The sequence below is a fragment of the Papaver somniferum genome, unplaced genomic scaffold, assembly GCF_003573695.1.
Source record: "Papaver somniferum cultivar HN1 unplaced genomic scaffold, ASM357369v1 unplaced-scaffold_132, whole genome shotgun sequence".
Classification (NCBI taxonomy): Eukaryota; Viridiplantae; Streptophyta; class Magnoliopsida; order Ranunculales; family Papaveraceae; genus Papaver; species Papaver somniferum.
Genome location: NW_020622381.1, coordinates 19971279 through 20043367, shown reverse-complemented (window position 1 = coordinate 20043367; position 72089 = coordinate 19971279). Strand labels below are relative to the sequence as shown.

At 38.4% G+C, this 72089-nt stretch overlaps 3 protein-coding genes and 1 non-coding gene across 4 annotated transcripts; 2 read left to right on the top strand and 2 right to left on the bottom strand.

The window, feature by feature from the left end:
• The first annotated feature begins 13662 nt into the window (after window positions 1-13662).
• Window positions 13663-14187, top strand: LOC113332890. The gene has a single exon (XM_026579390.1). The coding sequence runs from the start codon at window positions 13663-13665 to the stop codon at window positions 14185-14187; it is 525 nt and encodes a 174-aa protein (XP_026435175.1).
• Window positions 14188-14196: 9 nt separating this feature from the next.
• On the bottom strand, window positions 14197-37632 carry LOC113332888 (uncharacterized protein At5g65660-like). The gene is made up of 4 exons (XM_026579389.1): window positions 37278-37632; window positions 36952-37118; window positions 36839-36861; window positions 14197-14246 (listed from the first exon to the last, which is right to left on the bottom strand). The coding sequence occupies exons 1-4, from the start codon at window positions 37506-37508 to the stop codon at window positions 14197-14199; spliced, it is 471 nt and encodes a 156-aa protein (XP_026435174.1). The 5' UTR covers window positions 37509-37632.
• Window positions 23131-23234, top strand: LOC113333396. The gene has a single exon (XR_003351970.1). It is a non-coding gene; the product is annotated as a small nucleolar RNA R71 (small nucleolar RNA).
• Window positions 37633-56078: 18446 nt separating the features above from the next.
• Window positions 56079-57840, bottom strand: LOC113332887 (protease Do-like 8, chloroplastic). Its single transcript, XM_026579388.1, has 7 exons — window positions 57814-57840; window positions 57392-57458; window positions 57154-57229; window positions 56942-57027; window positions 56633-56831; window positions 56212-56279; window positions 56079-56119 (listed from the first exon to the last, which is right to left on the bottom strand). The coding sequence occupies exons 1-7, from the start codon at window positions 57838-57840 to the stop codon at window positions 56079-56081; spliced, it is 564 nt and encodes a 187-aa protein (XP_026435173.1).
• Between the last annotated feature and the right edge of the window lie 14249 nt (window positions 57841-72089).

Below are 72089 nucleotides of genomic sequence, written 5' to 3'. Positions count from 1 at the left end.
TACCATCACATGGTGATTACTTAGGATCTGTTACACCAATTAATAAAAACTAATCATACCAAATCATAAGTCAGGCATTGTGATTAGTTATGCGAAGATATATAACCTAAGTTAAGATCGGTTCTACCATCTCACACATACTGGTCATCCAAAGTTTTGCAATGAATAGACGAACCAATAAGGCTAATGATTTCCCTTTCGATTCACGAAGCAAGTTCATGAACGTACTTCCTTTAAACAAATGTAAAACATTGTTTCCTGAGATGAAATATTCACCATAACCGATTCACATAATCATGAAAATGTATACAAGATTATGTCGATGTCATATCTACGAAGTTCAAAAGACAAGCGTTATACTTCGTAATCTAATTCCCTAATACTATGATCATACTATTATGATCATGTCACGTCAGTAGAGTATTATACAATATGTACAATATATACAGCTTCGCAGTTATGTTTTCAATATAGCACGACTTGAAAGATACGTTAGGAATGAAACATTTCGAGTCAATATTACTAACTTCAAATGGAAGGATGATGTCGTCGTTGTAGTTCGCTAATTCTTCACATTTTTCAGGTCTTCAGAGTAATACTTGTATGTCTCAACATTCCTATACTTTCTAGTCTAACCTAAACGAAGTTGACTCTAGTATTTAATCAAGCGACTCTAGATGAGTTTTGATACTAAAATATGACAAACAAACTTGACATACCAACGCTTAATGGTAAGTTCAACCGAGCTTTGCTCTAACATAACTTTTTATCTGGTAATTTGATCTTTAAAATTCCTCTGCAAATAAAATTCCCAAACATATATTTCCCTTCAAAAGCTAAGGAAAAGAGTGTTACGAATATATTTGTAGGATAAAATGGAAATTGGAATTTGATTTTACCAAGAAGAATGAGTCCTGAAACAAGAAATGAAATGGTTGATCTCTTAAGAAGCTTAAATTATGTGAGTCCTAATAACAATGGATAAAATGAGATCTAATGGACTTTATCCAAAAAAAAAAAAACTTAAGTATTAAAAAAAAAACTTTCTCTCTCTAGTGTATGATTGCAACTTTCTTCATCGCCTTTTTCCTCTAACCTCGGAAACCACCCTTTGGGGTGGTTTTTCTCTCACACCAACCGCCTGATTAGCCGCAAAACCTCCTAATAGAACCGTTATTGTGCCATTAGACACCATGAAACCAAAATTCCGTTCTGAATCTGATCGGAATTGCCGGAAAAATAAATAAAAAACCCAGATTCATGATTTAATCTCTGCAATAATTCCTTTCAAGCTACCAAGTTTATTTGATCAATACCCCTATGTTACAAAGACACTAAGATACCATTTGCTCCGAAAGACTCGAAACCTTTGGAAGATTAAAGACACATAGTTCCTAAGACCTCTGTGATACTAAGACTCGAAGATACTGTGTTACAATTACCTGAAGACATGAAGAAACAAAACCCATCCTAAAAAGAAGCAATATTATGTTCTTTGCCCGGAAAGTTTGTCGGTCGGCGATTTTGATCTCATAATCTCTCTCGTTTCCCTTATTTTGAGTCATATTTTGTCGTGATAATCTGCTGCTTGTTCTCTTTTCAAATTTGTTTGTTATTAAGTCTTATCTCTTTTTATTAATTTGACATTGCATCTCTTTCGTTTTGATCTTCTATTGCTGCCTTTTCTTGCGAATTTCCGAACTTGTTGTCTAATAAAAACTTGAATCATAACCAGATTTAATATTGATTGAGAATTAATTGCTACTAACTCTGAAAATTTGTTTCACACCCCTTATCAATTTCTTTTACAGTTGTTAGTGGTTCAAAAATTAAATTTCTACTTTATTGTTCTATATTAGCTATCCCATCAATTATCTGACTCATCTAAATTTCCAGGTGTATTCAAAGTTTTTGGATTGTCTGGTGATTATCTGCATCTCAAAAAGAAGGGGTGTGACTAGCCCTAAAAGAAGATATCAATTCCTTTTGCTTGTTGGGATTGAATATCAACTGCTAGACCTCTGCTGGAATCTTACCCATCCTGGTAATTATATTTTTACTAAGATCTTGCCCTCTCCACTTACCTTGTCATCATGTAAGTCTCTTGTGGGTCTTTTCAGCCGTCTCTTGTGGGTTGTAGTATAATATTTTATTGCAAGCAAAATGAGCTTCCTTAGTTGGAATTGTCGTGGATTTGGAAAAAAAGAGGCAAATCGAGAACTACTTGAACTTGTTAAGCTAAACTCACCTGATGTTATTTTCATTTGTGAAACAATGAGCAATGCAAATGCTACAACAAAAAAACTTCGATCACTAGGATACCATAACTCTCTTGCTCTTCCATCCATTGAGAGAAAAGGAGGCTTGGGTCTAGCCTGGAAAGATGGTTTTGATTTAACTGTTAATGAATCTAGCCAATAGTGTCTTGTATGCACATCTAACTCAATTAAGGTGAATACTCAATGCAATCTTTATTTTGTATATGGGGAGCCTAACAAAAATTTGAGGTCTAATAGTTGGGACATTTTCAGAGCCCAACATTATGACATTGCGATTCCTACCCTTGTGATAGGAGACCTAAATTGCATCATGTTACCGCAAGACAAACAGGGTAAAAATCCAATTTAAGAAAACGATACTAAACATTTGGAGTGTCTCATGAAAGATTGGAATCATAAAGACATACCATTCTATGGACCAGATTTCACCTAGACTAATAAACAAGAAAGTGATAATCTTGTCTTAGAGTGACTCGAACGAGCCATATTGAATGAGGAGCGAGATATTTCTTTTCCACAAACTCATACACTACATTTCCCCCGCATTAGCTCTGACCATGTGATGAGTGCTAAAAAGTGCATATTTCTATATATTTTTCTTGGCATTTAACTCATCTTTTGTGCATTAATTCTACATTTTATCCCATATTCTGTATTTTCATTGTTTTCAAGAATAAATATTTTTATTAATTAATTTTGCATTTTTAGGTTGTAAATAAAGTTTGGATGAATTACGGAGCAAAAAGAGCAGAAAAGTGGTGGAAGCCAAGAGGAATCACACAAGGAAGCCGCGAAGAATGTTGTGCGCAAGACCAAAAGGCTAGAACTGGGCTTGAAGAGGAAGAATTGTTCTTAAAGAAGATATGGGCTTGGCATACCCAAGGCCCAAAACCCTCACCCAAACCCATTTCCAATATCCATACCCTCCTTCATATTCAGCCGTCAGATTGGATCATCTCAGCATCGTACGGTCGCTTCATCATAGTGCATCAAAATCTGAAGCTCCTGAAAAACACTATAGCACCTAACTCCATCTTGAGCCGTTAGTTTCGTTGTACTTTCGCATCCAACGGTCGCTCCTCGCTTCCTTCCATATCGTCGTTAGATCGATCCATCATCTCCACATCCCACGGCTCATCCTCGCTGTTCATCCAATTTGCTACAACCGCCCAACACCCGAGTACTAAATATCTATACCCAAACCAAACAACCCCCTTCTCTCTTCGTTCTTCTCTCCCTCACCTCCTCTGCAACCACCATTCCCACCACCTTCTCCTGCTGCCTCCACCAACTCGAGCAGAGCTCGAGAAATCAAATCATCACCACCCTATACCACCAACCCATAACTACCCTATCTCTCTCTAACGTCTACCAATTCCTTTCACTGATTTCCCCTACTGCTAGGGTTTTGAAAATTGGGAACGAGAATTGATGGACGTGGCAGAGAAAAATAGCTGAGGACGGAGAAAAGACATCAAGCAGAGGAACAACGACGACATGGGTGTGATTTAATTAATCGAATTAGGTGAGTGGAACCCTAATTTTGTCACTGTTGAATTTGGGAATTTGGGGGAAAACATTGTAAACCCTAATTTTGAATCCTGGGTATAAATAGAAGGTGTGGGTATGTGTTGTGGTTATGCCTGGATTATCCAGAGCATCAATAGGAATAGTTTAGGTTTTATTTTGTAATTTACATTTCCATGAACTGTTACTTTTAGGGTTTGTCAATCTTTCAGTTCCACAATTTTCAATTCAAATGCACTGTTAAATATTTGTTGTTCAGAACTCCAACATGTTTTGAATGTGATTGTGTGATTGTTACAATTTTCATTAAGATCATGTTCATGTTATGTTCTTATGTCAGCATCAGTAGGATAGTTTTATACATTGTTGTCTGACAAACAACATGTTTAAGAACTTCATCATGTTTTAATTCTACTACTAAGGCAGAGATGAAACTCTAGATAAATATAACCCTATTGTATGAGCACTTCTTCTCCATGACAGTTTGATGACAAGCATGTTTTAATTTCCGAAAAGGCTATATGAACTGAATGTAGTATAATCTTAGATTGCTTGTACCTTAGAAAGACAAGTAATGCTAGGGGATTGACATATGATAGCTGAGATTAAGGCATCGCTGTGATAGGAGAAGACTAGTATATCATCTTAGAGAATTATATGCAGCTAGGGGTGGAATTGAAGCCTTAGTTCTCACCTTATCCCTTAGCTTCCATCACTGCCCTTGGCTCACAACCTTGGTTTGTTTGTCTTTGTTTCACTGTTTCTTTGTTCTCTGTCACTGTTACCTCATTGCTTTACTTACTGCCTTGTTAATTTAGATAACTAGCTTAAAAACTTCAACTATACACCCTAGTCCCTGTGGATTCGACCCGTATTTGCACAAGCTACAACCGACCCTGTGCACTTGCAGGTATCATTTCTGTGACTCTTTTAGAGAGCCACAAAGTTTTTGGCGCCGCTGCCGGGGACTGGTGATGTGTTGAAGTTGTTTTCTTGCTTACATTCCTGCATCATAACTTGCATATTCATCTTTGCATTGCATTCCTGCATGAGCATTTAGTGTAGCATCTAGTGTAGCATCTAGTGTAATTTTCCTGTTCTTTGTAGCTTGCTCTTAACTGATAACTCTGTTGAGTAACAGGTGCCTTCTCCAACTGACCTGTTGCTTGCCAAGGACCTGTTGCTGCTGCCAACAACTGCTGTTGCTGAAGCTGTTGCCCCTGCTGTTGTTGCTGTGACCTTGCTGTGAGGGCCACAAACTGACCTGGTGCTGCTGCTGTTTCCTGCCAGGCCAAGCCTATTGCTGTTGCTGAGTTGATCTTGTGTTGTTGTCTGCTGCTGCTGTAACTAGACCAAAACACAACTGGGCTACACAAGCTTAGGATGATCCAAAGCCCAACTGGGATTTTGAAACCAAACTGAACAGCTGGGATGTGCTTAAGCAAGTAAGCCTAAACCCATTAAGAGAACCCAACCTGTGGGCTTCCATTTTTAATTTGTGGGCTTGTAATAATTTTTTCCATTTTTTTGTTGGGCTTGTAATTTAAGTTAACTTTTGGGTTTGTATTTGAGCTTAACTGTGGGATTGTCCCTATCAAAATTTTGGGTTTCAAAAACCCAACAAACAACCTAAACAAGTTTAACTGAACCTACCAACTCAGCTGGGCTTCGTTAGTTTCTGGGCTTGCTGAAGTCGTTAGTGGGCCGTGTACCCAAACTCTAGGCCGAGAGTTGGGCTCTGTTTCACAACAATTTTTACAAAACCCAACAGTGGGCTTGGCCTTTTATCCCATAAAACCAAAGTTTTCAAAACCCAATAAACCAAAGTGTTTTCTTTTCCCATTAAGTCCAAATTTTCTAAAACCCATTAAAAACCAAATTTCTTTTTCAAACCCGACAAAACCAAATGTTACCCATAAAAACCAAATTTTTCCCAAAAATCCAAACCCATTAAAAACCAAATTTTGGGCTTTGTAATATAGTTACTTAGCTTTTGAGCCCAATCATGTCTAGATCTTGGTCTACAGTTGGGGAATACAACAAATCCCTTAGAGAACTTGCGTATGGACATACTTCACGTCATGAGCCTCCCATAGACCATGATGCCAATAGTTATAGGAATTATTATGGACATTTTCAAAGTCCCGAGCTTCAATACATGAACCCTACTGACTATTCGCACATGCATCGTTCGCCACAACGTGAAAATGAACATTTTGCTAATGCCTCATTCACACAATCATCTCTTGTGGATCAATTAGAAGCTCGAATCGCAGCTTTAGAAATGCAATCACATGAGGAATCTGTCACATCTAATTTTCTTAGGCAACCTGAAACCTATGCATGTCCTGCATGTGGTAGTTTAGACCACCCTGTTGAGAATTGTCATATTTTGCAATCTAGAGAAAATCCAAGGTATGAAATGCCCATAAATTGTGAGGCTGGTAGTCTTTGGGACCATAATCAAACCTTTGAGGGTTGCGATCAATCTTTTATAAACCCTAATGACCATGCACACATGTACCAATCACCACAATTTGAACATGAAGAATTTTGTACTCCCATGAATTTAGACTCCACCACAGAAGCTTTCAGACTCAGTGAGCAAAACTTCGATAGATCTACATCACGAATTCAAGCATATTTAGATCAGATTTTGCTTCACCTACAAAAGGAGGAAATTCATGAGGAAATGTATGTTGTCCCTAATGAAGTGTCTAGTCCCATTCATGTAAATGATGTTGAATATGAACCTAATTTAGAGGAACATGAATCGACTAATGACACCACCACTGTTAATGAGGACCAATATGCATGCTACCATGATGATGATTATGATGATATGTTAGAAGAACATGAAAATATTGTGGAACCTGTTGGTTCAATAACATATGGCTTCTCGCCCTCGACCTTCATGAATGTTGTTTTTTCTAATACTCATTGTAATTCATATGATTTTGATATTGGCATGGGATTCGTACAATTATTCTGTGAAGATGAGCATGACATAGGAATAGTTGAATCTTCTGTAGACACTAATGTTATTATGCATGAAAATATAATTGATGTGTCTGATTCTCCACCTAGGTCACATTGTGATATTTCTCCTGATTTGCCGATGCATGAGAATAAATCTGTTGATGATGTTGATTCTGATTGTGGGCTTGCTAATTTATTTGATGAATGTGAGCATGTTGTGACACTTGTGGAAGACTTAGGAGATATTGATTTGATTAATAATGATGTGCCTATCGTCCTGCCTGAGTCACAATCTAATGGCCTTCCACCCAACCTAGATTTGGTTTGTACCGATATTGTCAAACCAACTTTTCTGAAAATTTCCAACCTAGGTTTGGAACTGTGTGCCTCTCAAGTCCTCTTGGACTATTTTGCATCTAAATACAATACTTTTAAGGATCTACAGTTGGAATTAGCATGTGTACCCGTCCCTATCAAAGTTCATTTCGAGCTAGACCTTGTGCATGATGAACCCCCAAAACTGCGAGATTTTGTATCCAAAATTTTATCTGTTGAAAAATCCAGGTTTGGGGGTAGCTCATTTTGTTTCAAAACTTCACTTGCATGCCTATCATATTATTATTGTGTGAAGCTGTTGAAATGTCTACACTTTGTCTTTTGGGTTGATCCTCAACTCTTTATATTGTTAGTGTATGGTGAATTTTTTGTATATAATCCAGTAGATAAAAATTTTAAAAATCCTTTTGTTCATTTTGTATATATTTTGCTAATCCAATATGATCTCGGCTGACATATGTTGGATTTTTGCCTTGAATAACGGAGTTCTAATCTTGCTTTCGCCGACATCCGGGTATTCTCTTTCCTTTTTCTCTGCCCAGCATGGTCCTATTCGTATGTTGTAATTTTATTCATCTTTTGAAACATTGAGGACAATGTTTAGTTTAGGTTTGGGGTATAGAGTAGATATCCCGATAACATGCTATATTGAAAAATTTGAACTCTTCCTTTTTGAAAAAAATGAAAAAAAATCAAAATAAAAAATTAGAAAAATGATAAAAACATAAAAATGGAGCTCATTTACCTTGAAATGTTGACTCTTTTGCAAATATGTAATTATTAGGAGTCTTAGTATAGATATTTAGGCACCCTGATTCTAGCACAATTCACATAGTGATAAGAAACTTGCACGCGCACGATCTACCAATACATGTATAGCCTCATCCTTGAGGTGTTCTATCGGAAGTTTTAGTTGCCAATCACTTTAGAATACTGAACGAAACTTGACTAGCTTGTTCTTTGGTTGTTTGGGATAGAAGGTGGAGGTTACATTAAGAAAGACAACCATCGAATTTAACTGGGTGCATCAAAAAGGGCTACCTCTTGCAAAGTGTCATGTAATTTTTTGTTTCTTTTTGTTATGTATCAAAAGTGTTAGCATGTTAAAAAAAAAAAAAAGAAAAGAAAAAAGAAAAAAAAAAACGATGTATATATTCAGAAAAATATCAAAAAAAAATTTAAAAAAAAAAAATATCAAAAAAAAAATCAAGTATTTATCAATTCCATCCTCTCTTGTTCCAAAAATAAAAGAGAGTAGTCAATGTAAATAAGAGTCATGTAAAGAGTCATCTTTTGTTGTATTATAGTAAGCAAGGAAGGGTGCATGCCATTGATGTACAACGCGAGTAATTGTGAAATACCTCCAACTCATTCACAATTTTCGTAAAGTCCGGACAGCTAGCTAGATTTCGACCTCGGTTCTTAGCCTGAGAAACTATCTCTTGGTGATTAGTAGTCATAACATCCGATCTTTCTTTACGCATGTGTAGATACACTTTACACTCTTATCACATGTCTTTATTTGTTATCAGTGTTAGGATTGTGCCTTTGATAGCTAGATTGACATCTCCATTTTGCTGTGAGCTTCTACTGTCTTGCACATGTCACATTTCATGGAATCTGAGCTTATATTTTGTCCTAGAACTTTGTAGGTACGTTCTAAGCAAACCTTCACGAGACTTCACTCGTCCACTAGGGACACTTAGTGGTTTAAAAGGCTTAGTGCATACGCTAAATGCATTCGAGAGACCAGCGACAGTGGTATAGGTAGGATTTCCTTAGTTTTGTTTTACTTGAGGACAAGTAAAATTCAGGTTTGGGGGTATTTGATGAGTGCTAAAAAGTGCATATTTCTATATATTTTTCTTGGCATTTAACTCATCTTTTGTGCATTAATTCTACATTTTATCCCATATTCTGTATTTTCATTGTTTTCAAGAATAAATATTTTTATTAATTAATTTTGCATTTTTAGGTTGTAAATAAAGTTTGGATGAATTACGGAGCAAAAAGAGCAGAAAAGTGGTGGAAGCCAAGAGGAATCACACAAGGAAGCCGCGAAGAATGTTGTGCGCAAGACCAAAAGGCTAGAACTGGGCTTGAAGAGGAAGAATTGTTCTTAAAGAAGATATGGGATTGGCATACCCAAGGCCCAAAACCCTCACCCAAACCCATTTCCAATATCCATACCCGCCTTCATATTCAGCCGTCAGATTGGATCATCTCAGCATCGTACGGTCGCTTCATCATAGTGCATCAAAATCTGAAGCTCCTGAAAAACACTATAGCACCTAACTCCATCTTGAGCCGTCAGTTTCGTTGTACTTTCGCATCCAACGGTCGCTCCTCGCTTCCTTCCATCTCGTCGTTAGATCGATCCATCATCTCCACATCCCACGGCTCATCCTCGCTGTTCATCCAATTTGCTACAACCGCCCAACACCCCGAGTACTAAATATCTATACCCAAACCAAACAACCCCCTTCTCTCTTCGTTCTTCTCTCCCTCACCTCCTCTGCAACCACCATTCCCACCACCTTCTCCTGCTGCCTCCACCAACTCGAGCAGAGCTCGAGAAATCAAATCATCACCACCCTATACCACCAACCCATCACTACCCTATCTCTCTCTAACGTCTACCAATTCCTTTCACTGATTTCCCCTACTGCTAGGGTTTTGAAAATTGGGAACGAGAATTGATGGACGTGGCAGAGAAAAATAGCTGAGGACGGAGAAAAGACAACAAGCAGAGGAACAACGACGACATGGGTGTGATTTAATTAATCGAATTAGGTGAGTGGAACCCTAATTTTGTCACTGTTGAATTTGGGAATTTGGGGGAAAACATTGTAAACCCTAATTTTGAATTCTGGGTATAAATAGAAGGTGTGGGTATGTGTTGTGGTTATGCCTGGATTAGCCAGAGCATCAATAGGAATAGTTTAGGTTTTATTTTGTAATTTACATTTCCATGAACTGTTAGTTTTAGGGTTTGTCAATCTTTCAGTTCCACAATTTTCAATTCAAATGCATTGTTAAATATTTGTTGTTCAGAACTCCAACATGTTTTGAATGTGATTGTGTGATTGTTACAATTTTCATTAAGCTCATGTTCATGTTATGTTCTTATGTTAGCATCAGTAGGATAGTTTTATACATTGTTGTCTGACAAACAACATGTTTAAGAACTTCATCATGTTTTAATTCTACTACTAAGGCAGAGATGAAACTCTAGATAAATATAACCCTATTGTATGAGCACTTCTTCTCCATGACAGTTTGATGACAAGCATGTTTTAATTTCCGAAAAGGCTATATGAACTGAATGTAGTATAATCTTAGATTGCTTGTACCTTAGAAAGACAAGTAATGCTAGGGGATTGACATATGATAGCTGAGATTAAGGCATCACTGTGATAGGAGAAGACTAGTATATCATCTTAGAGAATTATATGCAGCTAGGAGTGGAATTGAAGCCTTAGTTCTCACCTTATCCCTTAGCTTCCATCACTGCCCTTGGATCATAGCCTTGGTTTGTTTGTCTTTGTTTCACTGTTTTTTTGTTCTCTGTCACTGTTACCTCATTGCTTTACTTACTGCCTTGTTAATTTAGATAACTAGCTTAAAAACTTCAACTATACACCCTAGTCCCTGTGGATTCGACCCGTATTTGCACAAGCTACAACCGACCCTGTGCACTTGCAGGTATCATTTCTGTGACTCTTTTAGAGAGCCACCACCATGCTCCAATTCTAGTGTTGTTAAGCCATGGAGTGGAGAAGCTACATAAGCCCTACCATTTCATGCCAATGTGGACCAAAGATGCTTCCTTCAAAACAATGATTCAGAAGGCTTGGTCAATACATGTTAAGGGTTCCAAGGTTTACTGGCTTAAACAAAAACTTAATCATGTTAAGCTTAGGCTAAGTAAGTGGAATAAGCTGTCATTTGGGAATGTGAATCATTCCATTTCTGAGACAAAAATTTAGATCAGTGATACCCAATTAAATAGTCCCGGTGAAACCAAGAAACTCTATGATCTCAATGATATATTAACCTACTTTTACTCCTTGGAGGAAATCTAGTGGAAAGATAAATCAAGGGAGTATGGTTAAATAAAGGAGGTAAAAATATGTCATTTTTTCATAAGTCTACAATGTTTAGGAGAAAAAGAAATCATATCTCTTGGATCAAGCCAGAGATGGAACTTGGTTGACTACAAGAGAAGCCATTGGAGAAGAGTTTATCTCCTATTTCCAACAGCTCTACAATCCTCAGATTCTAATGATCAAGATGTGGTGATTGATACTATAAAACCTAAGCTGAATGAGCTTGATAATGAAGCCCTTCTTGCTACTATTTCCGAGGAAGAGATTAGGACGACAATCTTTCAGATGGGGGCCAAAAAAGCCCCAGGCCCTCATGGATTTACAAGAAATTTCTATCAAACCTACTGGGATGTGGTAGGGGCAGATGTAAACCAAATGGTGAAACAATGTTTTGAGGCATGTCACCTTTTAACCCAATTTAATCATACAAATATTGCTCTAATACCTAAAAATCAAATGGCAGACTTTGTTGACCAATTATGACCTATTGGTTTATGTAATTTTGCATATAAAATAATCTCAATTTTTTTGGCTAATAGGATGAAGCCACTGATGGATAGAGTGATATCTCCTAATCAAAGTGCTTTCATTCCTAAGAGACAAATTTCGGATAATGTGATTTTATCCCATGAGCTCATTCACACTATCAATAAAAAGAAAAAAGGTTTTGCTGCCATTAAGCTGCATATGTCCAAGGCTTATGACAGAGTGGAATGGTCCCTTTTAGCAAAAGCAATGGCTAAGTTAGGATTTCGTCAGAAATGGATTAAGCTTATCATGAAATGACTAAGTTATGTTTCTAGTTCTAGTATCCTCAATGGAAGTCCTATGGGTTTGTTTCAGCCAGAGAGAGGCCTTAGGTAGGGGGACCCCATGTCCCCTTACCTATGCATCATATGTGCTGAGGCTTTCTCAGCTTATATGAATTATTTGGAAGAATCTCACGTTGTGAATGAGATTAAATGTGCTAAGACCGCCCCAACTATTAGTCATATGCTATTCGCAGATGACAGTCTTCTATTCACCAATGCCACTATACCAAATTTTCATGCCATACAAAACTGCCTGCAAACTTACTTCAAAGAAAGTGGCCAGGAAATTAACTACAATAAATCTGGCTTGCTCTTCAACGGGAAAGTTCACCCAAAACATAAGAAAATCCTAGCAATTTTTTTTTTAAATATCTCTAATATGAGCCTTGGCGAGAAGTATTTGGGAGCACCATATTTCTCTCCTAAGTTATGTGAAAAAGAGAGTTTATGGGTGGTTAACTCAATTATTATCACTAGCAGGCAGGACCACCTTGGTAAAACATGTTGGACAGACAATGTCTTTGTATAAAATGACTACTTTTTTAATCCCAAAAAGCTTATGCCATAAAATTGATACTCACCTTAACAAATATTGGTGGGGAGAAGATCCAAGATCAAAAAAGAGAAAGTTGCATTTGATTATTGTTGGATAATATCTGTAAAACAAAGAAGGAAGGAGGATTAGGCTTCCGAAAAAGTGAAATAAATAACTTGGCTATGTTGTCTAGGAGTGTATGGAGACTTGTTGAAAATCTAAATTCTCTCTTAGCAAGAGTACTTAAAGAAAAATATTTTGAGAATGTAGATGTCCTTAATTCTAAAGCCCCCGATACTGCTTCTTGGGTATGGAAGTGCCTCCACCAAACCATGAACAAGATAAAACCCTTCATTGCTTAGATAGTGGGGGAAGGAAACTTTATAGACCCACAGTGCAACAACTGGATCCTTGGTAAAGGGACTTCCACAACAAGGACCAATACCGTGCCAGATAAGAACCTAAAAGTTGAAGACTTGATTAACCAGGATTCAAGAACTTGGGATACAACAAAATTGAGTGCTGTGTTTGATCAACAATCAAAAGAGTTGATAGAAAAAATCATCTTAAGTTTGGAACCTTCTAGTGATAGAAGAATTTGGACTCCAGCTAAAGATGGAAATTTTTCTACCAAAACTTCTTATATTGCTCTTAGTGTAGGTGGTGATACCTCTGATGCATACCTTTAGATGGCTGTGTGGAAACAGAATATACATGCAAGGATTCAACTCTTTGTTTGGAAAGATTTGAAAGGCGCTCTGTCTGTGAATGAAATTATCAACTCTCGCATACATATCTCTGATTTTCTTTCCCCTAAGTGCAAGATGAAGCCAAAATTAATTGTGCATTCATTTGTTACTTTCCAAAAGCTTAGAAGAGTCTGGTTTATGATTAATGTGAATGCTCAACAGTTTCAGAGTCATACTTTCCATCAGTAGATCAGATTTTGGCTCCAACTCAGCCTTTACAAAGACTTTTCTAGGAGATCTGAAGTTTTTCCCTTAGTTCCTTCTCTTTTATGGTCAATTTGGAATAGTAAAAATGAGATTGGCCACAATAGGAATACTGAAAAAACACCAACTATAATGGCAAGAGCTAAATCAATGTTATTTACGTCCCATGGAAATACTCCTCTCAATCGAATCGCTACGATTGAGGAAAATCATCGGGAATCCTCTCATTGGAAGTCTCCTCCAGAAAGTTGGATACAATTTAACACTTATGGATCCTGGAACCCGAATTCCAGCAATGAGGGGATGGGTTTGATTATCTGCGACTCAAAACACTCATTCATACTAGCTGAATCAACTGACTTAGTTTGTTTATCTGCGGAAGAAGCAGAAGTGCAAGCAATTAGAGAGACGCTAAGGATAACTTTGATTATGAAAGATGAGAAAGTTATCGTGGAAGGTGATGCAGCTGGAATTATTGATCAGATTAACAAGAAAAGCTTTCTAGGGGATCTCCGCACTCATCTTCTTTTCGAAGACATCAGAACCTTGAGTCTGAAATTTAAGTTTCTCTCTTTTGTTTATGTTAACCGTTTGGGAACAATGTACCTCATGAATTGGCACAATGGGGTGAAAAAAATGCCGACCATGTGGTGTTGACTGTTCCACCTATATGGCTAGTGCCGTCCCTAAGTGCATATGGAATGTTAGTGCATTTCCTGTAATTTGATTACAAAAAAAAGAATGGACTTTATAGACAAAAAATATTTTACTATTAGATCCACTTATGACCAGTTGACAATTTTTTCCAATGCATAATTATAAGAGCCGATATTCAGATATATATGGAAATAAAAACTCCTCCAAAATTCGGTTTCATTGTATGACTTCTGGCTTACAATAGCTCGCCAGCTAAGAAATGCTAAGGAAAAGGGATGTTAGGGGAATTGTTTATTTTATTTAGGTATTGAATATGTTGTTAGCCATTCTCTTCTTTATCGTGAGTTTACAACAAAACTTTGTTATCATTTCAAAGAGAAGTTTAATTGGATTTTTATATGTCATTGGGTTTCAAAACTATGCTTTCCTCTTGGAATCATCCTCGGAACTCAAGCAAGAGCACCAAATTTGGAACATGATTTCCGCAGTGACTTGTTGGAATATTTGGCTTGAAAGGAATGCGTGAGCTTTTGGCAGTAAGGAGAGTAAAATTGCTGCAGTTCAAAACAAGGCCAAATGCCTTCTTTTAACTTGGTGTTTAGCTGTCAGATAATTTAAGATGCTAAGCTTCCAGGTTGTTATGAAAATTGGCATAATATTTACTTTGATCATCATTAAGGGTAAGTAGTAAATATCAATTAGTCCTAACAATAATATATTAGAGTTAGTTTGGTCCAGTTGACCCAGTCAACTGTCTATTTGGTCTTTTTAAAAAAAAATATATTGTTGTTTGGTCCTAGGGTGGAGAATACTCACGCGGGATGATGTAATTTTCCTTTTATAGTGGCAGAAATACTCTTTAATTTGGGACCATATATATATATATATGAAATCGGAAGAAAATATCTTATTTCCATATTCACTTTCTCCCTCTTCTTTAGTTTTAGATCTAGTTTTTCTCTTCTCTCCATTTTTATTTTTCTGCTGCTGATGATGAACGACGAAGGTTTTTGGTCTTTTCTTCTATGTTGTTGCTGCCGCTGTTTAAGTTGATGATGAAGACGATGAAAATAATGAAGATGACGAAGATTTTGTGATTCTTCATCAGTGTTTTGTTGTTGCTGCTGCTGCTGTCAAATACGATGAAGATGATAAAGACGATGATGGTTTTGTGTTTTCTTCTTCTCTGTTGCTGATGTTGAAGATGAGATGAAGATGATGGAGTTCATTGATTAAAATGAACTATGTTTCTTGTTATTTGCTCTGTTTCATTGATTATGTAGATTTAATTTATATAGATTAATCATTTAGGGTGGTATGAATGTTTTGCACCCTTTTTTAATCAATAAATTTCTTTGCCAATCAAAAAAAAGAAAAGTTTCTACCAATTTCATCAAGTAATTACAGTGCTCTCACCCATTAGTGTTTGTTAAGCTGGACGTGCAACTTTGTTGACTTATCTTATCTATCACTTACATGCCAAACGAAAATGATTTATATCACATAGATTGGATCCCATGGGTATATCGAGTGAGAGAGAGAGAGAGGGGATGAGATCCGCATTAAACTCACCCCTTCTAAACCGCAAGGTCAAATACTCTCTCACTCGGCACACACCGCGAGAGCCAACCCACGGTGTGTGTCTCACTTCCGCATGCTAAATAGCTTAACAGGACGTACAACTTTGTAAATTAAGTTTTGAGAGGACGTAATAAAGAAGTTCCACTAAATTTTCTAAAGTGGCTTTTGATGAAAGAAAAATAAAGAAATTAGAGCTTATTAGAATATGAAACCATTCTCTACAATACATACACACAATGTATCAATCCCAAAGTTTGAAAGATGATTTAAAATAAAAAGCATCATGTTGGATTTCAAAGAAAGTTGATTTCAAAAATGGATATCCTAAAGAGGAGAAAGAGGATAATCCAAAAAAAAAAAACCTATATTAATCAATCTAATTAGCCAAGATTGTGAACACGCAGATCAAAGTCATCTGAGTATTCACAAACAATGCGCGCAGACTCATGACAATACAATAAATAGGCTGCGCCTGAAGGGAACGGATTGGTTATGTCGAATCCTTAGCTCAGAGTTCTAATACTCTTCCTCGTCTCATCAATTACAATCATTTTCCTTAGCTCATACAATAAGATAAATAATGGACGAAGTATAAAATGTACGAACATGATATGCTATAAGTAACGAATTGAATATATAAAGTATGCATGTATGAACATAGACGAAACATTTAACTTATATGATTCTCACTCAGATCCCTATCTCTGAGATTGGGTTTTTCATTATATGGTGGGGATTACCGAAATAGTCGAATGACTTTGAGACTAATATAAGCCTGCGTAGCAGGAGGAACCTCACTTACACTTTCTCTATTTCTCTGTCTCTCTCCTCTTCTCTTCTCAATGGGGTTCACTTCTGAAGCCCGTTATAACCTTATCATCTTGTGTCTTGTGCCGCTTACACAGAGGTCTTTGTGTTCTTGGTATTCTATGCGTGTTCCGTTTGAATATTCAGTGCTATCTGCGCTTCCTCCACAGGCTGACTGACACGTATGCTGTTTGAGGGTATTTAATGCGGGTAGTTGAGATGTCTTTCCGCGGTAGACAGTTGTCCTCTGCCCCTGTCTTGTCTGCGTCAGTCTGACTATCCCCATCCGTAGATCTTAGATCTTTCTGGGAATAGGATAAAGTGAATCTCGGGTTATCCTTCAGTGCTTCGCAGTGTTTTAGTGTTTCCGTCTTCCTCGATCCCCTACCGTTAGATCTGGTGGGTGGCGACGCTATCTTGATAAGGCGCGTCTCTTGGCTGTCCACGTGTGATATCATATCTTGATGTTCTCAGCCGCATGTCCTCCACGTGTGTCTTTGTGGACACGTGGCGGAAGATGAAATGTGTACCTACAATTTGCCCCTTTTCATCCTACTGGGCGGTTAGTCGAAGTGGGAATAAAAACGTGTTACTCTCTTCATCTTCTCTTTATTATTTTCCTAGATTTTAGAGCACGTTCCCCACTATTTGCAATAACTTCTTCTTGGGTAGTGGGGGGGTTTTATTTCTCTTTATATATATATATGAGAAGGAATATGAAAATTCTCTAGTCATAAATTTCATTCCTTCTCTTTCCTCAGAACTTTTGTTCTCTGTTTTTGTTTCCTTGTTATTAATTGTTGTTGCTGCTGTTGTTTTTGTCTTTGTTGCTGCTGCTGTTGTCGTTCCTCGGAGCTTTTCTGCTGTTGTTGTTGTTCCTCGAAGCTTTCTTTACGACCCTAATTTTTTCTTTATAGGTAAGTGGTTCTACTGTGTATGATTATCTTTTGAAAAACATATTCATTTTTTGTTGCTGCTATATGTGTTTGTGATGAAGAACATATATATAGATGTGTGTATGATTGCCCCTGTTCGTCATTATAAACAGTAATGATATCGTCCTTCGTGTATGGTTGCCCCTATTTGTTATTTCCTCTTTTTATTTAGGTTTTGTTCTTATTTTCCATCTGGTTCATGATTATGAAGAACTGGGTGAAATTGGGTTTTTTGATTTTCGTTTTGTATCCGCGGAAATCTGAAACTTGTTTGTGTACTACGCAGACATGGCTGATCATCCACGGGTTTCTTATCAAACTCCACCGCCTAGTCCGCGTAGGGATCCTGATGTTTCTCCGCCTGGTGGAGGTTCGTCTAAATCTTCCCAAGGTGATGCCCGCGTTCATAGGGTTTCGTATTCTTCTGGTCAGAGGCGCTTAACTTCTAAGAGGAGTGAGTCGCATAGAGGGAATACGCAGAAGGGGGATCAGCCAAAAGAGACTCCTGGCTCCCGGTATGCTGTTTCTCGTCCCTCAGCTAATCTGCGTGATGATCCTAAGAGAACGCGGGATGTCCTACCTCTTCGGTCAGTGGCGCCTCCTTCCGCGTCTCACCAACATCCTCTACCTCCCCCTCCAGTGTCTCAACCCAAGGGGAGGTCTTCGAAAGAAGTGATTTCGAAGACTGATGCATCTAAGGTTCAGCCTAAGAGAAAAGATTCCGATAGAAACCATTTGAAGGATTCTGCGCCTGATCCCGTGGAGGAGGAGGATATTTCTCAGGAGATACGCAGCGTCGCTGTTGGGGAGAAGAAAGTGACCTTCAAACATATTGATCTGGAGGTTTTCAAGGAAAAACATGGTCTTCAACTATTCGATGTTCGTTTTCACGCTGCTGATAATGATATTCCTTATGAGATGATATCGACGTATAAGTTTGATGAATTTCATCTGCTGACCACGGCGGGGGCCTTTGAAGCGGGTCTTATGTTGCCTTTGTACAAGTCTGGGGATTCTTTTTATTATGATGTGCTGGCTGGTCGAGAGGGTTCTTCGAAGAACACACACTGTCGCTCTATTTCCCAACTTCATGGGAATTATCTTCGTGCACTGAGGGAGTTTTATCTTCGGAGCAAAAGAGAGACAATGATAACTCTTTATGTTCCCAACCCTGAGGAAAGGGAGTGGTATACGCCTGAGAATTTTAACAAGTCTTTCGGTGACTATATTAACAGTAGGAATCGTAAACCGTGGAGTGTGATTCTTTGGAATATTGCCGCTCCTCGTGGTGAGATACGCCTTCTGAGTGAAGTAAGTGGTGCTAAGGTGAAGTACGTCCCGGGTACAGAGAATTCTACTAACAAACTGGTGTTTCCTACTCGTGAGCGGATCAAGCGTGATCATGACTATGAATGGCACGCAACTGTTATTGAGGTTGTTGGTCCCTGGGCTTGGGGGTGGGTTCCAGGTCCGCAAGGATGGCGTCCTACCGCAGATAGCCAGATACGTACGGCTCCTCCTGCTCGTTATAGGAATTTCCGTCCTTGGCATTTGAATTTTGAGGGCATGAATTTCCAATATGCCCTCGACGTTGTTGATGGAGATGACGAAGAGAGTTCCGATGCTGATCTTCAGGCGAAGAATGCTGCGGTTGTCAAGGTAAGATTTCTATATGCCTTGTCCTTTAGTTGAGGCATTTTTAATTCTTTTCAAAGTTAGGAATTTTTATTCTTGTGCCTTGTCTTTTTAGGAGACTGGTGGGCCCGGGAAAGCGTATAAAATTGAAGTGAAATAAAAACGGGCCTACAGTAATACCGCAAGTGCACGGTTGTCAGTTGTAGCTCGTGCAAGTACGGGTCGATCCACAGAGACTGGGTGTGTTTTGTAGTTTCTAACTATTTTGGGTTTCTAAATTGCTAATGGGCTTTGAGTACCAAAGGGTCTTGAATATCAATGGGCTTTGAATAACTGTGAAGCTTTTGCTTTCACAATAAGAGAAAGATGGGCTTTGATTAACTGTGAAGCAGTTTGGGCTTTTGGTCTTTTGAATTGCATTGGGCCTTGGGCTAACAGTGACTGTGAATTGGGCTCAATGTCTTTTGATGTGAACTGGGCTTGGTAACAGTGAACTGGGCCTTAGCTTTTTGGAGTGAACTGAGCCTTGGGCTCAGTTGGCTGGGCCTTTAGATTAGCTAGGCTTTAGGTCTTAACCTGAACTATGGTCTGGGCCTTGGAGAGGAAGCAGCAGCAGCAGTGGTGGTGGTTCTGCAACTGATTTTGGGAGAAGGGGAAGAAGCTCGACTGTTTTGGGAGAAAGGAAGTGTTTGTTTGGGTATAGGGTATCGGGTTCTACGGTGTGAAGCGGGGACATCAAGTGGTGATGTTTTGTGAGATGGGCCATGGGATGTGAAAATGATGGATTGATCGGATGGCTCCAAGTGAAGAGACTGGTAGCGACCGTCGGATGCCTTGATATAACAAAGTTAACGGCGAAGATCGAGGTTAGGTGCTGTAGTGTTTAGCGGAAGTATCGATATTTGATGAACATGCATAGGAGCGACCGTAGGATCTAAATGTGATCTAATCTGAAGGCTTGGAATTTAGGCACTATGGTGTCTTGCAGGGACTTCAGATTTTGATGAACGATGAAGAAGCGACCATTGAATGATGAGATGGATCCGATCTAACGGCTGAGAATGGAGGCGGGTATGGATATAGAAAATGGGTTTGGGTAAGGGTTTTGGGCCTTGGGTATGCCAAGCCCATATCTTCTTAAGAACAATTCTTCCTTCTTGAGCCCATTCCTAGCTTTTTGGACGTGCGCTCCATTCTTTGCGGCTTCCTTGCGTAATTTCTTCCGGCTTTTCACTCTTCTCTCTTTTCCGCTCCGCAATTATCAACTTTATTTATTACCTAAAAATGCAAAATTAAGTAAGAAAAATATTTATTCTTGAAAACAATGAAAATACAGAATATGGGATAAAATGTAGAATTATGCACAAAAGATGAGTTAAATGCCAACAAAAAGGGATAAATATATACAATATTTGGCACTCATCAAATACCCCCAAACCTGAATTTTACTTGTCCTCAAGTAAAACAAAACTAAGGAAATCCTACCTATACCACTGTCGCTGGTCTCTCGAATGCATTTAGCGTATGCACTAAGCCTTTTAAACCACTAAGTGTCCCTAGTGGACGAGTTAAGTCTCGTGAAGGTTTGCTTAGAACGTACCTACAAAGTTCTAGGTCAAAATATAAGCTCAGATTCCATCAAATGTGACATGTGCAAGTCAGTTAAGCTCACAGCAAAATGGAGATGTCAATCTAGCTATCAAGGCACAATCCTAGCACTGATAACAAAAAAAGGACATGTGATAAGAGTGTATCTACACATGTGTAAAGAAAGATCTGAAGTTATGACTACTAATCACCAAGAGATAGTTTCTCAGGCTAAGAACCAAGGTCGAAATCTAGCTAGCTGTCCGGACTTTACGAGAATTGTGAATGAGTAGGAGGTATTTCACAATTACTCGCGTTGTACATCAATGGCATACACCCTCCTTGCTTATTACAATGAAACAACAAAAGACTCTTTACATGACTCTTATTTACATTGACTACTCTCTTTTATTTTTGGAACAAGAGATGATGGAATTGATAAATACTTGATTTTTTTTTTTTTTTTTTTTTTTTTTTTGATAAAGAAACACTTTTGATACATATACAAAAGGAAACAAAAGATTACATGACACTTTGCAAGAGGTAGCCCTTTTTGATGCACCCAGTTAAATTCGATGGTTGTCTTTCTTAATGTAACCTCCACCTTCTATCCCAACCAACCAAAGAACAAGCTAGTCAAGTTTCGTTCAGTATTCTAAAGTGATTGGCAATCGTGACTTCCTATCAAACACCTTGAAGATCGAGGCCATACATGTATTGGTAGATCGTGCGCGTGCAAATTTCTTATCACTATGTGAATTGTGCTAGAATCAGGGTGCCTAAATATCTAGACTAAGACTCCTAAAATTACATATTTGCACAAGAGTCAACATTTCAAGGTAAATGAGCTCCATTTTTTGATTTTTTTTTTTTTTAATTTTTTAATTTTGATTTTCATTTTTTTTGGAATTTTTCAATTTTTTCAAAAAGATGGAGTTTTGTTTTCAATTATGGCATATATCAAAGTATCTACTTTTCACCCCCAAACCTAAACTAAACATTGTCCTCAATGTTTCAAAATATGAACAAATTATAAAACATATGAAGAGGATCATGTTGAGTAGAGAAAAAGGAAAGAGAATACCCGATTTCGGCGAAAGCAATATTAGAACTCCGTTATTCAAGGCAAAATCCAACATATGTCAGCCGAGATCATATGGATTAGCAAAATATATACAAAAGGAACAAAAAGGTTTTAAAATTTTATCTACTGGATTATATACAAAAAATTCACCATACACTAACAATCTAAAGAGTTGAGGATCAACCCAAAAGACAAAGTGTAGAGGTTTCAACAGCTTCACACAATAATAATATGGTAGGCATGCAAGTGAAGCTGTGAAACAAAATGAGCTACCCCCAAACCTGGATTTTACAGAAGATATAATTTTGAAAACAAAATCGCGCAGTTTCGGGGGTTCATCATGCACAAGGTCTAGCTCGAAATGAACTGTGCTAGGGACGGGCAAACATGCTAATTCCAACTGTGGTCCTCAAAGATATTATACTTAGAAGCAAAATAGTCCAAGAGGACTTGGGAAGCACACAGTTCCAATCCTAGATTAGGGACTCTCAGAAAAGTCGGTTTGACAATATGGGTACAAACCAAATCTAGGTTGGGTGGAAGGCCATCAGAGTGACTTATGTAGGACGATAGGCACATCATTACTAATCACATCAACATCTCCTAAGTCTTCTACACGTGTCACAACATGCTTCACCATGCTCACACAAATCAGAATCATCAACATCATCAGAAGAATTATTCTCATGCATCGGCAAATCAGTGGAAACATCACAACGTGACCCAGGTAGAGAATCAGACACAACAATTATATTTTCATGCATATTAGTGTCAACAGAAGATTCTATATTACCTAAGTCATCTTCATAGGACAGATGCACATGCTCAAAATCAGTATCAATCACATGTATATGGAATACTAGAAGAAACATCATTCATGAAGGTCGAGGCAGAGAAGCCTAATGTATTTGAACCCAAAGGTTCCATAACATTTTCAGCATAGACATGTTCTTCTAACATAACATCATCATCATCATCATCATAGTAATATGCATACTTGTCCCTATTAGCAGTTGTGGTGTCATTAGTCAACTCATGTTCCTCTAGATTAGGTTCATATTCAATATCATACACATGAGAAGGACTAGACATGCTATTTCCAAAGTTCAATTCATTACCACCAATATCATGTGACAGTGTCTCAGTTTCCCTAATGGACTCCCAGTGACGGGTTTTCTCTGCAATCTCAGCTAAAAATTTCCATGCATCATCCACAGTTTTATCAAGAAATTCACCATTACACATACACTCAACCATGGCTCGAATTTAAAGTCTAGTCCCTCATAGAGGATAGCGACAAGTCTCCACTTCTCAAATCCATGGTGTGGACATTCGCTCAACAAATCATTAAAACGTTCAAAATAGTCAAAAACAGTTTCCTCATCCAACTGGACAAAACAATTGATATTTTGACGAATAGCGATGGTCCTATGATGTGGAAAAAATCTTTGGAAAAATTGATTAGTGAGTTGTTCCCAAGTGGTGATTGATTGTGGTCTCAAACCGTAAAACCATGTTTTGGCCCTTTCCTTTAGAGAAAATGTAAACAAACGCAATTTCAGAGAGTCTTCGGACATATGATCAGGTTGCATAGTCCGACAAATTTGTTCAAACTCTCTTACATGAGTATAGGGGTTCTCAGAATCGAACCCTCGAAATATAGGAAGTATTTGTATCATGCTTGCATTTATTTTAAAAGGGGTATTGGTTTGAGGTAATACAATACATGATAATGGAATTTTTATTGTGGGATACATGTATTCATGGAGAGCACTAGGTTGGCCCATATTGAAAAGACACAAAGCCCACTATTTGGTTTTAATGGGTTTGGATTTTTGGGAAAAATATTTGGTTTTAATGGGAGACATTTTTGGTTTTTTTAAAATTTGGGAGCAAGTTTGGTTTTAATGGGATAAAGAAGAAAAAATTTGGTTGTTAAAATGGGAGCAAGTAAAATTTGGTTTTTGAATGGGAGAAAAGTTTTGGTTTTTGAAATTAGGAGCAAATTTTTTTTTTTTTTTTTTTAAAAGAAAATAAAATTTGGTTTTTGAATGGGAGCAAGCCCACTGTTGGTTTTGTGTTTGCTTTGGCTCAGCTGGTTTGAAAACGTTTGGTGAAACTGAGTCCAAAATCTCGGCCTAGAATTTGGGTACTCGGCCCACTAACGAGTTAACCTAGCGTGATCGGTTACAAGCTCAGCTGGGTTTAAAAACCCAGAATACAAAATACCAGTCCAAATTAAACAAGCTCACAAAAATTAAATACAAGCCCACAAATTAAACAAACAAGCCCACAGAAATTAATTACAAACCCAACAGAAAATAAAAAGCCCAAAAATTGGCTTTAATATTACAAGCCCACAATTAAAAATTGGAAGCCCACAATTCGGGTTCTCTTAAATGGGTTACCTTTTAAGCACAGCCCAGCTGCTCTGATATTGTTGCAAAAACCCAGTTGGGCTTTGGTTCTTTTCCTTGGTGGCGTCCCAGCAGAGGAAAAACTGGTTCAGATCAGCAGGTCCAACAGCAAATGAAGTGAAGCAGATGCAGATGCAAATGCTATGCAGTGAAATGCAAAAATAGCTAATAAAACTACAAGAAAAACACATCACCAATCCCCGGCAGCGGCGCCAAAAACTTGGTGGGCCCGGGAAAGCGTATAAAATTGAAGTGAAATAAAAACGGGCCTACAGTAATACCGCAAGTGCACGGTTGTCAGTTGTAGCTCGTGCAAGTACGGGTCGATCCACAGAGACTGGGTGTGTTTTGTAGTTTCTAACTATTTTGGGTTTCTAAATTGCTAATGGGCTTTGAGTACCAAAGGGTCTTGAATATCAATGGGCTTTGAATAACTGTGAAGCTTTTGCTTTCACAATAAGAGCAAGATGGGCTTTGATTAACTGTGAAGCAGTTTGGGCTTTTGGTCTTTTGAATTGCACTGGGCCTTGGGCTAACAGTGATTGTGAATTGGGCTCAATGTCTTTTGATGTGAACTGGGCTTGGTAACAGTGAACTGGGCCTTAGCTTTTTGGAGTGAACTGAGCCTTGGGCTCAGTTGGCTGGGCCTTTAGATTAGCTAGGCTTTAGGTCTTAACCTGAACTATGGTCTGGGCCTTGGAGAGGAAGCAGCAGCAGCAGTGGTGGTGGTTCTGCAACTGATTTTGGGAGAAGGGGAAGAAGCTCGACTGTTTTGGGAGAAAGGAAGTGTTTGTTTGGGTATAGGGTATCGGGTTCTACGGTGTGAAGCGGGGACATCAAGTGGTGATGTTTTGTGAGATGGGCCATGGGATGTGAAAATGATGGATTGATCGGATGGCTCCAAGTGAAGAGACTGGTAGCGACCTTCGGATGCCTTGATATAACAAAGTTAACGGCGAAGATCGAGGTTAGGTGCTGTAGTGTTTAGCGGAAGTATCGATATTTGATGAACATGCATAGGAGCGACCGTAGGATCTAAATGTGATCTAATCTGAAGGCTTGGAATTTAGGCACTATGTGTCTTCAGGGACTTCAGATTTTGATGAACGATGAAGAAGCGACCATTGGATGATGAGATGGATCCGATCTAACGGCTGAGAATGGAGGCGGGTATGGATATAGAAAATGGGTTTGGGTAAGGGTTTTGGGCCTTGGGTATGCCAAGCCCATATCTTCTCAAGAACAATTCTTCCTTCTTGAGCCCATTCCTAGCTTTTGGACGTGCGCTCCATTCTTTGCGGCTTCCTTGCGTAATTTCTTCCGGCTTTTCACCACTCTTCAGCTCTTTTCCGCTCCGCAAGTTATCAAGACTTTATTTATTACCTAAAAATGCAAAATTAAGTAAGAAAAATATTTATTCTTGAAAACAATGAAAATACAGAATATGGGATAAAATGTAGAATTACTGCACAAAAGATGAGTTAAATGCCAACAAAAAGGGATAAATATATACAATATTTGGCACTCATCAGCGACGAAGAAGAGGAGGATAAATCCCAAGCAGTCCACCACCGCAACAATCGAGGAGGCGGAGGTTTGTGAAGAAGTTAACAGTCCTGTGACTGATCTTGGAGAGGATGAAGATGTGTCTGACATAGAAGAGCGTTCTGATACATCCCCTCCCGGTCATGATGTTGATGAATTTGTTGAAGGGAATACTACCTCCGGTGGCAGAGGTATTGGTGGTGAGATTAATCCCGCAGGGTGTTATGATGCTGGTGCCGAAGCTAATCTTGCGGGTTGCAGTGATGCTGGTGATGATAACACTGGCCTTGGTGATGAGGGTGCTGGTGGTGAAATTCCTGCTATGTCTCAGAAGTTTTCCTTTGGTCGGATTTATTCTGCGGAGGATGGTTTTGACATAAACGCTGCCCTGGGCCTGGCTTCTGAGTTCAACCTGCTTTCCCCCAACGATGATTGGGATGTGCTTGGTAATTCTAACAAGGTGGAGGGGAAGGGTAAGGGAGTTGTGGATGCTAGTGATGTTCCAGAGGGGAGCGGTGCTAGAGACCTTCCAGATTTGGACGCAAGAGTAGCCTCGAACTCTTCGGGTGCTAAATTCACGGACATGGGTAAGGCCTCGGTTGGGTCTGCTGGAGATGATTTTCCTCAGTCACTGATCCTAGAGGGTGATGATGCCATCTTAGCTTGGTTTAAGAAGAAGAACTTGATGTTCGTACCCAATCCAGCCCCTGTGGTGGAAGGTGAGAAGAACTCTGATGCCTATACCCGTAAGATGATGCAATTGTCTCCCGAGGACCAGGTTGCAGTAGCGTGGGATAAGAATCTTTGGGCCTCGGAGGCTACTCTAGTAGTCGATGCTCCCTCGACTGTTGCTGATATGATGGCGTTGGCTGATGGGTATCAGTATGGATTTCCCCAACAACGGATGTTAGAGGTGAGTTCTCTTATCATTTTTCCTGGTATCAGTTTTTAGCAATTTTTAGAGTAAGGGTGTTCTAATCTTCTAATTCGCAGATGATGAGGAGTGATCATTGAAATCACATGTTGTACTAGTTTTTTAAGGCCAAATCCCTTAAGTTGGAGGCTAAGCTTCGTCTTCGGGAAGAGGAGCTTACTGCGGCTGAGACTGTCATCGTTGATAGGGATAAGGAGATATGTGAGTTGAAGAGTCTCCTCAAGGCTAAGGAGAAAATAGGCAAGGAGGAGGAGAAGCTTCGTATGGATCTTTCTATGGTTCGTAGTGAATTGGAGGAGGCCAAGAAGAATTCTTCGGCTGTTACAGGTTTGATTATCTGTTCTCTTCCTTGTTGTTGTCCTTTACCGTAATTAGTATTCTGTCTGAGTCTCCCTCCCCCACCCTATCTTCAGTGGGTGGAGTTCCTGAGTTAGTATGGCTTCGGAAAGAGCGGCAACGTCAGAAATCTTGCATCGCAGAGTTGGTAGAGAAGATAAAGAGCGAGGCTGATAAGTGGAATGCTCGTGCCGATGAACATAATGCTCTGGCTGAGAAGTGGTGGGTCAGGCGAGTCCAAATGATTGATTTGCAGAACCAATATAACAATGATCGTCGTTTGTTTGATGGAACGTTGTTGTGGACGCGTGATAATCTTCGTGAATCCCGAGAACAGGTCTCATCATTGGAAGCTAAAATCAATCTCTTGGAAGAAGAATTGCGTCAATCTCGTTCTTCTCAGACCTCTGATGTTAAAGATTACCTTCAGCGTCTTGCTAGGGAGAGAGATGACGCTAGGGCTGAGGCTGGTGCTCTCAGCAAAGCTTTAGCTGCATCTAGGGGTGATGTGGTACGCCAAGCTGAGGCTGAGAGGAATCTTGAAGTAAATATGTACCGGCTCAACAAGGGTATGGAGGGTTTAAACAATGAGGTCAATCATCTTCGTCACTTGGATTCAATGAAACAGGTAGAATTAGATGCGAATCAGTACGCCCTTTCAACCCTTCAAGCGGATTATAAGAAGTTGTCAGATGAGTATGATTTTCTTGGTGAAGCCCGTGATGCTGCTGTCTAACGAATATGAAATAGCTTCGGCGAGAGTCGAAGGTATATGCTTATATTATCGAGTGTGATTCTGTAATTTCCTGGACCTAACCATCTGCATTTTTCTTTTCCTTGCAGAGCTCCAGGGACAGCTTCGCACTGCAAATGAAGAGCTTGCGGAGGCTCAATCTCAATTAGTGCATCAGGAAAATCATATTAATTATCATAAAGGTTTAGCTACATCAAGGGACGAGGCTGCCCAAGCCGCTTCGAAGGAAGTGAGTCGCCTTTCCTCGTTGTTGTCAAAGACTGAGATGATGAATACTGTTATTGCGTACAAGGCTCGGTGTCAACTAGTGGAAGAGACCAACAAAATTCTGGATAGCATTGAGTATGATCTGAAGACCGAGCATGGCCTTATCAGGAGCTATCCGCGCCGTGAGAAACCCCCTCCCCTACATCTGGTTCTTTAGGCCATTCCTCGGGTGGGAGCGTACCTTCAACGCAGAAGGGGAAGATTGCTAAACCTGCTGGTGGGGTTGAATCATCCGAGTAGATTTTTGTAGAGTATTGATCTTTGTTGATTATGAGGCTTCGTGAGATTCCTTTTGTATTTTCTTGTTTCCGCGTACCATTGCCAAGCCTGTAATCAACTTTTAATGAATTGATAATTGTTTTGGTTAATTTGGAATATAACCGACTGTAACCAGGGATAGTGAAGTGTTTGGGTGCGAACCCGAAGATGTGTGTCTCTTCGTGAACGTCTTGAGACCTTTCACCCCGCTGGCTAATCCTGGGCAGAGGATTCCCAGACGGTGGGGGTCGGGGCAGCGTTCTAGGATATGAGTTGTTTGGAATGTACGTTCATTCCGTCGACTCGCTGCCATAAGTGTAAGTGAAGTGTTTGAGTGCGAACCCGAAGATATGTGTATCTTCGTGAACGTCTTGAGACCTGTCACCCGCTGGATAATCCTGGGCCAGAGGATTCCCAGACGGTGGGGGTCGGGGCAGCGTTCTAGGATATGAGTTGTTTGGAATGTATGTTCATACCGTCAACCCGCTGCCATAAGATTGGTTGGGTATCTCTTTCTGCTGGATGCCTTCCCCATGGTCCTACACTTATAGACGATGATAGGGGAGTCCCGAGAGATTGTAGGTGACTACTTTCCCCAAGTAAAATGGAAAAGCTAACATCAGTGTTTACGTGGTTCGACATCAGAGTGTCTACGTCCACGGGTGAAAGAGGGTTAAAGTGTCTATTCAGTTGAGTTACATTTAGAAGAATTCCATTGATGGAACCTCTGAGGTAGTAAATAGTGAAAAACAGGAGGATGAAGTATTGAAGCGGAGGCTGTATTTACAGGTGTAGGGTTCTCGTGAGGTGTTATATTTACACGCAGTCGTCTTGTTATATGTCGCTCCATGTATTGCCTATTTTTTGCCAAAAGTTTGCTTGATTGATATGTTGAGGTTTGCTATTCCTTTCTCAGAGATAGAAACATGTCGATCGCAAGCGTCGTTTTCTTCTTCTGGTACTCTTCACGTAGATGCAGGTCTGCGTTGCCCTCTACGGGTAATATGGCTTGAGATATTTTGCATTCCATGGGTGTTTGAGGATCTCCCCTTTTAGGTTGCGCAGATAATAAGACCCATTTCCTGCAACATCATGTATGACGAAGGGTCCCCCCCATGTTGGTGCTAATTTTCCCCACTTCTTTTCTCGTTGGTATTGGGGAATGGTCCTCAGCACATACTGCCCTTCTACGAAATTTCTAAGATTAATCCTCTTATTATACTCCCTTGCTAGTTTCCTTTGATAGTTTTCCATTTTTTGTAGTGCTGCCTCACTTCTCTCTTATAGATCATCCAACCTTTCCAACATCATGTCCGCTGTGATGTTCTTTTCCCATGCTTCAGTCTTCGTAGTTGGCATGATTATTTCTGTTGGGATAATAGCTTCGGCTCCATAGGTGAGTAAGAATGGGATTCTCCCGTGGCTGATCTTCGTGTTGTCCTATAAGCCCACAAAACGTTGTGTAGTTGCTCACACCAACGCTTCTTGTATTCGTCCAACTTCTTTTTGAGGATGAGTGCGCGGGTTTTGTCTGTGGCTTCTGCCTGACCATTACTTTGAGGGTAAATTGGTGTTGACTTGTTCTTTCGAATTTTGAAAGTATCGAAGAGTAAGTCGATGTTTTTTCCCTGGAATTGCTTGCCATTGTCGGATACAATCTCAGCTGGTATGCCAAACCTGCAAATGATGTTTTGAAAAATGAATGTGAAGACATCTGCGTCTCGAATGCTTTCCAGGGCTTTAGCCTCTACACATTTGCTGAAATAGTCCGTGGCCACTATCAAGAATCTTCTCTTCCCTGATCCTTCGATTAGGGGACCCACGATGTCTATGCCCCATTTTGAGAATGGCCAAGGGCTGTCTACTGGGTTTAACATTGTTGCTGGTGCGTGGATTTTTTTGGCGAAACGCTGGCATTCTTCGCATCTTCGTGACATTCTTGCAGCGTCTCGTATCATTGTTGGCCATTAATATCCTTGAGTTTTCGCCTTATCTGCTAGGGATCTCATTCCGCTGTGATTGCCTGCGTCGCCGCGGTGTATGTCTTTCAAAATCAAATGTCCTTCGGATCTGGATAGGCAACGTAATAATGGTTCAAGAAAAGATTTTTTGTACAAAATTTCTTTTCTCAGATCATATCTTCCTGCCTTTGACTGTATTTTCTGGCTTGCTTTAGGTCTGAGGGTAGAATTATTTCTTTTAGGAAAAGATGAATCTCAGATCTCCAATCTTCTTCTTTGCTGAAATCTTCATCTTGATCTGCCTTAGCCATGATGTCGTCTTCTTGGAAATCGTCCGCGATGAATTCTCCCACGTTATCATCTGCCATATCTTCTTCTGCGTGGTTCCTCTGCTGTGCAGCGCAGAGTTCTTGAATATCAATTGAAGGCTCGTAAATCCTGGTTACTTTGAGTGCTTTGGCGTCCTCGTTTATGAGCATCGATGATATGTAGGACAGGGCATCCGCGTGCCTGAGTTCCTTCCTTGCCAGGTGTCGGAATTTGATGTTTGGGATTTGTGATGCCAGTGTTTGCACCAATTCCATGTATGCTGACAATGTCCTATCATAAACATTATATTGCAACCCTATTTGTCGGATGACTAGCTGTGAATCGCTTGTCAGACGCACGTCAGTTATGCCCATTTCTATTATCAACTGAAGGGCATGCACCACTGCTTCATATTCAACTATGTTGTTGGTATACCCCTTGAATTCTAACCTGAAAGCATGTATGATCCTGTCTCCTGTTGGGGTGGTGATTACGATGCCTATCCCCGCCCCTTCTTTATTTTTCGACCCATCTACGATGACTTCCCATTGCCTAGGATTTTTTGGTTCCAAGATGTCTATAGGGTCTTTACCTTCGTCCATCTCTGGTAGTCCTGCTGCCTTTCGTCGTTCGATGATGACTTCTTTGCAGTTATCCAATGGTAAGTATGCTAGGAAATATGCTAATACTTGTAAATTCTGAGAGTGCTGTAGTTCATGGATGATATTGAACTGGTCTAGGTGAGTATTCCATTTTGCAATTCTGCCTACTTTTCCTGCGTTTTTAAGGACTGCTTCTAGCGGAGCTTTGCATGGGACGCAGACGTAGTGAGTCAAAAAGTAAGTTCTGAGTTTCAGGGTTGCCCATACTAACGCCAAGATGAGCTGCTCGATCTTCGTGTAGTTTCTTTCTGCTTCGTTCAGAGTCTTGCTGATGTAATTGATGGGTTGCTCTATCTTCGTGTTGGTTTTAACCAATACTGTGCTGACTGCATCTTCTGTTGCTTCTATGTATAGTGCCAACACTTCATCAGGGCCTGGTTTTTGTAATATAGGGATCTCAGCCAGGTATTCTTTGATATTTCGAAAACCTTCCTCGCACTCTGCCGTCCATTCGAATTTGCTTCCTTTTTTGAGAATGTTAAAAAATTGCTTACATCTGTCCGAGGACCTGGATATGAACCTCCCCGGCGCAGCCAGCGAACCATTGAGTTTGTGAACCTCTTTTAAACTCTTTGGGGATGACATTCTTACGATGGCTTCAATTTTAGCGGGATAGACTTCAATGCCCCTCTTCGTCACCAAATATCCGAGGAACTTTCCGGAAGTGACACCAAAAGTGCACTTCTCTGGGTTTACCTTCATGTTGTGCACTGTCATTGCTTGGAAAATATATTTTAGGTCTTGGTGATGATCTTTGCGCAGCTTTCTTTTAACGAGCATATCATCCACATGTACTTCCAGCGTACTTCCAATCCATGGTTTGAAAATTGCATCCACCATTCTTTGGTAGGTTTCCCCTGCATTTCGCAATCCAAAGGGCATTCTTACGTAGCAATAGAGGCCGTGTGGTGTATAGAATGTTGTATGTTGTTGATCTTCTTCTGCTAGGAATAATTGATTGTATCCAGAGTATCCATCCATGAATGACATTTCTTCGTATCCTTCAACTGCCTCAACAAGTTGGTCAATGCTTGGCAGTGGATAGATATCTTTAGGGCAAGCCTTATTTAGGTTGGTGAAGTCGATGCATATCCTTACTCCGCCATTTTCTTTGGTACGATGACCATGTTAGAGATCCATGTTGTGTACTTAACTTCTTTGATGAATCCTGCGTCCAGTAGTTTGCGGAGTTCCACTTCAACTGCTCGATGGTATTCTGGAGCTACTTTGCGCACCTTCTGCTTGAAAGGGGGGGTACCTGGTTTTATTCGAAGTTCGTGATGAAATAACTTTGGGTCAATTCCTGGCATGTCCCCTAATTTCCAAGAAAATATGTCCGCGTATTCCTTTAGAAGTTTGATTAGCGCGGCTTCTCTTTCTTCATCCATCAAGGTGCCTATTCTGATAATCTTCGGATTTCCCTCAGTACCTATGTTGATTTATTTAGCTGCTTTTACAGGCGTAAACGTGGGTTTTGGTTCCCCCAAGAGAGGAACATTCTTTGATTGCTATTTGGTGTGCTCTCCGTTTTCTTTTGTCGCGGAGGTGCTGGCTTCTGCGCTGCCAGTGGTGCTCACGTTCAGAAGGTATTTTCCGGAGATTTCTTCCAGATATGTATCTATGGTTATTTCCTTATTTTTGGCTCTTCAGACTGGTGGTTTTCTTCCCGCTCGTTATTGATCTGATTCTGTGAGGTATGACATTCCCGCGCAGTTACTTGGTCTCCTTTAATTTCCATGACTCCCTGGGGTGTTGGGAATCTGAGATATTGATGGTAAGTTGCCTCTACTCCTTTGAGCTTGTGAACCCATCTTCTTCCGATGATGGCGTTGTAAGGTGAAGGTGCATCTACGACGCTGAATCGAGTGTCCACTTTCATGGGCCCTGCGTCTACTTGTAAGACAATGTCCCCTAGGGCTTTGTAGCTGCGCCGTTGAATCCGTAGATGGTGTAGTAAGATGACAACAGTTGCTCGTCGTTGAGTTCCATACGTTTGAACGTGTCATAGAACAGGACGTTGACTGAGCTTCCTTTATCGATGAGAATTTTCTTGACATTGCACCATGCTATTGGGAGTGTGAGGACTAGAGGATCATTATGGTCTTCCATGTCTTCTTCCACATCGTCTGCGTCGAAGGTCATGGGCGCGTCCATCCATTGTTCGTGCTCGTTTACCTCTTTCGATCTTATAAAGCTCACAATAATCTTCGAATTGTTTTCTTAATCTCTTCCCAATCTGGGCGGTTAGGGATGGTCCTTGAATCTCTGAACATGAAATTGTGTTGAGGGTGCGGTTGCCTTCTGGTAATTGAACCTGCTTGCCTCTCTTGGTTCTATCTTCGTTATCAATCTTCCGTATATATTGCTTTAGGTCTCCTGCGTCGATTAGTTTTTGAATCATTATCTTGAGATTTTTGCACTTTTCTGTTTGATGACCGTTGAAACAGTGGTATTCACAATATTCCTTGGATTTTTCTGATCTAGGAGGCTGCTTTCCTTTGGACCATGGCCAATCGAAGTTCTCCCTCCCTTTGATCTCTCTCAGGATGCGCGAATAACTGGTATTTAGCTTGGTATAGACTTGATCTTCAAATTTTCGATCATCTCTTCGTCTATCATCCCTTCGTTCTGTCCTTTCTGCGTTGGGATGCTCTTCTGTGATTCCTCTTTTGGACCCGCTGGCTTGATCCACGGAATTTGTGCGTGTGGGACGTTGAGTATGAGCTCTGGGATTTTCACGCTGAATTTCTTCTAACCTTGCATGCTTTTCTATGATTATCCGGATATCTCCTTCGGTGGTAGGGATGGTCCCGTGGATCTCCACAAACAAAGGACTCATCCTGTCCATCCCCCATTTGTAGCAGTTAATACTAACCACATGATATACGTTGCCAATAGCTTGGAAAATATTGTGCCATCTATTAGTATATTCTCTGATGGTCTCTTTGTAATTCATCTCCAGTGAGAATAGCTTGTCCATGCCGGTATTGACAACCTTGTTGTACATGTATGTTGCTAGAAATTTTTCTGTGAGTTGGTCGTAGGAATCGATGGAGTTTGATGGCAGGTTATCGAACCATGACAATGTGGACCCTTTTAGACTTGATGGGAAGTATCTGCACAGTATGGAGTCTTCATTATCCCAACGGGCCATCATTCGATTATAATATCGAAGATGAGCCGCAGGATCAGCTGACCCGTCATAGCAATCGAAAGCAGGAACCGAACATTTCTGCGGTACGGAAGCCCTGGCCAAGTGTGGCGTCAGCGGGGTAGTGTTTGCTTCCTTCATCACTTGCTCTAGTCTTCCGCCTCCCTGCCTAGTTTTTAGCTCCTTGATTTCTGCCAGCATTTCAGCATGCAGATTTTCCATTGCGATCTGGTGCTCTTCACGAATGGTAGATTTTGTTCTTAGGAGGGTGGTACCATCGTAATAGTCCAAGTTCTCGGGATTGTACTCAGGGTCTGATCTTTGGATGCTCCTTGCTCCTCTTCGGTTCAATGGAATCGGGTTGTTTGCGATCACCATTCTTCTATCTTGATTGGGTGCTACATCCTTGGAGTCAGCTTCGTCGCGTTGGTTTCCTACCTCTGCGCTGTGAATGATTCTTTCCTTGAGTGTTTGGTTCTCTTGTGCTAATATCGCCACAGCATCTGCGTATGCCTTCTGGTTCTTCCTTAATTCTGCTAGCCCGTCCATCATCTGAGCGGAATGATTTGACCCTTGATTTGGTGTTCCTGCCCGCAATCGCTCATCGGCGGCTATGGTATGTTCCTCATCCACGATCTGTATTACTGGCTCTGGTGGATCTAACCGTGCACCCCGGGACCCCGACGATTGTTGTGAGGGTTGACCTGCTATTAGAAGCGGTTGCTTGGTCGGGAAAGGTATGTTCTGTTCGTTGGTTAAGGGCATCCCATAGAGGGGTTGTTGTATTCCTGACTCTGCTACGACTTCCTGATGTTCCTGTAGTTGAGCGTTGGTTATTCTGGGAGCTCCAACCTTGGATCCGCCAGCTCTTGAAGCTCCTGCTTTGGCTGCCGCGACATTTACTGCGTTTGCTGCGATGATGTTGGCATTGATGGGGGCCGTGCTTTCCGCATTATCCTGCGCCCTATCTGCTGCCTTCAGCTTTTCACCTCTCTGCTTACTCCTAGTTACCACTGGGGTCGTCCTTGGCATCTCTTTTGACGAAGCTTTTGCCTTCCCGATATCTTTGCTTTTCTCCATCTTTTAATATTTCCCTGAAAAAGAGAGAAAAAATCACGAAGACAATGGGTCGCACGTGATATCTATTAGCGTTTTGAGTTCTCAAAGGTGTAAAATCTTGAAGATACGAAAGGCATCCATCTATGTAGACGACCGCAGATCCATTCGAAGTTTTGATTTTCAAGGACGTGAAAACTTAGAAAATGCATGAAAAATCAGATCTACGTAGATAAACGCGGATCTGCTCATAATTTTGGTTTTTGAAATCATGAACGGAAAAAACCGTAGTGTTCCATACATCGTTACTTTCAGAAAACGAAGCCTGAAACAAGTCACAGGAGAAGATAAATCTTTTACCAGGATGAATATCCCTGTTTCTAGCGCCAGATTGTGAACACGCAGATCAAAGTCATCTGAGTATTCACAAACAATGCGCGCAGACTCATGACAATACAATAAATAGGCTGCACCTGAAGGGAACAGATTGGTTATGTCGAATCCTTGACTCAGAGTTCTAATACTATTCCTCGTCTCATCAATTACAATCATTGTCCTTAGCTCATACAATAAGATAAATAATGGACGAAGTATAAAATGTACGAACATGATATGCTATAAGTAACGAATTGAATATATAAAGTATGGATGTATGAACATAGACGAAACGATTAACTTATATGATTCTCACTCAGATCCCTGTCTCAGAGATTGGGTTTTTTATTATATGGTGGGGATTACCGAAATAGTCGAATGACTTTGAGACTAATATAAGCTTGCGTAGCAGGAGGAACCTCACTTACACTTTCTCTATTTCTCTGTCTCTCTCCTCTTCTCTTCTCAATGTTTTTCCCCCCTCCCTTTTCACTTGGGAGAGAGGGGTATTTATAGGGTGGTTACATGGGGTTCACTTCTGAAGCCCGTTATAACCTTATCCTCTTGTGTCTTGTGCCGCTTACGCAAAGGTCTTCGTGTTCTTGGTGTTCTCTGCGTGTTCCGTTTGAATATTCAGTGCTATCTGTGCTTCCTCCACAGGCTGACTGACACGTATGCTGTTTGAGGGTATATAATGCGGGTAGTTGAGATGTCTGTCCGCGGTAGACAGTTGTCCTCTGTCCGTGTCTTGTCTGCGTCAGTCTGACTATCCCCAGCCGTAGATCTTAGATCTTTCTGGGGATAGGATAAAGTGAATCTCGGGTTATCCTTCAGTGCTTCGCAGTGTTTTAGTGTTTCCGTCTTCCTCGATCCCCTACCGTTGGATCTGGTGGGTGGCGACGCTATCTTGATAAGGCGCGTCTCTTGACTGTCCACGTGTGATATCATATCTTGATGTTCTCCGCCGCATGTCCTCCACGTGTGTCTTTGTGGACACGTGGCAGAAGATGAAATGTGTACCTACAGAGATAATGTAACCAAAATTATGCTACTATTAATCAATTTAATTACTCTTCATAATGTACACCAGATCTAGTTATATGACTATACACAACTACTGTTGGAGCAACGGACAGTTTCGCGTCCGTATCCACGATATGTGCGTCTGTCTTTACTGCCCGCGGTGGTTCACACGGACATGGCAATGAAATGAACTTCGGTATGTTATCCCCTGGCATTAGCACTGGTAAACTTTCCCTCTGGTTTATCTTCAAACTCTACATAGAGGAAAACACAAACAAATGAAGGAAAAAAATTAGTGAATTCATAAAAAAAAAAAAAATTGAAAAAACGTACAAATTAAAACTAAACAACAGGTTTGAGAAATCAAAAAAAAAAAGAAAAAGAAAAAAAAAAGATGATGAAAAGGAACTTACCGGGTATGTCGGGGTAATTTTGATGGCCGTATTCGCCTCAAGATCATCATGAGCGTCGGAAGCGAAAGATTGGCGAAGAGAACGAAGTTTTTCCCGGTGATAACAACCGGAGAAGACACCACTTAGACAGAATACTACGATGATAAGAAGAGCTGTACCTAGAGGAAAACCAATTGAAGGTCGAGAAGCATCCATACGATGAGATGACACTGCTATATCTTGATTCTCCATTTCTACTTCCCGTTGTTATTGCTGTCTTTGTTGTTTTATCTTCTTCTCTGGTACGCATAAATGATGATCCTTTTCCAGGTTTATTATATATTTGATTGCAGAGAAAGAGAGGTACTGGTCTAAGTACAAAAATGTACATAATGGTTTTTTTGGAGTGGAGGATGAGTGGAAGTATTTATTGAGATTGAGAGCACAATGGAAGCGGTGTAAGTAAGTGTAATTAAATAAAAATGAACAAACCTACTAATCCTTGTCATGGATGTGGGTCCTGCATACGGTTCTGAGCGTGTGGGCCATACAGAACAGAACAGTACAGTACGTCTGCAGAACGATCGTTCATCCATTCAACTGCCATTAGTTGGTAGGAGTAATAAGTAGTAGAACGACTATAATCTGTGCGAAACTTTTTCTGGTCGGACCTAATTTTTACCATTTGCAGCCTTCTTGTTTGCAAGGTAGTTAGCAACTTGCCGTATTAGTCAGAGATTCAGTAATCTTTTGGTTGGTTTTGTTTTTAGAAAAATTTAAGGAAATTAAGATAATTAATCATTCAAAGTGGTCTTCATGACACTTGTCAATAAAAGAAGTGAAGTGAAATGCTCTCCATGACACTTGTCAGCAAAAGAAGTAAAGTGAAATGATTCACATGATAATTGTCATCAAAAGAAGTTAAATATTTATTTATAAAAATCAACATATTAAAAAGTAAACGGAGGGAGTATGAAATGTCTAAGTTTTGCACACTAGTAAAGAACCAACCCCGGTTTTGAGGTTTGATACAGTCACTAAGCTCTCGAGTCTTAATTTAAGTTCCAAATAGGCATATACTCTTTGTTTTGTTCTTTTAGAGGGGCATCACCTAATAGGACAAAAACGGGTCACCCAGAAGTAATATCAAAATCCCCTTATCTCAAATAATTTTGTAATGACCGAATAACTCTTTAGTTAATTTTAATTTTATTTAATTTAATTAGATAATAATTAATTTTCTACGGTTGGAATCAATCCAAATCTGGACGTAAAACCAATTTCTACGGTTGGAATCAATCAAAACCTGGACATAAAATCAATTTCTACGGTTGGAATTAAAAGGAACCTGGACGTAAAATTGAAATTTACGGCTAGGTTGACGAAAGGAAAATTTAGTAAACTAAACCTAGACGTAAAATTGAAAATTACGGTTGGAATTCAACTAAACCTGGACGTAAAATCACTTATATGGTTGGAATTAAAAGAAAACTGGACGTAAAATCGGATTTTACGGTTGGAATTAAAAGAAACCTGGACGTAAAATGAGCTTCTACGGTTGGAAACTAATCCAAACCTGAACGTTAAACTACATGCAAATAAAATTTTACGGTTGGAATTAATCCTAACCTGACGGTTTTTAAGTTTTATTTTAGTTAAAGCGTAAGCTAGACATTTTGTATATGTGTTAGGATATCCTATAACTACTTTTTGGACATTAAGAATCCAAATGAAACCCCTCTATTGGAGTGTGACGCACCAATAATAGTCTTCTTTTTTAATATCGGGACGGGGAGTTTGGTTGAGACTTTGACTTGATACAACTCAAATTTGTAGCGAGTTTCGCTGGCAGAAATCAAGAATCAAGACAAGTTAGTGGTTTGATGCATTAAACCCGAAAAGCTCCAAATATAGCTTATATTTACAATCTTGGTATAAGGGCGTCATGATTTAGTAGAGGGGCGGCACGGTGATAGTAGCGGCACTGTGATAGTAATGTCCTTTTGATTGGTTAGGAGATGTCCTAAAGGGGATGTAAATTGACTAGATTACCCTTTTTACCTTAAATCAACCAAGATCAAATCAAATTTTTTTAACCTAATGAATCAGAAAAAATCAAATCAGTTTTTTTTTCATCTTCTCTTCTCCTCCATCAACCGTAACCTGCATTCAAACTGAAAATTTCATCGTCTTCGATTAATCGGCGATTTGAAAAATGTTTGGAAAAACCCAGTTAGGGTTTAGTTTGTTTGTTGGATTTAAGTTAATTTTGTATCAAAAATTAAAGTTTTGTATGAAAATTGAAATTGAAATTTCTGGTTGCATGTGAGTTACGGTTGGTAATAACTCAAATACGAACCGTAACTGTAGATTGGGTTGATGTTACGGTTGGTTTAAACTCAAATACCAACCGTAAGTTCTTAATTTTGAGAAATATGTTCAGTTACGGTTTGTATTTGCATCATATTTATCAACCGTAATTGAGTTACGGTTTGTTACTCAAACAACCATACCAACCGTAAATAATCCTGTGTCTTAAGAATTTATCAAATAATGATTTACGGTTCAAAAGTTAAGTTGGCACACCAACCGTAGGGTAGTTACGGTTGGTTTCAATTCATTAGTTACCAACCGTAATTTAGTTACGGTTGTTGTCCAAATTTAATTACCAACTGTAACTGGTTTTACGATTGGATCTTCCCCAAATTTAACCAGTTACGGTTGGTATTCGATAAATTACGAACTGTAACCAAGAGTTACGGTTGGTCACGAGCAAAATTGCAACCGTAAGTTCTTCTGAAAATTTAAAAGTTTTGATTTTGTTACGTACTTTAGATAATTTTGAGCGAGAAAAAGCTAATGCGAACTAATTTAGAAGTATACCGGGTCACTGGAATCACTTATTTTGGTTGAGTGAATCAAAATCTAGGGTTTCACGAATATCACAAAAGTTTTTCTTTTTCTTCTCATCTGAACTTTTTTTTTTTAACTTTAAAAATCTGATTTTGTTTTGATTTTGAGTTAATACAAGTGAAATTAAACATTAACACTAAATTTGATTATCATCACTAAAATAGGTTATCAATAATGAGGGTTAATTTGTCATTTTCAGTATTTTTTTTTATAAGGGACACCTTGAATGATCATGTAATGACATTTTTGTCCTATTAAAATGCCGCCCCTTTATTAAATCATGCTGCCTTATCCTAAGATTGTATATTTATTATGTGGGCGCTGAATTCAACTTGCTATTTCCGACTTATAGTATATTCTAATTTTGTTATGTTTATTACATGTTCGTTTTTCCGCATTTCAGGTCATTTATTTTCAAATTTAATATCAATGTGTTTTGTTTCTGAAAATCTTTATAGATTTTATTCGTCTATCTAAATGTAAAATCACTAGCAAGCCAAGATTGCAAGATAACGATGGATTACAAAATTTTATACAATTGTTTTTGTTTAGGCCCCCAATGGTATATCTTATCACGGTCCACTAAGAGATTACCAGCTTGACGGCGGCTGTTTTTGGTTGGTATTCTGATATACATATATCCGGGCTACATAACACCTTCCAGGCTTTTGTTCTTATCCTGATTAGACCTCACATTTAAGGGGTCATTTAATACGAAAGCCTTCAGTTTATGAAGGCAAAACCAATGTAGTCAATATCAGCCGTATCGGACGATATATCGGGGATATTTCGGATATCGGCCCAAAACGATACGATAAGAAGGATATCGGGGATACGATATTTGTCCGGTAATATCGGCCGTTTCGGTCGATACAAAATTTTCCTACATTTCCTGATATGAGACGGTATTGGTCGTTTTCTATAAAGTTTAAGGGTAATTTTGGCGAAGAAAGTCTTCCGGGTGGTAGTAGAGGTGCATGTAGCTCTCGAAGCAAGTCTACTAAAGTTACTCTTTTGTTTTTTTGATAAAATTGATGTTATCTATTATATCTTATCCGAAAATGTGTGGAGAAATGTTTAATATAAAATTATAGTCTCTAAATCTAGAACCGATATTTCAACGATAATATCCCCGATATAAAATCGTACCAGTGTATCGGTCCCGGCCGAGATGAACCGATATCCGATATTAACTACGTTGGGCAAAACCCTTGCCAATTAAGCCTCTCATGTGTGATTGATTTTTATATCCTCAAAAGCCGCACAGGCCATCCTCGGTCGGTACAGAAAAAGGCCAACATGAACTTGTCCCAATAACAATATGGAGTATTTGGTGTAGTGCCTTTTTGTGGAAAATTGTTATCTACATACGTAACTAGGGAACCTTATCCTTGGAATTTAGTTGGTGAATTTTATCCGGCCAGGCGGATGGAAGAGGATCCTACTAGTACTTCTGGTTAACTGTCATCAAATACATCTATCCTAAATCCTGTTTCCCACTAATTTCCAGCTGCTAGCATTATCCATTTCTTTCCTATAATACCAATTAGGTGACTGATTATTGAGATTATTAGTTCCACATTGTTGGGCAATCTAAGATCCTGCGGTTTATAATTTCTTAGGACCTCTCCACTCATTACCAATTGGTTTTGAGTTGGATGCTCGTGTTCTAACATGGTATCAGAGCAGACTATTTGCGATGAGCCATTTGACCGCGCCTTTACTCCGCGTCACCCGATTTAATTGTCCACGTGTTAGACCCAACGAGGCTACACGTGAGGGGGCGTGTTGAGATTGTTAGTCCCACATTGTTGGATAATTTTTCTTTTCTGGCTAGGTAGCCCGGTTTCCTGTAATGAAAAAATCCACATATTTCATACATATTCTCTACGAAAATAAAAGGAAAAAATAAATAGAATCTACGCATATTTAATGTATGTGCCTCGCCACGGCGGGACGAAGCCCCGTGCACACTAAATAAAAACTATATCGTCACAGGGCGGGGCAAAGCCCTGTGTATACCAAATAGAAAATGGCTGGGCGGGGCTAAGCCTCACGCACATTAAGTAAAAAATGCATTGCCACGGGGCGGGGCGAAACTCGTGCACACCAAATGGCCCGCATGTTTTCAAAATTAACATATAGGGGAAAAAAATCCACATATTCTCTACGAAAATAAAAGGAATAAATAAAGAAGGGTCTTCCTTTATATACCCATAAAACACTAACGATACCCCTTTATCTATATACCCCAGTACTTTGCTTTACCCCCTTTATCTATATACCCCAGTACTTTGCTTTCTACCCATCAGATATGGTAATTTTGTATACCCCTGAATGTATAATAGTACGATTCAGAAATGCAAAATCTTAATCTTTGGAAAAAGATATCTCCTTCTCCGTATGATACCGATGAGAACATTGATTACCAAACAGACAGAGGCTAGCCTCTCTAGCTCTCTCTCTCGCATGACCTGGCCTCGGCGATCTTGGGTTTTGATTTCTAACAAACTTGATGATCATCAGTGGAGAACCCAGACACGTTAACATTATTGTAAGCATTAAAAACACCCTCACTAGTCAACATCCAAACCTCAATATTTCTTTTTTCATTTTTTTCCTTAATCGCTCGTGAAGAGCTTCTCATTTGCCGGAGGGATTTTAAAACAGAGCAAACTATGGTTTACGGATCAAAGCGAACCGAAATGCAGTAACCGAAATGCATTATAGATTTTAAAATAGAGCAACTATGAACTGGTTAGACTTTTCGAGTAATTGATCATTATCAATTTATCATCGTGCTTCTGTTTTATATTGTTTCTTCTTAATAGAGAGATCTTCAGCTATTCTTGACTGAACGAATTGATCTTGATGTACTTGTGAACACATAAATCACGAGGCCATCCAAGTGTTCACAAACAAGTGTTCACAAACAACATTCACATACGTCCTAATTATAGAATCGTACATCGTATACGTAATGGGATGATTATATCGATTCATCGACTCAAAGCCTTCGGGCTTGTCATTGTCTAGTCGAATATTATCATAAATAATGCTCGTGTAAGGAAATAAATCATGAAATAAGTATAAATATAAAGCATATGAAGTTTAATGCAGAACGTAAGATGCAGAAATGTAAATGAGACAGATTTACGTGGTTCGGCACTAAGGCCTACGTCCACGGGGTTTGGTGTTTCACTATGTACTGAATGGTTACAAAGATAGTCGAATGACTTTAGAATATACATGGGTCTGCGGAAGTAAATGAATTACTTACTCTTCCTATTTCTCTCTCCTATATTCTCCTCTAATTGCCCTCCAAAATGGTCTGCCCCTTCTCTCTTATTGGAGAGGGGTATTTATAGGGAGAGAACGTGGGTCCCATCTCTGAAGTGCCGTTGTAATCTTATCTTCTTGTGCTTTGTGCCTATTACGCAGAGGTCTTCGGTATATGCCGCGGCCTGAGCTTGAACACGAAGGGTTATCCTCGCTTCTTCCACGAGCTGATCGACACGTGTATATCTCTTTGGTATTTAATGCGGGCAGATGGATGTCTGCTCGTGTCAGACAAGTGTCTCTTTGTCTGGTCACATCTGTGTCAGCCAAACTTCCTCTCGACCGTTGATCTGGGATCTTCCTAGGGATTGGGTGCGTTAATACCCAAGGGGTATTATCTGGTGCTCCTCTGTGCCATCATACCTCTGTGGTCCTCTGTCCCTGACCGTCAGATCTGCTGACCGATGGCATCTTCTGATGAAATGCCTGCTATCATGTTTCGATGTCTCGCTTCACATGCCTTCCACGTGTCTCTTTCTATACACGTGGAGGATGATGAGAAGTGTACATACAATTTGCCCCTCTTCTTCTAACTTGGGAGTATTTCACAATTTTGAAGAAGAATGGTAGTCCTACACGTTTCCCACTTTGCATTAACTTCTCCCGTAACTGCTCATTGGTACGAGGAGCAGTTATTGTCTTCTCTAGCTTCATAAATAGGAAAGAGAATGTGAAAAAAACTTTTATCCTCTTCTTGTCAGTGTTCATTCTCTTCTTGTTTTCTTGTTCTTGTTCTTTAGTCATTTACTATCACCGTCCTTGTGAGGAATATAGCATTCAATTTTCTGTTTCTTTCTTCTGCTTCTTTTGTTCATGATTGTTGCTGCCCATGTATCTGTCGATACCTCCGATCCTCCTTTCTTCTACTGCAGTTAGTGCTTGTCGTCCTCTTTTATACAGGTATGGGATTTTCTTATCGGTTGTTCACCATTGTTTTATCTGTATTTTTATTCGTTTGTCCCCTGCTGCTGTGTTCTTGGTTTTGTGATGAAGATCGTATATGTCGAAGCATATATGCTTTCCCCAGGTCTTGGCTTTATCTCTCAAGGAAAAGGGGAACATCTTAAGTTTCAAAACTTCATCAGTAAGGTCTTTTATTCTAACTGTCCCATAAATTTCCTCAAAGTCCCTAATATGAAAATAAGGGTTCTCATCATCTTTTCCTAAGAATATAGGGATCATCTGAAGAATACTAGGTTTTATCTCGAAATTAGCTGTATTGGCTGGAAATTTAATGCACGAAGCTCGGTTGGTCCTAGTTGGGAACATGTAATCTTTCAAAGTTGTCATCGCTGGCATAGCTGAAGTACTAGGGGTACTTTCTTCACAGAAAGACAGATTCTTAAAACTGAAGTTTCCAAAAACGGGGCTCTCAAAAGAAGAGTCTTCGAGCTCCCCTCCTTCACAAGAAGAACTACTAGGTTTATCACTAATCAAACGACCTAGAGTGTTTTATTTCCAAGCCCGCTCTCTAATAACCTTGGGCATACACTAGAAAAACAAAAGAAAAAGAAAAGTCCTAAAAGGAAGGGAAGTTCTATGCAAACACAAACAAGGATGACTTCACCACAACAAACCTACTGATTTCTAGCAAACAAAAAGCATGATGGATCCACTTAGATTGTTTCTAGACCAGCTTCTAATCCTTCGAAAGGGAATTCGTTACAATTTAAGCAAACCCCTCTGAAATCAATCCGAGTAAAAGTAAGTTGAATAGAGTCAAGGGAAGCTGCGTGGAGCTTTGATACCCAAGGCCTCACCGCATTACAAGGCGGCGCAGTCACGCATTCAACTCACAGAAACCATCATGAACTTCGAAGTATGCTTAAAAGAGTAACCAATATTTTTCGAACGACTTTCTTATTAAGCTCGTTACCCTGTAGGTCTCGTTCTCGTCAGTATTTTAAGCTTAGGTTCGCGTTTTGTATCGTTTTCCTAAGGCGGGCAAGAAGAGAACGGTGATGAAATACGAACCCTTATCTTGTATGGCCAGTCCTTGCCCTTTACTAGGAAATTAAAGCAGCCGTATGCAGTTCCTCGACATATATTCACACGAAGGAAGACAGTAACTCGCTGACAGGGGATTCGCGAGTGTTTCGACAAACTTACCTCCCGTTCCAGACGGGGGATAAACTGCTGAAGTCGACTCGGGTCACGACTCCTATGTCATGTACGAACCCGAGGGGCCGAGGCGATATCGCAATCGCAGTCCTTCTCTGCAAACAGTTTAATATTTAATACTACCCTTTCGTAGGGTTTAAAAATAAAAGAATGTCCAAAGTCCAAGTCCACAGTCCAAAAATAAATAAAGTGCAAAAGAAAAAGAAAAGTCTAAAAAAATAAATAATATCTAAAAAAATAAAAATGTCTCTCTCTTTTTTTCTCTTTTTTTTTATTAAATAAAAAAATCTTCTTCTTTCGCTCCTTTCGCTTTGCCTTTTACTCCAAGTCTTTAAATATTCACCAAAAGCGTTGGCAAAATATTCTTTCGCTCCAATTTCAAATTCTGTAAGGAAAAGACAAAAACCCAAAAACGTAAAGAAGAACAAATAAAATAAAACAAATAAAAGCCTAAAAAAGAAAAAAAAAATCTAAGAACTCTAGCCTAAAGACAAGTCCGCGTCGGCGGCGCCAAAAATTGATGTGATCTCAATGGTGTTGAGGAAGTTATGGAGAGACCGGGGCTCAAGATTCCACCAAGTTTTCGCACTCATGTGGTTCATATATCAATTCTAAACAATAATGGCTCGTATGATGAAGTTTCATTGACTCTAATTTATTTCCTAAGGTAGAATTTCGAAAGTAATGAATGTAAAACTAAAGCATGAGACATCAAAACATCTAAGTTAAGCATGACCCATCAATTGTAATCACAACCATTCAATGAAACTCATAAATCAATTGAATAACAGTGCAAATAGTCGTAAAAAGAATTAATAGAATTACCACATTTGTGAAACTTGGCTTCCTCCGTCGCCCCAGAGGATGGGTTTAGCTCTTCATCATGGAAACACACTCAGAATAAGATTTCATTGCTAAAAAATGGTTTACAAATGATGAAAAGGAGACAAATTGAATAAACCAGGAAACTGCAACACTTTTATGGTGTTGTAAGCCCACTGTTACAGAGATTGATATAAAGAAACCATCGTTGTTACTGTAGATCTACGACCCTCTCATTAGTGTCGTCATCACTGCTGATAAACGACTGTTGTGGATAGTCTGTTCTTCGTGTTCTTCAGAAAATGCAGCAGCAGCAATGCTGATTCCGCAACTTGATTTTCACGCCTCTGTAATGTTCTCTATTCCCCCAAAACTCTCTGTCCCTTTCTATGACCACCGAACACTCTTTATATACTCTACAGGGCCTAAAATTCGTTGTAATAACTCCATATAATCTTCATTAACTCCGTTTATTCTCTTCTTCCTGTCACGGGAATAATTTCCTTCTGCAGCTCCTACATGCGTCTTCATGTACTATGTACACTCCCAACAACATCATACACGCTCCGTAAGAGTTTTGGCACGCTGAAAATACACAAAGACCTCAAAATATCGCAGAAGTTTCCCGAGAATGTGCTTGACCTGTTTAGTCGAGATTACATGAAATCTTTCCCTCTGATCGAATTCAAAGCACTTACCAATCATGTTGTGATGTAACAGGCTGGTATGTATCCAAATTAAGAGAAAAATCCAATGGAATCTTGTCCGAATCAGTGCCAGAAGAAATCGCAGGTGACTTGGTTAACTCTCCCTGTTTCGCTTTGAACGGAATATCCAGCCAAATTTGATCCAACTAAACACCCATAACACGCCTGTCTGGCCCAAAGGATTAAACCCATTTGATTATATCCCTTTAGTCTCACTGAAACAGGCTCAAATCGCCAACCCTAATTTCTGTCATTGATGAACACCGTTTCCCGCCAAACAGAAATTTGAAATGTAGAGGACGAACTCCCCCTAACCAAACTGGGGGTGCGAATAGCATGTGCCAACTGAAGTGCCCCTTATCCAAAGTGAGGGTGCCTTTAGTAATTTTTCTACGGGTGTCCGAAAAGCACTTTTCGAGCAACTTTTTCCACATAAGTGTACTTCTCCAAAAACACCTAAACAAACATAAGAACACCATAATAAGTATAGAAACGAGTACTAACATTACGAAACATTGAGGACAAATTAGACACATAAATGCGTCTATCAGCGAGACTCTCGCAGAGATAATGAATTTTACAGAAGACAATCAGAGAAAAATGACAAAAGAGAAAGGGGCGAACCTTTATGGCGTACACTCTAGTTCGCGAATACAATTTCGCAAGAGGCAAATGTAAGAACTAAAGTACGTCATATAAGGGGGTACCTGTTGCATGACTCAGGGAAAGGCTACACCGCCACCGGAACCTGAGTCATGGAGATTTGGGGTCAATAAAGCCCATTCGGGAGAGGCACCTTGGATTCTCAGCTTAAGCGTATGACTTAGGTTGGGAGACTAAGGTAATAAGGACTCTCCCAAGGAGTGCAGATCTGATCAAGGCACCGAGGTACACGGTTGAGTCAAGAGTTCCAGGGACGTTTGAAGCGTACTTTGCCACTCTTGACAAGTCTTGGATTATACTGCACTCGGCCTGAAGAAAACCCCACTTAGGGTGCAGTCTCGTAACCATAAGACCTATAGGTAAAAGGGATAAGAGGATGCGAAAACAACTGGTTGTTGTTAAGACTGGATGGGAGGAGCTAACCTTGTATGGTAGAAGTACGCCTCCTTGAAGGGTCAACCAGGGGGGAGATAAGGGCGGCACCCTCCATTAGGGAGCTGATAAGTGTCTTAAGACGCAAATGTCATGAGGCTTTTTATTCGCAAGGGTATTAAGGCTTTTCATATTTGTGCAACAATCCTGAAGAGGCAATAATACAAAATAAAAAAATAAGACGAGATCAATGGGTTTTCGCATGAAAGTGCGAAGACGTCCTGCGATTTCGTCGCAAGACGAATGTCATGGGGTTTATTTTCGCAAGAATATTTAGGCCTGTCATATTGTCGCAACATTCCTGAAGAGGCCATAATACAAAAGAAAAAGTTAAGGCAAGATCAATGGGTTTTTGCATGAAAGTGCAAGGACGTCCTGCGATTTTGTCGCAATGACAAGATGTGGCATAATAAGACCTTTAATTAGGAAGGCAAAATAAGACCACATGATAAAACAAAATATTTATCAGTATTCGTAACAGATTATTTTTTGCAAGAAAGATAATGAGAGGCAAGTATGGGAATCAATAAACAAGAAGCATTATTTTTCTCATCAGCAAAATACTAAAAGGAAAAATTGATTCCAAAGTTGGTTGAAGAATATTATTCGCAAAAGTGATAAAAATAAGACAATTCAAGAAAATAAAACTAGATAAGAAGCTCAAGCTTCAGTATTAATTCCAGTAGAAGGAGATAACATACTTTCTTCGCTAATGTTCTCATTATCGCAAGCCCCTTCTTCATTTCGATTCTGATCTTCGCCTTGACTAGCACCTTGATTATCGCCAGCAATTACTTCTTCAAGAGAGATTTATTTTTCATTCTGATTAACACCAGCAGATGCTCCCTTAGAAGGAATTTCTTCTTCATCTTCCAAGAAATTATCCTCTGCACCACTTTCATAATCATAATCACTATCAGCAGGACGAGGAACTTCATCATCATCTACTTCCAAGGGTTCGATTGATGTAGGAGGAAGAGATTTAGACAATAAAATATCATTTACGAGGACTTCAGCTCGGAGATGAACTTGACGAAGAAGTGCTCTCTGATGATTCCTATCTTGAATATCCTTAAAATAAACAAGATAATCAAGTCTTCTTTCTGCTCGGTCGCGAGAACCAGTAAGGGAAGAAACGAGCAATTCATTTCCTTTGTGAATTTTGGCATATTTAGCCTCCAGAACAGAAATGGAGGAATGAAGATTCTTCTCAGACTCTGCGAAAGGTAGAATACAAAATTTCAATAAGATGAAGAACTTAGAAAGATATGACAAAGAAAAGATAGTTAAGGCAGTCAAACTATTATGACTACCTTACTTTTGCGAAATAAGGTGTTGAATCAAGGACAGACAACTATTTTCCCAACGGTCCATTGCGTCATCAAATTTATCTCCAACTAAACCTTCAAGTCGAGACTGAAGATTTTTCTCTTTAGAAATAAGAAAGGCATTTTTCTTCGCAAGAGAAGAATAAAATTCTTCTAATTTGGAATATTGTTCTTTAAGTTGATTCTCCTTTACACTTAAAGCTATTCTACCTTGAATGAGTGCATCTCTTTCAGCGATAGATGACTCTGTTACTTCTTTAAGTTCATTTCTCAAAGAGCGGAGAGATTGATCTTGGTCATCACATACTTTCTGAAGAATGCTAAGTTGTTGCGAAGATATCGCCATCTTGTTTAAACAAGTTCGCTTCTCTTGAGATAAGGTTTTATTCTCATCGGATAAAGTTTCCATCCCTAAATTAGCCTTAGTTAAAGAATAAGAAAGACGAGATACTTCATTACTTAATAAATCATATTGCCTCTGAACTAATTGGGTATTTTCATTGGTAAGATTATTTATATGATCAAGATAATATGAATAGAGGTTATCTAATTGGTTATATTGATCCATCAAAATTTCTTTATCAACACGGGCTTCTTCAACAACAGATTCAAATTGATATCTCTCCATTATTCGTTTCTGGTTTAAGGCTTAACATGCGAAAGAGGGATTTCAAGGATAATTAAATATGGGAAGGATAAAATCATTAAAAAGGCAAATTGAAGACATAGATAAGGAAATCATACCTCTCAATTCATCATTCTTCTTGCGAAGATTGTCAAGATCCAACATAACATTCTGAAGCTTTTGATTTTCGAGACGAAGAGCATTACACTCTTTTTCCAAAGCTGAATGTGAAGCAGCTCTGTCAGAACCTAAATGCTTGCTCAGAATTTCGCAAACATTAGACTTGACAGGATTAATGGAGGACTTCTTGCCATCATCCAGGACTTCAGACAAAACTTTGAAAGCAATATCTATTCCTTCCACGGTTTCTTTCGAAAGGGGAAGAGACTCAGGTAGAGAACTGTCCATGATAGAAGGTTGAGAAATATTCTCAATAGGAAGAGAAGAAGTTTCATTCACAGAAGGATCAACAAGGAGGGTTTCAATCATTGAAAGATCAGTTGAAGAAATGAAGTTTGAGGCATCTTTTTCGCGAATTGGAGATAATGGTTTATCTTGCGAAGATGTCGCAGGAGATTTAGAAGAGATAAGTAAGTGGAATGGAACATAAGTTTGAAAAGTTTTAAGGTGGCGAGATTTCTTGAGAGGTTTATTGACATCCTTATCATCCTGCGAATTACAATCCAGATAAGAAACAGAGGCAACAATATTGTTATTAGAAAAGGATAATGTTTCTTACTACCTTCTCGTTCGCAACCTTTCTTTTATGCGCAACAACCTTATGCTGCGGTTTGGGAATGTTAGGGTTCTGAACCGTAAATTTAGTGTTGGAGGCGCTTTTTCTGAAATAACAACAGTATGGGAATCACATAAACAACATCAAATAAGGCAATAAACAAGATCAATTTCAGCAAAACCCATAATGGCGCTAGAAAAAAGAAAACTAACCTTGATGAATCCATGGAAAGCACTAGCAGGAAGATTATTTCGATGAAAATTACGAATGATGAAGATCTGCAGAAGAAATAGTACGAAGATAAAGAAGAACTTAAAAATATTGAAGAATAAAGAAGAAAAGTTGCAATAACAAAATTTGCAAAAGAACGATGAAGTTGCAGAGAAAATAAAAAGAAAGAAAAAGAGAGTGGGAAAGAATATATATAGAGGGAATTTTTCCTTGAGAAGATAAACACGATTAATACGGAAAAATATAAGCGGTTAAAAAGCAGTGGTTACAAAAGACGTGTCAAGAAACGGATGGAAAAAAGGATACGTGTGATAAATGCAGAATATGAAACGATGGATAACTGCGGCATTTCTCACATAATTCTCTACTTCGCAGAAAAGATATGAGAAGAGGCAAGATGGAGGATCAGAATCTCGCAACAATAATATCTTAGCGAAATTATCAACAACACAACACAACAGCGTCGCAGAACAATTTTAAAAATGATGTAATAAACGACATCATCTAAAATCATTAGAAAGATATGATGATCCTGCGAAAATTAAAGAGTTTGCGAGATTAACATTTGTAAGGTTGCGAGAATGTCGCAAGCCATATCCGAAAATAAAGGACAGATTAGCTGTCATCCACTATGTATTTCCCTATAAATAATCGCTCAACTGAGAAGAAAAGAGAGATCTTTTTTGGAGAAAGGAATAAGTAAATAGGAGAGAGAAAGTCTAGAGCAGAGGTTATTCTTGATTCTTTTATCTTTTCTTGTAAGAATATTCAAAGATTCATCAATAAAATTAAGATTGAAAATCTAAAAATGAGTTGAGTATTAATGAAATCATATGAGGGGTGTAGTGTAGGATTTCCTGCAACTACACTATATGGATTGGATCATACACTTTTGACATTTCGAGCTGAGTATTCACTACTTATCTTTTTCTCGAAATCGTGCGTTGGTAAAACGTTTCACTTTGATCAAGTTTATCTTTACCTAGTGACGAAAGTCATGAAAAGTTTCAATTACTTTGAGAATTGCTCTGACGTGAAACGGTCTGTGAATAACGGCTATATAACGTCCTCTGAGAATGTCTCAATGATTGGAATGAGAGTTTAGATTACATAACAATGTATTCCTTAATCCGAAGTTTTCGAACTTTGTTGATTGAGAGAAACCGGAGGAATTGGCTTTGCCAAGTCCGCGAACCCAGTCCGCGAAGCTAGTCCGCAAACTGGAGGAAGTCTCTTTGCCGAGATTTTCTGCTGAGTTTCGAAAACTCTGCCGGTTGCCTTAAGTCCGCGAACTTGTTTGTGAGCTTAAGTGGTTATGATCTAAAGATGTACTCTGAACATGAAACTTAAATTACTAAGGAATGCTTTATGCAAACCGTGACTATAAAGTTCATGAGCCGATTCATCGAATCGAATCATGTTTATTTCAACTGTGTCTTGTGTAGTTACATAAGATCTCATAGCAATTGAACAACTCTCTAACTAGTTCATTTGAGTCAATTGAATTAGTTATGGTGAAGAAGAACTAGGTTAATATGAAATGCTCATATGGTTAACCTTTTGGGTTACTATGTTGAACCATCATACACGTACACGTTTGGGCATGGTTTTCACAAACCAAGTAAACGTCTACCCAAGTGTGTGTGACAAGCTAAGTTTTCGATCTAACGGTTGAGAAATATTAGCTTGAACCTAAATCAGGTTTTCATCTAACGGTGAATATGGATTGCTTTGTAACTAAGGAAAAACCCTGATTTGAAGGCTATATATAGGAGATATCTAGCATTGAGAAAAACTAATCCCCACAAGTCTGTGTGATACTAGTGCGCTCGCTAGAGTCGATTCTCCTTTAACCTTTGGTTTTCTTCTCTAAGACCAGGTTAACGACTTAAAGACTTCATTGGGATTGTGAAGCCAGACCGATACTACTTTTATCGTAGTTGTGCGATCTGATCTTGCATCTTCTATCGTACGAGTACAATATTTGATTGGCTTGAGATCGTGAGAGTTCTCCGATAGGCAAGATAAAGAAGTGACAAAAATATTCGTCTCACTGTTTGTGATTCCTCGACAAACCGCTTGTGTAGTCAAGAACGATTGTTAAGAGGTGATTGATTAATCTAGGTTGTTCTTCTGGAATATAAGATCGGATTATCAATTGGTTCATGTTCACCTTGATTTTATATCTTAAGACGGAACAAAACCTAGGGTTTTTCTGTGGGAGACAAATTTATCCTTTGATAGACTTTTCTGTGTGAGACAGATTTGTTTATTATCAACTCTGCGATTTTGGGTTGCAGCAACTTTTAGTTGTGGGTGAGATCAGCTAAGGGAATTAAGTGCGCAGTGTCCTGCTGGGATCGAAGGCGTAGGAGTACAACTGTACCTTGAATTAGTGGGAGACTGATTGGGGTTCAACTATAGTCCAGTCCGAAGTTAGCTTGTAGTAGGCTAGTGTCTGTAGCGTCTTAATACAGTGTGTATTCAATTTGGACTAGGTCCTGGGGTTTTTCTGCATTTGCGGTTTCCTCGTTAACAAAACTTCTGGTGTCTGTGTTATTTCTTTTCCGCATTATCTTTTTTATATAATTGAAATAATACAGGTTGTGCGTGAAATATCATCGATTGGAAATCCAACCTTTGGTTGTTGATTGATAAAGATTGATCCTTGGACATTGGTCTTTGGTACCGTCCAAGTTATCCCTCTTTGATAAAGACTCGCAGATTTCCAATTGCTTGAGTAATGATCAAATCGAGAGATTGAGATATAAGCTCTTTGATATATCTTTTTATTGATTGAGTCTAACTGTCTAGTTCATTCTCATAAAAAGTATATTGGAGTTTGTCCATACAGATTTCTAAGCGAAATATTGGGTGGTGTTGTTAGACCCCCGCTTTTTCAGTTACAAGTACAAACACCAATTGAGGCACGTCAACAAACTTCAACGAAGAGCAAATCATTTAGCAAGGAAGCTTAAACTTGCTCAGAAGACCGCTGAGGTATGTAGGATCTTATCTTCGTCTAAGAAGTTAGTTTCCAAGGATAAACCAAGACCATTAGAGAAGAAAGTATGGTCGAGTCGGTTTGATAGACAAAAGTCCGAGGATTTCTCTCAAGAGGAAAATGGTGGACAAATTGTTGTCACCGCAACGCAACTTGATTGTGTTGATTTGGAAATCTTGTCTCATGTGCCTGATCAAAAGAGAGAATGATTTTGTACCTCTTAGGCTTTAGGAAAAGTTTTCTTTCTTTTTCTTAGTTTTTGTTCTTCCATATCTATCAACAAAGGAGGGTTATTATCGACAATTCGACTCTTTATAGGGTTGTGAGTTGGACGTGTACGAACCTGTTTAAAGGTTTCGAAACCCTACATTTCTTTTTCCTTCCTCAAAACCTCTTTTTATCTCAAGACTACTTGTTGAGTTCAATTTGTGATTTCCTCTCACAAACCCATACGTTATGGATACTCCAAGCATGATGTCTTCTGATGGAAAAGATATTAATATGATTGTTAAGCCATCAATCATGAAGGAAAAAGAAAAATCTCCGTTATCTCCTACCTTGAAAAGAAAAAGAAAGAATGTGAGGAAGCCAAGAGTCGTTCCCTCAAACTCTCAGAAGTTTTCTAGTGTTCTTGAAGAGTTGAAGGAGATGCGAAAGGAGATTCAACAAATAAAGGCTTTTGTGTATAAGACTCATGAGATTCAGAAGGCCCTGGTTCGACAACATCAGCCGAGAAGGTTTATTAATATAAAATCCTACCTTAATGAACCTTATGCCCCAATGGCTGTTGACGACAAGGAGTTCGGGGACGATAAAGAATTCTTCAAAGGTCTTACTGTCTAGTAAATCTTCTATTTTCTTGTTCTTATTAGAAGAATAACTAGAGTTTGGAATAGCCATTATTGTGATTACACATAGCTGTGTCCAACATTTTCATCTTCATGTTTTTAGATGGGCTTTTTACAAAAATAGGCCTGTTTTTTTGGTGCTTTTCAAATGTAGGCCATTTTTTTTATTTATTGCTAAACTAGGCAAGTTTTGACCAAAAGTGATGGATGGAAAGTTAGCTGCAGTTATCTTCCAGCTGTCCATATCTTCTTAGCTAAAAAGACGTTTTAGTCCTTCAAATCTTCATCAATGACACAGATTGCATAATAAAGAGAACTGCAAAGATGTCCCGTATAGAGTACACGTGTAGGAGATCTAGCCACATAAAATCAAATGCCAGGATTGGTCGTACTTTAAGTTTTTTTAATCACATGGAAAAATCCCCCATTTCGAGCATTACGTCAAAAAATATCATTTTCACCTGTAAATTATAAACTAAATGAATTCAGCATACTTAAAAAAGAGAGACATTCTTAATAAAAATACAGTGCAGCATTATTTCATCTAATCTCTAGTTCCAGCAACGAAACTGAGTACACAACTGAGTGCAATAAGGACCTTAATGACTCATTTCGTTCATTTGCAGGTTAACTCAATATATGCACAACAGTTAACAATATATATTGCTACAAGAATCACGTTGGCCTTTACTTATTTTCTGATCAGAGAACATATCGCAAAAGCCACGAGGCTAGGAATATAGAAGTAACTACTACACATAATAGGGCAATACAAAGTTAACCATCTCAATGGAGTTTTTTTGGCACACACCAAACAAAGGAAGGCAGTAACAATACCATCCTGAAAAATGATACCAGTAAAAGTCGAGGCGCCAAGCAAATTTTGTCCTAGTAAACTAAGCAAACAGTATGCCAGCAGAAATCCCCAGACCCCAAACCTGGAATCCACTTAACTCCATTTGGAAAATGTAACTGATAAAAATGGGGTATGAGTAGAATATGATAAAAGGACTGTGTAAAGAAGACAACGGATATCAGGTCATTCGATCAGCATTACTTTGCAGGGTTTACTACTGCTACTTGAACTTTTCCACCTAATTGGATACTCACAAGGAATTAAGTCACTTCCTGTTCTACTTATGAAAAGAACAAAAATGGGAAATTAAGAGCACATCCATGTAGTTACCTGTTTGAGTATATATTGCAGTGTTAATCCCAATTAAATTTCCTTTAGAGTCGAGTAGGGGGCCTCCGCTGCCAAAATTACAACAGAAGTAAGATAGCAGGAGTCAGTTCGTTAATGCAAACAAGCTCAGACCGAGTTTAACTAAACTTAAGAAAGAACTGTGGGACAAAAGTACTTCAATTTAGCATTGAACCAAACGATTATAAAAGAAGCTCGATCAGAAGTTCATCATTCTAAATCTGATCAATAGGTAGAGAAACAATTTATCCCAGAAAATAAGGAATCTTGTAGAATATCACAGGAGTTCGTCGGATAATAACACGGGAATTCGTCGGATAATTTTATAGATTTGGTTTACCCGATTATGGTTATCAGAATGCTTATCACACTCCAACAATAAAAACCAAGATCCTAGACAAACCTGTTACCAGGATTGATGGATGCATCTGTCTGAATTCCGCCACTGATTGTAACTCCAGCTTGGATGTTAATTTCTCTATTTAGTCCACTAATAACTCCAACTGTCAGAGTGTGATCAAATCCAAATGGGTTTCCGATCGCTAAACACTGCTGGCCAACTTTTAGATCAGAAGACTGTCCCACCTTAATTGGCCTCAGAAGTCTTGTACATGTACTCCATTTACACAATCTCCTGTTTATATTCAACAAGAGAATAATGTTATTAATACTAATAACAAGCATAGTGTGCTTGGTTGACAAGATCATTTACAAGAACAACAAGTAAATACCTGTAAAACGGCGAGATCTTTGTCACGGTCTGCACCAATTAGCTTGCCCTCAAAGTTCTTTTGCACCCTTCCGAGAAACAAACACAATCAAGAAGATTGGATACCACAATAAAGGATCCAACTCATATATCAAAGGAATATCTAAATACCGCGGTTGCGTTTCAGCAATCAGCGTAGAGCATCGAAACCTCACCCATCAGACGCAAGAATATTGACTAGGGCAACAACTTGACCAGGGGCAGGATTTCTTGAAAGAGCGTTGCCAACAACTGGACAGTAAGAATAACATAACTACATCATTGAGTTACCATCTGAAGTATTCTGGTTCTACCATCAGTTAAAAATGCGATGAAACAGACGAATCTATTAAAAGGAACGAAATGGTTTTGCCACACCAGCGACCACAAAGACAACGACGAACTAGTTCTTACCATGATAGTTTGTAACTATATGTCCTTGTTCATCCCAAATTACTTCTGAACCATTTCCTTCAGGAACCTGGGCACATGTGTAGTAAATGAATAATCAATACCAATAGGATTACAGGCACGAGAGGCTGGTATAAGAACTTAAAGTAACTAATGTGTCATTGAACCCAAACAGTTTCTAAACTAAGATTTCAAAATACTCAAAGACCTAATCCACTGGATTGTAATAACTCATGCCATCATTACCTCGACAACACATGGCTAGCCAGCTAACCCATGGCTAGAGCAGTGGCAAAGAGAAGAGACGTGAACTGACTACTTCAAGACCTGAACTGTCGTTCAGGATTTCTGTCGAACACCTTTGTGTGTGTGAAACTGGGAACTCAGAGATGGCTATTTTGCTGTTGTATGAGCTCCCCTTTAACCTGCAATCGAATTGGAGATAAAACCATTCTCGCGTACCTTCTCAAATACACATACATTCACTAATCAGTCACCATTCATCCCTCAAATCAATGGTGGTAGCTCAAGTTCTTTCCTGTACGACAGCCGACATGTTTTTGGTTCCAAATTTGCTTTTGATGTGAAATTTCTCTGGTAAGAGAAACTTGTAGTCTACATTTCAAGAAATTACAACGAGAAACTTGTGAAATTTCTATGGTACAAGAAACTTTTTGCTGTTAATTGATCTCCAAAACCAGAAACCCATCGATGTTGTTGTGTAAACACCATCGACTCACCGAATTTCATCTCATTGTAGAACCTTGCTGCTGTCAGTTCTTAATATGAGAATCAAATTGTCAAGAAAAATACAGATTTGCATCAAAGAACCCCCAATATAGATCCATTTAAGAACCCCCAAATTCAGCTGATGCTGCTGTTGTAGAATGACTATTACTGCCTGCGAATCTTCACATACCAATGTTCCTGGTGGTGCTAAAATCCACGATTAAATATCTTCTAAACATCCACCATTAATGTTAATTAGGTTTGATTAGAGAAAACCCCCTAAGTTATCTCTTGATTTTAGCAGAAGAAAAAATTGATTTAGAAGAACCAGAGAGAACTAGAGAGAACAAGGAAGAAATGGACGAGAATCACTAAAGCAGTGACACACGTACAAAAAGGTTATTTCATTAATCTTACCACATCCATGAGATATCCCTATATGATATTTTGGCGAGATATTGACAAGTCAACGCGATAAATTGACCGAGATGGTTAAAGTGGATGGAATCCGTTTAACTTGCCTAGTTTTGCAAGAAATAAAAAAAGTGGCCTAGAAATGAAAGTGAGGGTCCAAACCAGGCCTATTTCTGCATATAATCCTTTTTAGATTTATTGGTTTAAATTCTAAATTTGTTTGGAAGATGATTTTTGCAATATTAATCTTTATGAGTTTATATATTGCAATATTTTTATGGGATGTGTGTGTTTACGTCCGTGAACTTGACCGTCCCATATCTTGTCAAAAGTAAAGTCTTTCGAATGTCGATATCCATATGTTGATAAAAGAATGAATGGACTTTTGACAAATACAAAAGTTAAGCCTATATTATCAATTTTTGATGGAAGATAGGTTAAAATATTTTATTTGCGAGGATTATGTCTATTAAATGTCGTTGTGCGAATAGTGATGGAAAATAGAATGAATCCTTGTGTATTCCGCAGTAATTGATCTTCCCTGATCCATATTTTATGTATTACTGTGAGGCTCCGTGAAGTGTCTTATGTTGAGCATTGAACGACCAAGTTGATTATTTTCATGATTAGCTATGTTGTCGTTCCGTAAGGTACTTTATGTCGAGCATATTCAACTAAATTGATCATCTTGTTTGGTTATGTAGTTGTTGCTCCGTAAGTTTTCTTATGTCGAGCATGACCAATTAAATTGATTACTTTTGTGATTAGTTTGATTGTGTATTTCGATTAGATTAATTATGGGTTCTCTTGTGATTAATCTAATTATATATTTTGAGTCTCCATAAGTTCACTTATGTTGAGCATTTGTCGATTAAATTAATCATGGGATCTCTTGTTGTTAGTTTAATTGAATTTTTTGGATTCAAATTCATACTTGTATGGGATTTGTTATGTCCAAAGAAATCCTTCTTTTCTTTCGAAATTAAGGTCGCTCTTGTTGTTCTTTCGGGAATGACATTTTATGGGGGAGAGTTCTTTTTGAACTTGCGCTTAATTGCCAAATCTTTGTGGGGAGTACGGCTTTGGAATATTTTAGGGGTTATCTTGTATCTTTACAAACTCCTTGATGAATGCATTTAGATTCGGCTTTATGATTGCATCTAAATAAGATGATATACTTTTGCTTTCTTTTGGTCAAGAAATGTCTCTTTCGGAAATTTCATTAGGATCCCGTTCCTGTATCTTTGCCAATTTTATTGACAAAAGGGGGAGAATTAATATGTAGTTCACACTACAAATACATATGGTTTTCGGATCATTATGTAAGGGGAAGTGGTTTCCATGTGAGATGGAGTATTGACTAAGGGGGAGTGATACATATCACCATAGTATTGTTGTTGAAGTTGTGATACAATTGGACTTTGACGTTGTGTAATGATACTATGAAACTGTATAACAATGATTGAGAACTATTGTTTTCTTGTTGTTATAGCTACGGATTTTCAACAACGATGATGCTAAACTTACAACCTTTGGGATCATTGGAGTACTTGGAAGTGACGAAGATTTCGAGTAATGTTGAAGATTAGACATGTGGAATAGGAGCTACAAAAGTTTATTTATTTATTTTTTGTATTCCATATGTATTAATAGTTTTGTCGCTAAAATTGACAAAGGGGGAGATTGTTAGAGCATTGCTCGGTCGAACTCGCATGCCTTGCTATCTCAAGCATGTTTGTCAATGTTAGTGATCAAAACTATAAGTCTTGATTTCTAGACTACATAGCTAAAGGTCTCGGACTAGGATAGAAAGTGTAGTTGAGATCAAGACTCCATGGCAATCATCATACAAGACGAAGGACTACTCAAGGAACCGGTGGATCTTCATCGACTAAAAGGTATGTGGAGACTTGAACTTATCTGTCACTCAAAAGTCTATCTATCCTATCTCCTACTCTTGAGACAAAAATCGTGCTGATGTATAGACTTTCATTATACACAGCTATTTCGAGCCGAGTTTAACTCGCCTATCTATTTCTCGAAATATGTGTCGGTAAGCTTTCGCTTTAGCCAAATACATCTTTACCTAGTGACGAATGTCATGTTATGTTTCAATCACTTTGAAAATTTCTCTGACAAAAAATGGTCTATGAATAACGACTACATAACGTCCTCTGAGAATGTTTCAATGATTGAGATGAGAGTTTAGATTACATAACCATTGGTAGGATATAAACATTGTTGTGGAAACACATATATGTATAAGTCCTTATTCCTTGAAACAAAGTTTGCGAACTTTGTTGATCAAGAAAAACGGAGTGTGGCGTGACCCAAGTCCGTGAACTCAGTCTGCGAACTCAGTCCGTTCTCGAATCGAGAAATTATGCTGGAGTTTGTAAACTCCTTCCGCGAGCTTAAGTCCGCGAACCCAGTCCGCGAACTTGAGCAGGTTATATCTAAAACCGGTTGTTCTTGAACTCATGTTTATATAAACTAAGGAATGCTTTTGCAAACCGTGGCTATAAAGTTCATGAACTGATTCGAGTGAATCAAACCGTTTTTGCTTCGTTTGTGTCTTGTGTAGTTACATAAGATCTAAGCAATTGAACAACTCTCTAACTAGTTCATTTGAGTCATTTGAACTAGTTATGGTGAAGAAGAATATGGTGGATATGAAAGTGATCATATGGCTAACTATTGTTGAACCAACAAATGTTAATGTTTTGGAACGGTTCATAAACCCAAAATTGGACATTTCATTTGTGTGTAACAAGCTAAGTTTTCAATCCAACGGTTGAGAAATATTATCTTGAATCTAATCAGGTTTTCATCTAACGGTGAATATTGAATGCTTTGTTACCAAGGTAACTTGGATTGCAAACCCTGATTTTGGGTCGATTCTCCTTTAACCTTAGGTTTCTTCTCGTGACATCTAGCAACTGGAAAAACTAATCCCCACACCTCCTGTGTGATACTAGTTGGTTTTGCTAGAGTCGATTCTCCTTTAACCTTATGTTTCTTCTCGTGACCCTGTAGGTTAACGACTGAAAGACTTCATTGGGATTGTGAAGCCAGACGAAACTACTTTCTTGTAGTTGAGCGATCTGATATTGTCATTTTCTATCGTACGAGTTCAATTGAATAATTGACTTGAGATTATATCTCCGATAGGGCAAGATAAAAATAAATCACAAACATCTTCGTCTCATCGTTTGTGATTCCACAATATCTAGTTTCGCTACCATATGATTTAGATTATTGTGAGGTGATTGATAATACTAGGCTGTTCTTTGGGAATATAAGTCTGGGTTATCAATTAGTTAATGTTCACATTGATTTATCAAAAGACGGAAACAAAACTGATAGGTTTATCTGTGGGAGACAGATTTATCTATCATCATAGACTTTTCTGTGTGATACAATTTTTTTTATTGAAGTCTTCGACTTCGGGTCATAGCAACTCTTAGTTGTGGGTGAGATCAACTAAGGGAATCAAGTGCACAGTATCCTGCTGGGATCAGAGACGTAAGGAGCGCAACTGTACCTTGAATCACTGTGAGATTGATTAGGGTTCAATTAAAGTCCAGACCGAAGTTAGTTTGTAGTAGGCTAGCGTCTGTAGCGGATTTATACAGTGTGAAGTTCAATCTGGACTAGGTCCCGGGGTTTTTCTGCATTTGCGGTTTCCTCGTTAAAAAAAATTCTGGTGTCTGTGTTATTTCTATTCCGCATTATATTTTGTTATATAATTGAAATATCACAGGTTGTGCGTTGTATCGATCAATTGTGAAATCCAACCTTTGGTTGTTGATTGGAAATTGATTGATCCTTGGATATTGGTCTTTGGTACCATCCAATTTTGTATCTCTAGTATTTGATAAAGACTCGCAGATTGCTTGAGTAAAGATCAAATCGAGAGATTGAGATATTAACTCCTTGATATACAAAGATTGAGTCTGACTGTCTAGTTGATTCTCTTAAAAATATATTAGAGTTAGTCAATACAGATTGCTAATCGAAATATTGGGTGAGGTTGTTGTACCCCCGCTTTTTCAGTTCGTATCATAGCAGGCAAACACGTTTAAAATACTTTACAAGTCTGTGTTTTAGCAATCTGATTCTGTGGACAAAGTAGTATCTCATATATACGCATAGTCTAAGTCTTCCCATACTTTTGAATATGTCAAGTGTCTTGGTTTTTCCTCAAAGGATAACTCCTTAGCTGATTCTTTCGAATTCAGAGAAAGAAACAAGACAATTGACAGGATATCATAAGTAGAGAGGAATATCACCATAACCAAAGAAAATTCAACTGAGACGACCGACTTACACAATCATGCTCAACTCTTGGATGAATTTGAGAAGTCTCTTAGTCGAGAACGTGAACTCTATAAAATCATTGAATCCTTCTCTAACAATATTAAAAGACTCACTCAAGAAAATATGCTACAACAAGAAAAAAATTAGTATTCTTGAGAATATTGTTAAAGAGGGAACAATTAGAGAAAAATGTTTGATTGAGACACACTTCTCTGATTTGAACAACCTTCGTGCTGAAACGGAGAATATTGCTGCATCTCTTCACCTAGCCCAAAAATATTCTGTCTCCTTAACTAAGGAAAACACTGTAATGAGAAATTCTTCTGTGTCACATGCCGAGTTACCTGACATGAAGAAAAACTCACCAAAGGAAGTCCCTGAAAAATATAAATGGCAAACTTCCAAACGGGACATGGGTTTGAATCAGATATCCTTCAACAATTCTCTTCCACGAAATTGTTCCTTCCGTGGGAAAAGGAATCATAGTGCTAAACATTGTTTTGCTAGGAAGAAACAGATTTTCGATCTTCAAAATCTTCTTCTATTTACCATCAACCGAGTTAATCATCTGGCGGTATCAACAATGGATCTCACTCCCACAGAAAACCAGAATTCTCATAAAAAGATTTTTAAAGATCACTCTTTTCAAAATCTTTACCGGAATCGTGTTTTTACTCATGGTGTAAACTACACCACAAAAACACAGCTTCCCAGTGTCTATGAGAATAAAACTGGTAGATCTAAGTCTAGAAGGTGGAGACCTATCTCAGTTAATTCTCTAGAACCAATTTCTAGAGGTCTTAGACTTAGTCATCAAAAGGTTCCATTTAATGGATTCTCTCAAAGGACTGTACGAAATTTTTATGGAGTTAAAAATAGTCAAAGAGAGAAAAGGAATAAAAAAAACAGACTGACGATATCCCTATATCTCTAAATACTCATGGTGAGATCATATCTCATCCTGTTACCTAACTATAGGTATTCACATCCTTGTATCTAACTTGAGAGTCACAAGGATGTCTGTATATGAGATGCTCAAGTCTTAAGGACGATTACCATCCATTCTGTTGATGTCTGTTGTACAAGTTGAGTGTTTCTGCTACTTCCTTAGTATCTAATGTATCTCTTTTGCTCTATCTAACTTTTCAGATATTGAGCCTTGTTTAAAAGAGACATTTTGAGAAACAATTTGTATTTCCTTTTGGGTCCACGAACGTCCAATTCTTATCTAAGGAAATCTAGGGTTTCTATCAAGAGTGTCTCCCTTGATTGCCAGCATATATATTCCTTGTATGTGTTTATCCTGTTCCCAGAAAAAGATGTCAATGGGAACCTCTGTTGAACCTCAAAAAGAAGTAAACGTTGAGATGGAAGAAGACTTCAAAGGATGTGATTCAACTCAAGATCTGATTCTGAAAAAGATGCTTGAAAGAAAAAAGTATAACTCTTGGATAGGAGAATCTGTCAAGGATTTAATCTTCGTTCAGATTGAGGTTAAAAACGAGCTTGCTAACCTTCAATTGCAGATAAACCAACTCATTAATGGACAAGCAAAAATCCTTGAAAATCAAAACATCTTGATCATGAACCACAAGAAGGTCATCCTTGATTGCGTCAAAGCCAAGCATCTTGCTCGCATCGTTGACCGAAAATTAATGTTCTAACTCATGAACATGGTGTCTCTACGGTCAAGAAAATCAAGGATATCAGTGACTCCTATTTTGATGGACCTTTTCAAAGGTATGAAATAATCAAAGAAAACTGAGTTATTTATCTAGTAAAACTTCTTAAAAGAATTTTTTTTCTTGTTTTTGTTTAAGAAGGATAACTAGGGTTTGGAATAGCCATTATTGTGAGTACACATAGCTATGTCCAACGTTTTCATCTTAATGTTTTTTGATTTATTTGTTTAAATTCTAAAGTTTGGTTTGGAAGATGATTTTTGCAGTATTAATCTTTATGGTTTTATATATTGCAATGTGTTATGGGATATGTATGTTTGCATCCGTGAACTATTATTGTCCCATACGTTGTCAAAAGTTATCTCGTTTATATGTCGATATGCATGTATTCATACAAGAATGAATGAACTTTTGACAAACAAAAGTTAAGCCTATTATGTCATTTATTGATGGAAGATAGGTTAAAATCTTTTGTTTACAAGGATTATGTTTATTATCTGTCATTGTGCAAATAGTGATGGAAAATAAAATGAATCCTTGTATATTTCGCGGTATTGATCTTCCCTGATCCATATTTTATGTGTATATGGTGCGGCTCCATAAGTGTTCTTGTGTGAGCATTTCCAACTAGATTAATCATAGATTCGTTTGTGGTTATTTTGGTTTTGTATTCCGATTAAATTAATCATGGGTTCTCTTGTGGTTAGTTTAATTGAGAATTTTGGATACAAAATCATTTTGTGGTTTTTCGTGTCCAAAGAAATCCTTTTTTTCTCGTAAAAGTAAGGTCACTCTTGTTGTTCTTTCGAGAATGACATCAAATGGGGAAGAGTTCTTTTGAACTTGTGCTTAATTGTCATATCTTTGTGGGGAGGGCGGTTGTGGAATGTTTGAGGAGTTATCTTGTATCTTTATAAACTCCATGATGAATGCAATTAGCTTCAACTTTATGATTGCATCTAAACAAAGTTGATATGTACTTTTCTTTGGTCTTGAAGTGTCTCCATGAAAATTTTCATTAGGATCCCGTTTTCGTACCTTTGCCAATTTTATTAACAATAAGGGGGAGAATTAGTATGTAGTTCACACTACAAATACATATGGTTTTCGGATCATTATGTAAGGGGGAGTGGTTTTCGTGTTGAGACGAAGTATTGAATAAGGGGGAGCGACACATATCACCATAGTATTGTTGTCGAAGTTGTGATATGAGAACTTTGATGCTGTGTAATAATACTATGACACTGTATAACAATGATTGAGAGCTTTTGTTTTCTCATTATTATGGCTATGAAACTTCAACAACTATGATGTTGAACTTACAAACTTTGGAATCATGGGAGTACTTGGAAAAGACGAAGTTTTCGAGTAATGTTGAAGCGCCAAGGAGATCAAGCATGTGGACGAGAAGCTACAAAGTTTTATTTATTTTGTAATCCGTATGTATTGATAGTTTTGTCACTAAAATTGACAAAGGGGGAGATTGTTAGGGCACTGCTCGGTCGAACTCGCATGCGTTGCTATCTCAAGCATGTTTGTCAATATTAGTGATCAAAACTATATGTCTTGATTTCTAGTTTACTTATGACTAAGTCTCGGTCTAGGATAGTTAAGTGCAGTTGAGCTCCAGACTCCATGGCGATCATCTTACGAAGACGAAGAACTACTCGAGGAATAAGTGGAACTTCATCTGACAAAAAGGTATGTGGAAACATGAACTTATCTGTCACTCAAAAGTCTATTCTATTTCCTACTCTTGAGACAAAGTCGTATAAGTATGATAGTTTTCATACATACACATTTGTTATTTCGAGCCGAGTTTACTCGCTTATCTTTTTCTCGAAATATGTGTTGTGAGCTTTTGCTTTAACCATTTTCATCTTTACCCATGACAAAAGTCATGATGACGTTTCAATCTTGAAAATAACTTTGATGACGATAGTCGTGAATAACAATTGTTATAACATTATAGAAGAATGTTTCAATGATTGAAATGTAGAGTTGAGATTGCCAACTATGGATATAAGCATATATAGTGTGTTCGCACATTACTGTTTCATCTTTACCCGTGCCGGAAACCAGGTGCGTGCATATGTGTGCATGCGGTATTGGTGAAGGAGACAGGTTGAGTACGCGTACCCGTACGCGTACCTGTGGAAGTTTTCCAACCGAAAATTTCTGCTGAGTTTGTAAGTTTGCACACTAGTAAAACAGTCACCTTAGGTACGCATACCTGTACGCGTACCCACGAAAGTTTTCGAACCGTAAATTTCTGCTGAGTTTGTAAACTCAAATCCGGTAGCTAAGGTACGCATACCCGTACGCGTACCCAAGCTGGTTATTTCTCAAATCGGTAGTTCACGAGCTTAAAACAATAAATTATAAGGAATGCAATCTTTGCAAACCGTGGCTATATTGTTCATGAATTGATTCAAGTGAATCAAACCGATTTTGTTTCAATTGTGTCTATGAATAAATACCCAAGCAATTGAACAACTCTTGAAGTAGTTCTTTGTTACCAAGGTAACTTGGATTGCAAACCCTGGTTTGAAAACTATATAAGGAGACATCTAGAAACTAGAAAAATTAATCCCCACACCTCCTGTGTGATACTAGTTGGTTTTGCTAGAGTCGATTCTCCTTTAACCTTAGGTTTCTTCTCGAGACCCTGTAGGTTAACGACTAAAAGACTTCATTGGGATTGTGAAGCCAGACGAAACAACTTTCTTGTAGTTGAGCGATCTGATCTTGCCATTTTCTATCGTACGAGTTCAATTGAATAATTGACTTGAGATTATATCTCCGATAGGGAAATATAAAAAGAAATCCCAAACATCTTCGTCTCATCGTTTGTGATTCCACAATATCTAGTTTCGCTACCATACGATTTAGATTATTATGAGGTGATTGATAATACTAGGTTGTTCTTCGGAAATATAAGTCCGGTTATCAATTAGTTCATGTTCACTTTGATTTATCAAAAGACGGAACAAAAATCATAGGTTTATCTGTGGGAGACAGATTTATCTATCATCATAGACTTTTTTTGTGATACAATTTTTTTATTGAAGTCTTCGACTTCGGGTCGTAGCAACTCTTAGTTGCGAGTGAGATCAGCTAAGGGAATAAAGTGCGTCGTATCATGCTGGGATCAGAGATGTAAGGAGCGCAACTGTACCTTGAATCAGTGTGAGATTTATTAGGGTTCAACTACAGTCCAGACCGAAGTTAGTTTGTAGTAGTCTAGTGTCTGTAGCGGCTTAATACAGTGTGGTGTTCAATCTGGACTAGGTCCCGGAGTTTTTCTGCATTTGCGGTTTCCTCATTAACAAAACTTCTGGTGTCTGTGTTATTTCTATTCCGCATTATATTTTGTTATAGAATTGAAATATCACATGTTGTGCGTTGTATCGATCAATTGTGAAATCCAACCTTTGGTTGTTGATTGGAAATTGATTGATCCTTGGATATTGGTCTTTGGTCCATCCAAGTTTGTATCTCTAGTGTTTGATAAAGACTCGCAGATTGCTTGAGTAAAGATCAAATCGAGAGATTGAGATATTAACTCCTTGATATACTTTTTATTAAGATTGAGTTTGATTGTCTAGTTGATTCTCTTAAAAGTATATTAGAGTTAGTCCATACAGATTGCTAATCGAAATATTGGGTGAGGTTGTTGTACCCCCTCTTTTTCAGACAATTTGCAAACGGGTACGCAAACTTTAGCTCCGGACCGAACTCAGTTGAAACCGTTTGCGAACGGGTAGGAAAACTTGGTTCCCGAACTTCAACAGTTAAATCAGTTTGCGAACGGGTATGCAAACTTAAGTACCCTGACTTAAACTGTTGGATAAGTTTGTGAACGGGTATGCAAACTTCCAGTCCTGAATTCCGAAAAAACAGTTCGTACACTAAGTACACAAACCGTAATGTATGCAGACATGGGTTTTAGCTCTTAACTCCCATTTCAATAAATGAAACATTATTAGAAGACGACAATAGCTGTCTCACACAAACTATTAGCTTATAAGCAATTTTCAAGTGATTGAATGATCAATACGAAACATTCTGAGCCTACATCAAATGACTGTCTCACACAAATTATGTAAGATGTTACCAGGCGATTTTCACATGATCATCTTTTGACTATCATCAAGAATAATGATGAACGTGGTTAAAGAAAAAATCTTTCCAACATATATTTCGAGAAAGATATAAGCAAGTTAAACTCAGCTCGAAATATGAAATGTGTATAATGTAAAGTTTACATAGTTATACGAATTTTGTCTCAATAGGAGATAGAAAAGAATAGACTTTTGAGTGATAGATGAGTTCAAGTCTTCACATACCTTTTGTTGATGAAGTTCCACAAACTCCCCTTAGTAGTTCTTCATCTTCAATCGATGAACGCCGTGAAGTACAAATCTCAACTACACATTCTAACCTAGTCCGAGACATAGCTATAAGTACACTAGAAATCAAGACTTATAGTTTTGACAACTAAACTTGACAAAAAATCTTGAGATAGCAATGCTTGCGAGTTCGACCGAGTAGTGCTCTAACACAACTGTCCTTTCCTTAGTGATTGAAAATCACTTGTTTACTCCATATATTTCTCCCCCTTTTTGTCAAAAAATGACAAAGGTTCGAGCAAATAAAGGACAAACCGAAAGGATCTTACAAATCTAAAAGACTTGTAAACAACCTATAAGAGTTAAGCACGAAGGTTTCACATACCACTTTAGATAACCAATATTAAAACCAAAACTACAAGTAATTTAATTTTAATATGTTATCAAGGAAACAATTTCTCGAAGCAATTTTCCCTAATAGTTTAACAAATCGACTAAGAAACTTAATTCCCTTGTTAAACCGGTTACGTATGCACAATCACTTATTTCGATAAGACCAAAATAAAGATCAGAATTAACTTTATTTTTCTCACCAGGCTCTAATTATTCAGACAATAACTTAGACCTTTCTCTTTAGACAAGACAAACACTAGGTTAGTTAACTAGTCTTTCTTGTCAAGGCATTCGATTAGACTTGAATAACCGAATCCTCCAATTTTATAAGTCTAACTAAGATCAGAATTAACTTAGTTTCTCTTATCCGGAATCAATTTGGACTAAACAAATGATCCTGTATTTTGTTAAGCCATAAACAATACATACAAACCAAAATAAATTGACTTGCACAATTATTTTCTTAACTAGAATCAATTGAAACAAACATAAACATTATAGCACCGCAATTGCACCGAATTTTTTTAAGCAAAAACACTTGACACCCAATAATAAAGAAGATACCAAACAATAAGCCAAATAATTGACACTGTTTTTCTTAACTAGAAACAATTGAATCACACACACATCCATACACAATATAATGGAACATATCAATTGTACTGAAATTTTGTTAAGCAAAAGCAAAATATATGCAATATAAACATGCTTTTCTTAAAAAGGAAAACAATTAACTAACAAATCCGTTACCTCAAATTCCGCAGCCACTCTCCCCAGAAAGATATATCATTAAGCGCATGTTCAAATAAGAACTCTCCCCCAGTGTGTTGTCATCCTCTCGCAAGAACTAAAGAACAACAACAAGAGCAACCTTTACCAGAGAAAGGTTGAAACGGTTTTAACTAATGCGTCCCAATAGCAAAAGTTGAAAACCCAAAACACATATGTTATGCTAAATACAACTCATGTAAACACAAATTGATTCAACATATTATGACTTTTCACATATGAGTTTCAATCGGAACAACTTATGATCCTTTGATAAAGCCTACCAACATGGGCTAGAACTTAATCCGGCTAAATCAAAAAGCCACACAAACCATAAGGGTTCACACCATATGATATCGAATATTAAGGTTAATAAAAACCGAAAACAGACATCTCATAAACCAAGCACTCATATAAACAGTGTTACTACAACAAGATTTTAGCAAGTACATAAAATATTAAAAGTTGTTCACAAGACAAAACTACAATAATATACATAATATTACATATTAGGAATACAAATACTAATCTGATATGTCCAAATCAATATCTTCCTCTGATGCAGTGTCTTGATACTTGTCAGAGATGGCATACAGTGGACAATTGAGGTCTGGATATTTGTATGTAGCATGATCAATTAAGTCAATGATACAATTGTTCTTTCTTTGTAGCCTTCTCTTGAGAGTTTGGGAGTCACTTCAACTCTAATAGGAGCAAGATCATTGTACACTTGTCCTCTCATCTTGTTGAGAATTTCTTCTCCCAGTTTCTTTGGAATCTTTACCCCGGAGTTTGTCCAAAAAATTCCAAAAGAGCTACATATTCTTATAATCAAACAAGCAAATCCAGGAGTTCTCCTTACACTTCTTCTAATTGTAATCATCTGTCTAATTATATTAGACCACAAAAATCAAAGTTCTTGATTCCTCTGACAAGATGATATACAAGTTCAGCAAAATCTCTTGTCCATCTTGACTTATGCATATTGCTAGGACAAAGATTTGCAGAAGCCATTTTTCCAAACACCTTGAGATGAAATTCAACATTATGAATGAGAAGAGAATTACCTGACCATACTCCACCTATTACGGAAGAAATTGTGTTGTTGTCGACCAGATATCTCTGATCCGGACATGGTAAAAAAAAGTGTTCTTGTAAGGATAGAGAATCAATTCCGAGATGACCTTCTTGTTAACCTTAAAATATTTTGTACCTATCATGGTATGGAAGGTGCATCCTTCAAAGTTCATCTCATGCATATTTGCATAAAATAGTTTGACAAGGTCTGGAGTAGCCTTGAATGAGCATTCATGAATAATACGCCATTCTCTTTCATTCACAAAATTTGTACACTTCTTATCTGATACTTCCACATAGATCATTTCCATAATTGGTTCTTTGATTGAACTGAATTTGGTGAGACATTCATCATTCACAAAGTAATTTTGAAATGCAATTTCATAAGTGAGACTAGACATGTTTTCATAATTGACATCAATAGTAGAGTAAAGCATCATGTTTCTAGTTGAGATTTCATAATTAACAAACTTTCTAGTATTTCTACCTCTATTTGCCATTGAAGTAACAAGAAGAGTGAAAATCCACTTACAATCGATATGGTCGGTTGAGTATTGAATCTGCTTGATTGAACTTTGTTGGAATGAATTGAGAGACACCCTTTGCTCCTCTTGAATCCTAGGATAAGTAGATACAAATTTCTCTTCTTGAATTTTACATGCAAGAATTATGTAGTTGCAGGAAATCCTACACTACACCCCTCACAAGATTTCATTAACATTCAACTCATTTTAGATTAACAATCTTAATTTTATTAATGAATCTTTGAACAATCTTACAAAAAAAAGATAAAGGAATCAAGAATAACCACTGCTCTAGATTTTCTCTCTCCTATTTACTTGCTTCTCACTCAGAAAAGATCTCTCCCTTTCTTTTACAATTGAGCGGCTATTTATAGGGAATTACATAGTGGATGACAGCTAATATGTCCTTTATTTTCGGATATGGCTTGCGACATTCTCACGA

Excerpts from the sequence above, each read along its gene's own strand:
- LOC113332887 (XM_026579388.1), bottom strand. The coding sequence starts at position 57,840 with ATGGTTTTATCTCCAATTCGATTGCAG. Across the intron at positions 57,459-57,813 it reads TATCTCCAATTCGATTGCAG|GTTCCTGAAGGAAATGGTTC; the intron begins GTTAAAGGGGAG and ends ACATGTGCCCAG. Across the intron at positions 57,230-57,391 it reads TATAGTTACAAACTATCATG|TTGTTGGCAACGCTCTTTCA; the intron begins GTAAGAACTAGT and ends CTTACTGTCCAG.
- LOC113332890 (XM_026579390.1), top strand. The coding sequence starts at position 13,663 with ATGGCAAGAGCTAAATCAATGTTATTTACGTCCCATGGAAATACTCCT.
- LOC113332888 (XM_026579389.1), bottom strand. The coding sequence starts at position 37,508 with ATGGAGAATCAAGATATAGCAGTGTCATCTCATCGTATGGATGCTTCT. Across the intron at positions 37,119-37,277 it reads AAATTACCCCGACATACCCG|AGTTTGAAGATAAACCAGAG; the intron begins GTAAGTTCCTTT and ends TCCTCTATGTAG. Across the intron at positions 14,247-36,838 it reads CACATTTCATCTTCTGCCAC|GAAATGCACTAACATTCCAT; the intron begins GTGTCCACAAAG and ends ATCAAATTACAG.